Source organism: Nelumbo nucifera, chromosome 1 (assembly GCF_055504915.1).
Source record: "Nelumbo nucifera cultivar China Antique chromosome 1, China Antique-T2T, whole genome shotgun sequence".
NCBI lineage: Eukaryota > Viridiplantae > Streptophyta > Magnoliopsida > Proteales > Nelumbonaceae > Nelumbo > Nelumbo nucifera.
Window position 1 is genome coordinate 169,668,521 of NC_142649.1, and position 72,089 is coordinate 169,740,609.

At 40.8% G+C, this 72,089-nt stretch overlaps 2 protein-coding genes across 5 annotated transcripts; both read right to left on the reverse strand.

Annotated features, from left to right (window-relative positions):
• Nucleotides 1-1,093: 1,093 nt before the first annotated feature.
• LOC104596534 (uncharacterized) lies at nt 1,094-36,076 on the reverse strand. 4 transcript variants are annotated; one of them, XM_088895195.1, is made up of 4 exons: nt 34,894-36,076; nt 6,734-7,041; nt 2,108-2,482; nt 1,094-1,144 (listed from the first exon to the last, which is right to left on the reverse strand). In XM_088895195.1, exons 1-3 carry the CDS (start codon nt 35,964-35,966, stop codon nt 2,127-2,129), a joined length of 1,737 nt encoding a protein of 578 aa, XP_088751321.1. In that variant the 5' UTR covers nt 35,967-36,076; the 3' UTR covers nt 1,094-1,144; nt 2,108-2,126. The 4 variants fall into 4 exon arrangements, with proteins under 4 accessions (XP_088751321.1, XP_010256038.1, XP_010256037.1 ...); XM_010257736.3 differs by having other exon boundaries at nt 1,094-1,678; XM_010257735.3 differs by lacking the exon at nt 1,094-1,144 and adding an exon at nt 1,689-1,953.
• Nucleotides 36,077-46,052: 9,976 nt separating this feature from the next.
• Nucleotides 46,053-48,887, reverse strand: LOC104596533 (small ribosomal subunit protein uS13z/uS13y/uS13x-like). Its single transcript, XM_010257733.2, has 4 exons — nt 48,748-48,887; nt 48,464-48,624; nt 47,778-47,966; nt 46,053-46,332 (listed from the first exon to the last, which is right to left on the reverse strand). The coding sequence occupies exons 1-4, from the start codon at nt 48,748-48,750 to the stop codon at nt 46,227-46,229; spliced, it is 459 nt and encodes a 152-aa protein (XP_010256035.1). The 5' UTR covers nt 48,751-48,887; the 3' UTR covers nt 46,053-46,226.
• Nucleotides 48,888-72,089: the final 23,202 nt, after the last annotated feature.

Here is a 72,089-nt window from a genome sequence, read left to right on the forward strand (position 1 = left end):
CTACTTTATCATTTAATTAATGGATTCGCCTATGATACCAGAAAAACTTATCATTCAACCGAGGAGGGAGGGGGGGGGGGTGTTGATTGGTCAAAGCGCTTTCAATAGCATGCCTTTCTCACTTTCCCGCAGCATAGAATTTACCTTGAACATTTTATCAACTGAAGGACAAAATAGCAAGTCATTCACTCAAGTATCTTCACCCATTATCAAACTGCCCCTAAAGACTCATCACCAATTAAATTTGGCTAGACGAATAGAAATTCACTGATTGGTGAACACAAGGATGCCGAGTGCCACTTAGAATGTCAGTCAATTAGCAAGGTGTATGATTTTATTAGTAAAAAAAAACAGACATCAGCAAAAACCAAGAGGGTTTGGCTGTTGTGGCAGTTGCTTTTGTTTTGAAAAATGAGATCATGCTCATCAGTGCAAACACCTACTTAGCAAGAAGAGAAAGAATGTGTATTCACATTTCACCCAAGAAAACCGCAATTCACAATACTTGATTTTTTTACCTTCACATTGATGATTTTTCAAAACTCGTTCCTGCATCATTGAGCGAGTGAATCGGACACAATGCCCGTGCATAGGTCTAGGACTATATTTCCAAGCTTAAAAGTTGGGCAAGCTAAAATGCAACCCCCTACAATACTGCGCAAAAGGACCTAGAAGGCTAGAACCAATGCAGCAGGCCGTATCCACATAAGGCCTTCCCTAATAATGAGATTCTGCACATGACCTTCGTATTGATGATTTCTTTATATATAATAATAATACCTACCAAGGAAGAAGAGCTTCATGAGGACAAACGACCAGACCAGAAGGCACACTCCCATCAACCCATCAGGCGTATAGCAATTAGCATTGCTTGAACCAGATTACCAAGCAGCGGACCTCGAACATATCAATCTTATTCCAGAGTTGCACATAAAGGATCATTTATGTGAATCATATGAAACAAATCAGGGCAACTCTTTGCAAGCACAATATTCATGAACGGCGTTGCAGACACACCAAGAAAAAAGATGTAATTGATGGTCAAGTGGCTTGTTATCGAAATTGGAAGATCAAAATCCACTTTGACATAGAATTTGGAGACGAGAACAACAATGCCATCCATAAATAATATACCGAGTCAAATCTGCGAAAACAAGCCAAGAAATCAAATCGTACAGACAACTCATGTGAATGGGAAAGCATGTTAAGATGGCAAGAAATGGGGTTCACGAAAGCGGTCTCTAAGACAATTGAATTAGTGCTTGAAAGGTCAAAGCATAATCCCTTAAAGAATCATCTTGATCATCTTAGACAGAACTGTTGGGTAGTGAGACGTGACAGCTGCGCAAAGATTTTATCACGGCAACCAAGCTCTGGACCGGCCATCAAAAGGAAGCAGAAGAACCAAGGGCTAGGAGGATCTGGATTTCGAGGTCCTAGTTGCATCACCTTTGATGATTTCTATCAGGCCCCGCTGGTGTAACCTTCTTCAAAAAAGAAAAACCTAAAATAAAAGGAAAAGCAGAAAAGGAAACACCAGAGATTTGTACTGTGTCCAACAAAATAACCAAAAGTTTGTTGTTGCAGGCCAATACCGCAATAGATAGCCAATAAAGGAATGTCCCCTTTGCCCCGAGACCTCAGAAAATTCATCTTCCACCAGAATAAATTTATCCAGCTGTGGATGAAAAAAAAATCCAAAAGGAATGCATCCATCATATATCATTTAGTTGGACTCTGAAGTATAACATGCAATGAAAAACCCAACCATGAGCAGTTAGGATCATCTAATGGCTGTGATATTCTGATCTTCATGTGGCACCAGGCCACCAGCCACATCAAAATGTCCCGAATATACCCAAACATGCCACCTTGACAAATATAACTCGCAGACTCACATTCATGAAAATGAGGGTAGAATTAACCAGACTAGAACGTAAGATGAACCCCAATCTGCACCAATCAGCCAGTCAAGTTACCTCACAACTAGCTGAACATGTCAGCCTCAAAACAAAACAACAAAAGGTTTTCTATACCCCACAAAAGTCAGTCACTGGAAAAACAAAGATAGGAAGTTTAGCCTCTACATGACAATACCTAAATATACCTTGTGTTATTGCCAAAGATTAATTAGGTGGCTTGAATTCCCTTCTGTTCTCTATAACAGCCCTCTTTCTTGTGTCAAAGTCAACCTTGTCCAGATCTGATGCTGTTCCTAAGTACCCATAAAAGATCCTTTTCTTCTCCCCTGTCTTCTCATCCACCTTCACCAGGTTTGGATTATTTTCATCGTCCTTGCCTGATTTTGAGGACTGAGCACGGGCCCAACCCTCACGCCCATGGCCTTCCTTCTCAAAGAATTCTGCTAGGCGTGTGGCCTCCTTAAGGCCTGATTGGTCGGCAGCAAATTTCACCACTGTAATGCCCAGATGACCATCCTTACCATACAAAGACTTGGATTTTCCACCACCAAAGCCAAGATCTAATAACAAAAAGAACAAAGCAGAACCAAGGACTTATTAGAAAAGATAAAAATATCTTAGGTAGTGTGCACAGCATGAACACCAGCAACAGGTAAGCATCATGAACAAGGGTTGTGCCATCTCCACTCTGAAGTATGGTTACAATTATTCTTGAGAATAGTATGGTTCCAGTTCTCATGAGATTGATTTAAATTGCCATAGAAGTACCAATCAACAAAATCACAAACCACTAAAAATACATTGAATGGAGACAACAAATCCTGGAACTTCCAAATGGCCTAAAATCACCCAGCAAACCAGTTACCAGAAGGCAACTGATGACGGTTGTCAGACAAGGTAAGTGGCCAAAGTTTACAAAGTGTTTCTGCTTTTCTATAGGGAAAGAAAGAAATATGTAAATACAACTAACCAAGACTGAAGGAACCAATCTTAGAACAAAAAATGACATGATATCCAGCTTGACACACTCAGGAACCAACTCCCACCATAATTCCCATGGAATAAAAGCTCTTCAAAAAGTCTCTTCTTTTCAGGAGGATAAGAAACAGAAGCCGGGGGGGGGGGGGCATCCACTGACAGGACATAACAGGAAGATACTTTGCATATTTAGCCATAGTACAGGTAATTCAGAACCTGTTTGATCTTGGGTACAAAAAGAAATCAAACATTACAAGACAAATTACCCTAGTTCACAGCTACATGACAGCTAGCATCCACTTCACTCCTTTTCCCAGAAAGATTTGCCAAGCATAGAAAATTTACAAAATTGGTCATCTTTGCATTTATAAAATTAAAAGGTTTAGAATATTTGATCAATCAGATGGAGAAACATAACTCCCACATGAAAGATTCAAATCCAGAACATAACGAAACAAAACATAGTATGAAATGAATAAATGTTTCTGAGGTCAGATTAGACTCCATCAGAAAAGGGATTGCCATCATCTAGTAGAAAAGAGATAGTAATGCATAAACCTATTGCAATCAATTGGCAAGTATAACAAGTTACGAGAGCTGATTTTCCTCGCACTTGATCTTGGGGAGCCATGTCTTCGGTGTCTCTTTATACTGATTACAGATTAAACTATTCCTATCTGACATGATGCCCATTGTGAAATGCTATGCTATTGTCTGACGAGACCAAAGACGGAAAAATCAAAACCAATGTTTTAAAACGCGGGGGCATGACGTGAGGCGTTCCACTGCCTAGAGGCATGAGGCGAAGCCCCCCAGCCGAAGGGGCAGGGGGCAAACCACTTTCTTTCCCCTTATCTTTTCTCCCCTTCCCTTTCTTTTCCTTTCCTTTTTTTTTCTTTTTTTTTTGTCTTTTTATATAAGATGTGCATGAGGCATACGCCTCTAGCACACCTCATAAAAAAAGCACATGAAGCGTATGCCTCTTGCACCTGAGGCGTACGCCTCAGAGGTGTCAGCGCCTTCGGCATACACCTCAGGGCATTTTGGGAGCACCCCCTCCAGGCATACGCCTCCCACGCCTTTTAAAACACTGATCAAAACGAAGGGTACATGGGACTAATGCTGTTACCTTGTGCCAATTCCCAATTGGTCACATTCATAGAGAGGGTTACAATTAACAAAAATCTCACATAGAATTAGATCTGGACACCTGATCCAAAAATGTTTCTTAGAAGATATGATCACCAAGATTTAATGATCAGCATCCGAAGCAAATTACAGAGGATAACAAAATAGGCTATTTTTATGGTGCAAATATCAAGTACTTTTAAGAAAATGTGCATAGAATATCTGCTGGCAGCAAAAAATGGAAGCACCATGAATAACCACCCCCCTAGAAATAGCCCAACTATGTTACAAGAGAAAGAACTCAACTTGACACAACTCCGCTTCAATTCAAACCATCCAAAACAATCATACGTTGCTGTCAAATTGTAAGCCTTTAAATAAATTCTCACTACTACAGATCATGTTTTCATTACCCTATTGAAAACAACCACCTATTTGTTTCTTCTGGCGAGATAAAGTAAGAAACTAAGAATCCAGGATTCTACCTTATGGAAGGACAAAAGCAGGTGATATAATACTTTCATACACTTGAAGAAAGAGAAAATTATAAAGGATGAATCATGTTGATGAAGGGCCAGAAGGAGGAAAGAGGCCATCAAGCCATTGAAGCAATAGCAAATGAAGAGATGAGAGAGAAGGAGATGTTTGAGGTTCAAAGCAAGTAGATTGCCATCCTCAAGAAACTGAAATAGATCTTTGGCTTTAGTTGGTTATAGTTAAGTTAGTTTGCTGTGGTAGGTCCAGACTTAGTTGGATGGAGCCACGATGTTCCCTTTGTTTATGCTTGCAGGCTCATAGTTTTGTCATTAATTTGGGTCATTTTGGGTTTGGGGTTTGTTTTTAGGGGGTTTTAGGCATGCTGCCTTTATTTACTTCTAATACCACTGGACCACTTTGTATTTGTAGATGATGTTATTGCTGTCTTTATTGCTAAATGGCTACTTGTAAACTGACTTCAACTAGAAATAAGGAAATTTTACATCCTTTGATACCAAATGCATGTGTATCATGAGAGCATGGATGACAGAACAATGGCAGATGTAGAATGAAACAGCCATGGACTATGGAGCTCATAGAATGGGATTAGGTGTTGCATGAGCTCACAAAACGGGATGTTGCAGAGTGAGGGGGGGGGGGTATGCAACCGTGAGTATCAAAATAAGGAGGATTGCAGGAGAAATGACGTACACCTGCAGCTGCAAAATGGCCAGATAAATTAGCAGAGCATGGAAAGGTCCACCCTCTAGTGACCTCCCTCAAAGAAGAATGCCTATACCCCAAAAGAGAAGCTTGGATTCTGGGGCCTCCCCATATTTTTGTATTGGCATATTCTTGGGCTGAGTGTAAAGGCCCACCCTCTAGTAATGTCCCCAAAGATGATTGCTTTGCCTATGCCCCAAAATAGAAGGCATCTATCCATTCATATAAGAAATAACTTGCAAAAACTATATAGTCCTGCATCAAGAATACGTCAAAGACCAGGAAATATTTTTGCCTAGAGATGCACCCGAACAACAATTTTGCCTCCTGGCCATTTGATCAGTCATAACAATAGGAAATTGATAAGGATGTTCCCAATATGCCATAAAATTCAAAAGGGTAGATGATGTAGAAATTTCTTAATGACTCTTGTGAAACCCATGCATCACCATTATGACCAGAAACATTTCATCCAATAGAATGTTGACCAACCAAGAAATAATACATTCATGGAATAAATTTAGGCAGGATGAAGATATCAAGAAAGATTAAGTGAAAAACAGCAACACTAGGATAGGATAGAATCAGAAACAAGCAACTCTGGGTTTGGGTATATCGGGTTAACAACAAACGGAGACTCCAAAACATCAATATATGAGAATAGGAGAAAATTTATTTAAGACTAGCAATTTGGGAAAAGAATATTGACCTTGATGTGGTGGAACTGCAGCAAAGGATTTCCACAGGGTCACATAGGACAAGCATAACTCAATATCGACTAACATAGAAACCTAAATGACATAGAAAGGTACCCACTCAAATGAACATGATTAAGAAATTCATTCATACTAATTCAGAACCCAAAGATAATTATAGTGTAGTCAACCCAAGGGAAATGTCAATTGGTCAGTGCCAGTGATGACAATTAATTAACTCAATATCAACTAACATAGAAACCTAAATGACATAGAAAGGTACCCACTCAAATGAACACGATTAAGAAATTCATTCATACTAATTCAGAACCCAAAGATAATTATAGTGTAGTCAACCCAAGGGAAATGTCAATTGGTCAGTGCCAGTGATGACTAATTAATCAGGAAAAAAGTGGTGCTATATAGCATGTCAATCAAGTAGTGGGTAGGGGTCCTAAAATCCAGCTGTTCGACCAGTTAATACTTGATACTTTGACTACACTAAAAATCCACATTTAAAAATGCAGAGTAACATAAACAACGTTTTCATCTCTTAGAATCAAAGCTACCATTGAAGGATTATCATCTAGATTATGTTCCAAGATAAACTCATCCAGAAAAGGGCAACAATCTCTAGAAGATTTATAATTCGAGGGAAAAAATAGAAAATTTTCAATAAAACAAATGAATGGACTCCTAATATACAGCTAAGAAATTTTGGTGACCACTGCACTACCCCTTTTTTCAGAAGGAAAAATTGTAAAACCAAATAGAATCATACAGAATAAAGCATGTAAGAAAACATTATACCTCTAAGTTTAGTATCCATCAATTTGTTTCCCAAACCCTCCATGCGGCCATCTTTGCCCTTTCCAGAATTTGTGTTGTGAATGATGACCACTGGTGGCCACATAATCAAATCATCCCGACTTACAGCCGCTTCATCAGCAGATAATGATTGATATGCCTTTGAGTTTTCAGGAGGTTTCATGTAGTTCCATCCCATCAGGACACACAATGCCTTGTGTAAGCCAAGGTGATCATAACGCAAATCAGCATTTTGAGAGTTGTATGCATGCATCACAAGAGCATGCACATCTGGAAAATCTTTAGATACCCTGTAATTTTGAACATTGTGTGCATTGGATGATAGGAAGTTCAGATTTTGCACTAGAGTAACTAAAAGCAGCTCAAAGTATGTAGTTGGTGAATACAATAAAAACTTCAGTACTGAAAGCTAAGATGCTTGTGACATCCCATCAAGTAGGATTTAGGCATGTATATAACGCACTAATTTCTTAAGAATTCACTCTTGGCGTATTATTTATTTAACATTCAAAAGTGAGTTCAAAACCAGTCAGAACCCATAGGTGAATATGCAAAAAATGGAAATAGAACTCTCGCAGACCCTAGCTAGACATGAAAATCAAACTGCAAATCAGTGTACATGTATCATGTATCATTATATCAGCCAATATCTGGACCCACTTCAGGTTAATTAATCTCTAAAACACAAAGCTGTTTATGAAAGACACACTAATGAACATGCATCCAAAGGTGCCTTTACAAGTTCGCACATCCACCATATAGCTGTGAAAAATCTAAAAAGAAAATACTTGTGCTGGTATAGGACAGTACACTTCAGGTTAATTAATCTCTAAAACACAAAGCTGTTTATGAAAGACACACTAATGAACATGCATCCAAAGGTGCCTTTACAAGTTCGCACGTCCACCATATAGCTGTGAAAAATCTAAAAAGAAAATACTTGTGCTGGTATAAGACAGCACACTCATGAGACTACCTTGGCTAAGATTAAGATAGGAACTGAATATGGTAGTTACCCAGGCTTCACAAACTTAAGGACAACCACAGGGTATAATTTTAACCACATACCCATTATTTACAAGAACCTTTCTTTGCAAAAATAACACTATCAGCATGCACTCAAAGCAAATATAACTACGTAAGTAAACGACTAAGATGTGATTCTCAAAGATGAAGACCACCGGTACAAAATTTAGCACCTAATGACCATCATCCCCATGGAAAGTTTTTAAACAGGGAAAAGAAAAATCACCAAATTTATTAGATAGTAAACTCATGTCTTATCAAAAGGGAAAAAAAGATGATAAACCCATGAAACCTGGTAGCGAATAACTAATCCCTTTGCAAACCTAAAAAATATTGACATGCACATTCAATAATAATTTCCATGTACAAAGCCCAGAGGAAACAAATATGCAAAACAAAAGGTAAAAACCAAAAGTACAAGGGAGAGCAACTCCAATACTTAACAAATTACTCCAACATATCTTATATGTAAGAAGGCAAACATATGCATGAACAGGCATGCACACAAACAGCAACAAAAAGGGTTGGAAAGAAAAAGCAATTCCCACATATGAAGAAGGTGGATCATGGAAGTCATGTGTCCAAACACTTGTTCCCTGTCTATACAACCGTGCTCAGAACAATTAGGAAACCTATAAAACTAGTAACAATCTCAAAAGTGCCAAAGCACTGAGATATAGTTGCCTGTAAGATAAGTGAACAACTAGATCCAAAGGAAAAGTCTACTATCCAGTTGCACTCCATTGCCGACTACCAAGCATGGAAGAACAAATAGACATATTATCTGTTTAACCAAAATAATTGCTCTTAGCTAACCAAGCCAAAAACCTAGATGCTATCATTCAAGACAATCAGATACCTTTCACCTGAATAATAACTTAAATAATCAGCAAAGCTTGATGCACATCATTGAAATTCCAAAGATAGAATCAAGTATCAAACAGAAGAACAGACACCACAACCCCTGTTTCAAACAAATATAGGAGATTTGTATATAAATTAGCACATCTAACAACCAAAAAAGAATCGCAGATAAGGAGCCTAGCAATGATATATGAAAATAACTTCAAAGGAAAAGAAACAGCTGAGCCTACTTGATAAAATGATTAATCAGTGGCATGGCCAGCATGAACTGAAAAAATTCAAAGTTTTAATGCAATTAGAGAATGGAATACCAGTCAAAGACATAGAGTACATTTGCGCATGAATCCTGCATGAGGGAAATAACAATTAATCAAAGAGGAAGACTGATGTGTCGTGCAGACTAAAGGCAGTCATGAACTGGAAGGCTCGTGAGCTGCTGATCTGCAGGGTGGAGTACCATCACATCTACCGTGAAGCTAACCAAGCTGTGGACTGGGCAGCAAGGGAAGCTTTTTCCTACCCAGACTCCTCTTTCCTTTTGTAATGCTAATATGCCCCGACCCTTGGTTTTTATTTGTTGGGGTGATTTTTCGGGATGAGCTACCTTCTGTCTTGTGTAGCTCCTCTGGATTTACCCAAAAAAAAAAAAAAAAGAGAATCCCCCTCCCAATGGTGGGGAATGGAAGAACCATAGAGGAGACCATGAAAAACAAACAAAAAAAAGTCATCACCACAGAAACTGATGGCAAACCTCCCAATAACATGAAGCAGCATTATCTTTGAATGTCAAGACGTCATCATTAGACCAATGCACTTAAGGTATTGAGTGAGGAGCTTACTTTGCTTTAACCTACTACTCAAGTGTCACATAGAAGTACCAGAATACATTTTTAAATCTAACTTTCAATAAATCCTATACAAACAATACAGCTTATAAGCTCAACCATACAACATAAACAACACACAAGAATCCTCTCTCTCCCTCCCCCCTTCTTTTTTGAGGGCTTAAGACACACATGAATCAAGATGGCCACAAAACCATCTTATTACATCCATCTTCATGATCAATAAACTCTATACAAACCATAAAGCATATTAACCAAACTCTACAGCTTAAATAACATAGAAGAATCAAGATACCAGACATAGAATACAAATAATGGGCAAGGCATATAGTTCAAAAAAGAAACATTTTTGGTTGGACATCCTTGACCACCAAAGCATAAATTGATGCAAGATGCATCACATTTTCCCTGTTGCAAGAAGACAATTGTTAATGACAAAATTTCATACTTGAATAGTAACACAAAGAAAAAACTCTTGTATACAAGACTGACACATCTATGTCTACTCCAATATATTATTAAAAACCATAACACATTGCTCACAAGTAGGACACAGACCATCATAACACGCACAAAAAGGCACAAGCTGAATCGGTACTCATACAAGCAGCTGAACATCACTCAGCAACCAATTACGAATGAAAGACATGAGGTCAGAAAACAGGCATTCACTCCAGAACATCCATTAGATGTCCATCCAGAAATAGATTTCCTTTGGATATTCTTAAATAGAACACGGAATAATATGTCCAGTCTGTATCAAGCAAAAGTGTCTTGGTATCATGCACTGTTTCTCCAGACAAGCATAACACACGAATTTTGTAGACAAATACTCGAAAGAAAAATATTCATAAAAAAAAAATACTCGAAAGAAAAATGACCATCTACAAGTCATCAGCCTAGCAACTGGTTAGATCACACAAGTCCTATATATTATCTCAAATAACACCACGATTTATATTGCATAAATGGCAATAACATATGCACAGTACCAGCTAGAGAGAGAATCAGATAAAGATGCATTCCAATGCAATGAAATAAAAGGTGCACCCCCCCCCCCCAAAAAAAATGTCAAGAACCATGGGATAAGAACCAAGATCTCCAAATTGAACAAGTTAAAAGTGCATGCATATGATGTTTCTTTTTTTTTTTTGATAAATACATGCATAAGATGTTTCAATCAATATCTTTTAATCAAAAAGACAAATAAAATACTAAATGGGGTAAAGTGCATGCATATGATGTTTCAAAACCACCTGGGCTGTTTTTTAAACAGCCGAGCTTTTCTCCCCTTAAACAAATAAAAGTAAAAGAACACAGGTTGGTTGTATTCAGGACCAAGGTTCAAAGTATCGATACGATACGCCCCGTATCGGGTGTATTGTATCACATTGGCAGGGTTCTGATATACCTATTTAAAGGCGTATTGTATCGCATTGGCAGGGTTCTGATATACCTATTTAAAGATGCACAAGCATAAAATTGTTTGTGGTATGTAAATAACATGAAAATAACTGTAAAAAGTTAGCCTTCTAACAATATCACATAAAAAAGGCACATGAACCCATACACAATCACAACCTAAAATGAAAAGCGAATTTAAATAGTTGGAAGTATAGAGCTCACAAACACAGAACCAAGGTTCAAAGTATCAACACGTATCAGCCGATACGTATCGTTCCAGGACCCCTCTGATATGCCCCTATAGTGGGTGTATCGGAGGTCTGACCGGTTCAGGGGGTGGAGGAGCCCTAAACCAGCCCCCCTGAACCGGTTTCTGAAAAAAAAAATAAGTAAAAAAATTAGTATCGATTCGCCCGATACGCCCCTACCGGCATATCAGGCGTATTGATATTTGAACCTTGCACAGAACCTTCTACAGAACATCACAGTGGTTTCTAATATTGCATATAGACAAGATAAAACCATACCAGGATATAAACTTAAAGCAGGCAACCAATGCTCCCAACAATCACATATAGTTTAGGACAACCAACTAAATGATTATTAAATTCTTCTCAAATGATCAATTATAGAAATAGGAAAAAGAAAGTCCCATGCTCTGCTAGCAGATAACCAGCAGAAGATGATAAAAACAAAAAGCAACCAGAACAATCACAAGTAGAGGTTGTAATCACGTGCCTAGAACATCAATAGAACAAACCTAAATGATTTTATTAAATATTCAATGGTAAATTTCTAAACAACTATAGGAAAAAAAAAGTAAATTTGGAAGCACAAACCCTAGAACAGAATTTACTGGAGAAAGTGGTCCTATTATCATAAACAACAGAATCTCATTTGTAAGTACTTCATACAAAAGCAAATGCATAATCCACCAGTGACAGGCACTTGGGCAACTTTTGAAGGCATTGAAACAGTGAACTAAACTAAATATATAGCAAATGCTACAGATAATGCTATCATAAAAGAGTTCTATAAATGATAATTTTATTTGATGATCAACAGTACAGCATTAATGGATTGAAAGTGAGGAAAGGCACCAAACTGTACAAGGTGTTATTGTACAAACCAAAGTGAGGAAAGACACCCTAGCAAGGGAGTCAGTCATACTATTTGCGGATCTGCAGATCCATCTGAACGATCAGTTCAAACTGGTTCCCAAAGCTCATACCTGTCTAATCAGAAAATGCATTCCATGGCATACCAATACAAAGAGTTATGGCAATCAAGGTTCAAAGTATCGACATGGTATGCCCAATACGGGGCGTTTCATATCGTTTCTCTTGGTGCCTATACACCTATTTACAGGTGTTTTCACGAACTCCTTTTTTTATTAAATAATATATATATAATTATACTTAAAACTGAAATTTGGAAAAGAAAAAACTAAAAAAAAAGGTGTCGGTTAAAGTACTGGTACACCTCTGCCAATACACAGGTGTATCAATACTTTGAACCATGACGACCATAAATACTTGGCAATCTCCTCCAATTGTATAGGCGCTATCAATGTGGTGAAGCAATGACTAGTAGTTTTGACCTCTCTAGTTGATAGGCACCAACTAATCACTAAAAAAATATGTTCTAAATTTAAGATATTCATGCAATCTGATAAATAAGTTAATCTAAACTACAATTATGCAAGAAAAGAATGAGATGGAAGTGGTAGGGTATCACAGCCTTTGTTTTTCAAAGAAAGAAACCTTGGCTATTCAGTGTGCCGTTGGTTTGTGGCAACTCCATACCAACACACCATTGATTGAGAAAAAAACATAAAATATATCCTCCAATACCATCTTTTATTTTATGCCTTTTATATTGTCATCCAATCATTTGCCCTAGGAAATCTTTAATAACTTTTTAAATTCTTTAACCACTTTCTTCATGGGTGCCCTAAGAGAAGGTTTGAGTTTATGAGGTATCCTTCCCCAAACAGAAATGTAGTTTTTCTTCCATGATACAAAACTCTTGGAAAATCTCCCACCATTACATTCCAAAAACATCTTCTCTTGGGTTCCCAACCAAAGGAAGGCTCAATATTTAATAGGCAAAAATTTCTCTTCACAACTTATTCTCATGCACAGTCCTCTAGTTTTCTTTCCATTAGATTGATCTCCACAAAAAACCATAATATACTTTGAAAAAACCATGATAGTATATGGACACAACACACACCATTATCCAACAAATCCATCTCTTCCTCAAACCCATTTTTGACAACACCTATCTCAAAAGAAAAGAAGTAAAAAACTCCACATGGTCACAAGCTCTCCCATATCTAATTGATAAATGAAACCATTTCTTGTTTAAGTCTTCAAATCATCTAGACATCTACCATCTCATTGGCCACCAAAATCCCACATTCACAAAAGCCCCTTATTCTTGAGATACCATCAAATGCAGCATCTTTCTCAATATCATTGATAGAACTTATTTTCATCTAAGAAATAAATACACACTTTTAACCAAAAAAACTAACTTCCTAGTCTATGTGGTTACATGAACCAACCAGACAAAAATATAACTAAATTTTCCATATTGCCCTAGAAACCTGGCAAATGATAAATTTGGTTCAATTTATCAAACAACACATAATTTTGACATTGCACCTTCAAATATATGAGATAGGGAAGGTATCAGTGATGGATGGGGAGTGGCAGTAGCAACCTAAAGATGGTGTCAGCCAACTGCCAAATCATTGTGATGATGTCAGCAGTCGCCAACAGGACATAACAAAAACCTAATTTTCCATATTGCCTTACCAACCTAAAGATGGATGCCATCCCAACAGAGAAATACTTATACAGAAAAAAAAAACTTAAGCAACAAAGGTACCAATAAAAAAAAAAAGCTAAGAAATGAAAATTTTCATAGAAAAAACAAATTTTATATTGCCCTAGCAATAAAAAACTACCTAATCCATGTGGTGATGTAAGTCATTAAGACAGAAAAAACATTTTTTTCATATTGCCCTAGCAACTGACTGAAGCAATAAGTCCAAAGGCAAAACAGAATTAAAACGATAAATACCATTGTCTATTAAATCGAGCAGCAAACTGTTGTGCCACTACTGATAATAATGATCAGAAATAGTTTTACCTAACAGTGCTTCAGCCTTCCACAAATAACAAGAGAATATAAGAAAGGCAAGAAGGATCTTCAAAGAGCTACAACCAAGGAAATCCCAAAAAACTCCTCCCTTTTGGAAGCTCAATACAACCCAACCCTCCACTCTCAACATACTCATACATAAAGGGAATTCTACTTTCATGTTTGAGCCCATACCTGGGTGATGTCCCTATGCATTATAGACAGCTACGTCTTTTTTCTGAAGCAATTAGGAGTTTTTTTTTTTTTTTGTCAACTTCCTAACCCAAATTGGAGTGTATAAATAGAGATCCAAACTCTTAAGTCGAGTCTTTTGACAGAATTATTGTAATTGAATTTTAGATAAGTTAATGTGATGAATGAAGTTAAACTTGGAGAGTTCTGGTTGTAGGCATGTCTCTGTGACCTTTGGAGATGTTTTAAATTCTTCTCACAGTCATATGTTCTAATAACAAGATTTTACCTCCTTCCTAATCTCCTGTTCATTTTTTATGCATGTCAAGTTGTGTACTTGCTTCTTTGCCTATATTCTTCATCCTTAATCACACAAACCATCTTCTTTCTGATGCAGGTGCTTATAAGAAAATTTTAAGCAAGGCTCAAAGAAAGAAATTGAAGAAAAGGGACAAATAGAAGACCGGCAGAAATCATTGTCAACCATAAAAAGTGATCGATTGTGCAGTCAAATTTGGAAACAGACTCCCTGTATGTGCAGGTTTAAAGCTGTATTCATCTGTCCCTCCCCAAACACCGCATTGCCGGGAGTCTTGTGCACTGGGCTGCCCATTGACCAGTCAAATCTTGTTTGATTTGGCTGAAATTTGGTGGCACTAAAGTACACTTAGGGTACTAAAATACTATGGATTTTCAGCTCTATCTGACATGTGGAATTGCTCCAACCAAAGACTTCAAGTTGGTTGATTTTTGGGTTCTGCAACTCATGGTCAAAGTCCTAATCAACAAGCTGATTAGTAGGCATATTATTATGAAGCCAACAGCTATAATGGAGGTTATTCTAGCTTATTTTTCTATTATCTCTTGTTTATTTGCTTGATAATACTTGTGGCTGAAGCCTATCGTTGTGTTACAAAATTTCTGCTTCACTTTCACCCTAGAAAAATCTGAAAGTTGCAAAACCTCTATCAGTTCATAATTGAATAGTTAAGTATTGTGTCATTATTAATGCCTCCATATTCCGAATGAAATCACCATCTCCTTTTTTCAGTTTATCAGTGCACCTAATATTTTCCAAGGTTTTGAAAACCGACCCGGAAACGGAACCGTTCTAGCTACTGGTTTCCAGGTCAGCGGTTCAACCGTCCGGGTTGAACAGTTCGGACGGTTTGCATATTAGAGCAAATGTTTATATGAGATTTGCCCTAATATGCAAACCTCATAAGAGATGTCGGCTGAGAAAGGAGAAAGGAGAACTGTTGTCTGAGAAAGAAAAAAAAGAAAGAAGGAAAGAGAGGAGGGAAGGAGGGAAGAAGGAAGAGGATGAGGATGATTGGATGCTCACCGGCGACGGCAACAGCGACGGCGACAGCGAGGCGGCGGCAACAAATACAGATCTGAGACCTGAGTTCTTGGATCTGAGATCTGAGATCTGAGTTCGTGTCTTCTTCTTCTTCTCTTTGTGCTAGATCCCAGATCTGAGTTTGTGTCTCAGACTGGATCTCAGACCTGAATCATCTGAGTTCTCTCTGCAACTTTATATTGTGAACTGTTGGCCGGGTCGAACGAGTTGACGGTTCAACTGCCCAGGTCAGTGGTTTTTTGACGAAGTCAACGGGTTTTGACCCAATAACGGGTTAAGGGTGAAACAAAACCGGTTGTCTGGACGGCTTCTGGACCGAACGGTCCGATCGTCCGGGTCAACAACGGTTCAAAAACTTTGATATTTTCAGAAAAAAAAAAAGAAAATTCTTAACTTGTCAGAATTGTTAGAAGTAGTTAACAGGAGCAGTATTGTCTTTTTCATGTTATTCTTTCTCTCTTATATTTGCTGTAATTTTCCTATGGGTATTGTAGTCATTTCAGCCTTAATAGAATGTTAATACAACCTGGGTCGACAGTAAGGAGAAGTGAACAGATTTCTCCTTTCTAGTCTTCCCTCTTTTCTTCTCTTTCCCTTCCCTTTCTCTTCCTATCTTCTCTTTCTTTCTTCTATCCTTTTCTTCACCTTTTCTTATTTTATTAAAGTTGGAACTTGGTATCAGAGCCTTGAGGTCGACTGTACCACTCGCGGCACTGTTCACGTGTCAACTTTTTGTGCCTTAGGAATAGAGAATATTCTCTATTCTTTGTTGGAAAGGAAAAGGACTTAAGAGGACTGATCACCCACTTGGAAAAGAGGCTTTAATGCCTCAAGTTGTAGTGTTGTGTGAGTTGGTGGTGTTTTTCTAAAAGCCCTCTATTCGGCAGTTCAAAGAGAGCAGTTTTGTGATGTTTTGAGTTGTGAGCTAGGTGCTCCTCAATGTGTGGTGATTTTGTAATGGTTTGTGTTGTGGTGACACCTTGTGGTAAGTATGCAATCTTTCCCAAGTTTTTCTTAAGTAGAGGGCTGATGATTCTTGGTGTTTTTCCTAAAGAAAAGGGTGTGTTACAGTAGTTGCATACCAGCTGTTTGACAGTTTGCCTAGGTGACAAATCAGTGATCTCCCACTCATGGCTTCACCAAATGGTAGCACTAAACCTACAATAGTTGTGCAATCAGATTTCATGACTTCTCAATTAACTATGGTGAAACTCAATGGTACTAATTATATCCCACGGGCCAAGTCGGTTGAGGTATCTCTCATTGCAAGAGGTAAGTTCAAGTACATCCAGGAGGATCCATTGAAAAGTGAATCAAAAGGGCACAATGAATGGGTACAAGAGAATGCCCAAATTATGGAGAATCACATTAGTGTAAACCTTATGTTTCTAGACACGACCAAGGAGATTTGGGACCATGCCAAGCAATTGTACTCTGGACAAGACAATGTCACAAGAATTTACCAGTTGTACCAAGACTATTTTTCTCTTCAACATGGGGATAAAAGTGTTGAAGAATACTATGCTTCTCTAAAAAGCTCAAGGAATGAGCTCAATGTTTGTCAACCCCTATCCACTGATTTGAAGACTCGTCAAGAACAATGAGAACATCTAGATGTAGCAAGAATTTTTATCTAGGTTGAGATCTGAATTTGATTTAGTGCAGGACTAAATCTTAGGGAGCAGTGATCTTCCATCCTTGTCTAAGGTTTTCTCTCGCAAAAGGAGAGCCTCAAATCCACATAGTGATCATCCCCCACCTTCAGAGAGATAAGCCATGGTGGTTTCCAAAGGCAGTTTTCTTGGTGGACATATGCGTGGTAGAGGTGGAGGAAATGTGAGGGGTTTTCGCCATGGGCCCAGACGTGCACGAGGAGGTGGTAGAGAGTTTGGTGATGCAAGGAGTGGTGGTGGTCGTAGTGGTAGTGGTCGTGGTTCAGCCCATGAGTACTCACATAGTGAACGAGAAGGTCACAATGTCAACTTTTGTTATGATCTTCATGGCCCTCCATCTTCCTAGGCTAACCAAGCAATGGTGGAAGGTGACTTTGGGAGTCTTGGTGTGACTGAAGATGCTCCTACTTCCAATGTTGGTAACGATGAAGACACAATTTCTATCTCATGTGAGGAATATGAAAAGCTTCGCCAGTCTGCCACTGCTACACTAGTGAAGTCAGGTACTACTTGTCTTGCCTCTAGTTCTTCACCTTCACCTTGGATAAATGATTCTGGAGCCTCCCGTGAGGATATGTTTGTATCCATGTCACCACCTTCTACCTCACAAACCGTTACCTTAGTTAATGGTTCTTCTTTTGCTATTACCGGTACCGGTAATGTGTCTCTTGGTTCTGACCTTAGTTTACACTCGGTTTTTTATGTTCCTAAGTTTCCCTTTAGTTTCTTGTTTGTAAGTAAACTTACTCAAACCTGTCATTGTTCAGAAACATCTTATCCTTCATATCTTTCAAGATCTCAAGACAAGGAAGTCGATTGGTGGCGATCGTGAAGTTAGAGGATTGTACTACTTGGATGACCATGGTCCTCAAAAGGCTTTTCATTCCTCTCTTACACCACATCAGTGGCATTATCGTCTTGGTCATCCTTCTCTACATGTTTTGAAAAAGCAAATCCCAACCTTGGAGTCTATAACTCAGCTAGATTATGAGTCATGTCAGTTAAGTAAACATCATAAAGTGGCTTCTGTTCCTAAGGATGATAAGAGAGTCCTGAGTCCTTTTGCTTTAGTCCACTCAGATGTTTGGGGGCCTAGTCGTGTGTCATCTTATAATGGATTTAGATATTTTGTAACATTTATTGATGACTATTCAAGAATGACATGGATTTACTTAATGAAGGATTGCTCATAATTATTCTCTATTTTTCTATCCTTTCATGCTAAGATAAAGAATCAGTTTAGTGTATGCATTAAAGTGTTTCATTCAGATAATGCCAAGGAAATTTTCAGTCTTATTTCGACTCTCATGGTATTATACATCAGTCCTCCTGTTCACACACTCCTCAGCAAAATGGTGTGGTTGAGAGAAAATTGCCATGTGATTGAAACTGCTCGGGCCTTGTTGATTCAAATGTCAGTTCTTAAAATCTATTGAAGTGATGCAATTCTCACCTCTTGTTTTATCATAAACCGTATGCCTTCTTCAGTCTTAGATGGCAAGTCACCTTTCTCTATTTTGTTTCCTTCCACCTCGCCTTTCTCTCTTCCTCCTCATGTGTTTGGTTGTATGTGTTTTGTTCACAAATTGGGTCCAGGCCATGATAAACTTGACTCCAAAGCTATTAGATGTGTTTTTCTTGGTTACTCTTGTACTCAATGGTTACTCTCGTACTCAAAAAGGTTACAAATGCTATGATCCTGTTTTTAGAAAAGCTTTTGTTGCTCTGGATGTTACCTTCTTTGAGAGTTTACCCTATTTCTCTAGACGTGAACCTTCTCCTTCTATTCCTCTTCCCTCTAAATCTGGTGATGTCTTTATTCCCTTACCTACTATGGAGGAGCCTATTCGACCATCTATTCACAGAGTGTACTCTAGACGTGATAGACAACCAGAATTGTCGCTAGTAGTTGATCCAGCTCCAGCTTCTGACATGCCACCGAGTCTTTGTCGTTGACAGATCCACCATCCTCAGATCTTGATCTTCCTATTGCCCTTCACAAAGGTAAGCATACTTGCACAAATCACCCCCTTTCTCGGTACGTCTCCTTTGCTCAATTGTCTCCTTCACAACAGCATTTTATCTCCCTTCTATCCTCAGTTTCTCTATCGTGTTTTCTACAGGAAGCCCTCTCATCTCTTAACTGGAAGAAGGCGATGGATGAATAATTTCATGCTCTTCAGTCCAATAATACTTGGGATCTCACTTTCTTACCACCTAGGAAGCAGGGCCCTGGTTGTTGATGGGTATATATAGTTAAACATCGTCAAGATGGCAGTAGTGAGCAGTTCAAAGCTTGACTTGTTGCAAAGTGGTATACTCAGACCTATGGTGTGGACTATTCAGAAACCTTCTCTCCTGTGGCTAAAATATGTTCTATAAAAGTGCTCATTTCTTTAGCTGCCCTCTTTGCTTGGCCCCTATTTCAGCTTGATGTCAAAAATGTGTTTCTCTATGGTGATCTTCAATAGGAGATATATATGGAGCAACCTCCTAGGTATGTTGCTCAGGGGGAGTCAGAAACAAGAAGGCTATATCTATGGGCTAAAGCAATCACCGCGGGCATGGTTTAGTCGTTTTAGTAGTGTGGTAAAAGATTTTGGCTTGAAACAATGCAGTGTTGATCACTCTGTGTTTAGTAGAGACTCATCATCTGGGAAGATCATTCTAGCAGTGTATGTTGATGATATTGTTCTCACTGGCAATAATACACATGGAATTGATGAGTTGAAACAGTTCCTACAACAACACTTTCAAACTAAAGATCCAGGAACCTTGAATTACTTTCCTGGAATCGAGGTAGCTCGATCGAAGTGGGGAATCTCTGTCTCAAAGTATGTTTTAGATATGTTGGATGAAACTGGGTTGTTAGGATCTAAGCCAGTTGAAACTCCCATGGATCCCAATGTGAAGATGACTGATAGTCTGGGGAAGCCATTAGAAGACCCTCAAGGTATCAGAGACTAGTAGGCAAGTTGATCTATCTTACCATCACCAGGCCTGACATCTCCTTTAGTGTTGGAGTCCTCAGTCAATTCATGTAGAGTCCAACAACTGCTCATTAGGATGGTGGTATGAAGGTGTTTAAGTATCTAAAGGGTGCTCCTGGTCGAGGGCTTTTGTATAAGAAAGGGGGAGATATGTCTCTGGTAGGGTACTTAGATGCAGATTAGGCAAGGTCTCCGATGGACAGGAAGTCTACTACAGGTTTTTGTACTTGTGCGGAAATCTCATTTCTTGGAAGAGCAAGAAGCAGAACGTAATTACTAGGAGTAGCGATGAAGCTGAATACAGAGTAATGGCCCATGCTACCTGTGAGCTAGTCTGGTTGAAGCATCTTCTTCGGGAGATGAATATCACAATTTGTCAACCCATTAAATTGTTTTGTGACAACCAGGCTACAACACATATTGCCTCTAATCCAGTGTTTCATGAAAGGACTAAACACATTGAAGTTGATTGCCATTTCATGAGAGAAAGTAACAAGTGGAGAGGTTGTTACTCCCTATGTTAAATCTAAAGACCAAGTAGCTGATTTTTTATTAAAAGTGTGGGTTGCTCAAGGATGGGCTATATTTGTAACAAGTTGGAACTTTATGATATATATGCTCCAACTTGAGAGGGAGTGTGAGAATTGTTAGAAGTAGTTAACAAGGGCAGTATTGTCTTTTTCATATTATTCTTTCTCTCTTATATCTCCTGTAATTTTCCTAAGGGTATTGTAGTCATTTCTTCTCCTTTTCTTCTCTTTCCCTTCCCTTTCTCTTCCTATCTTCTTCTCTTTCTTTGTTCTATCCTTTTCTTCACCTTTTCTTACTTTATTAAAGTTGGAAGATAACTAAAATCAGACCATGTCTCTTTTGCCTTCTCTCATCTTAAAGACAGATTTGCATCCATTCCTAGGTGTATATCTTTGAACAAACTCTTGACTAAAGAAATTGCCCAAACATTGAAAGGAATGAATGGTAACCGACTGAAAAGGCCAAAGTAAATACAATGGAGAAGCAATTGAGGTTCACTATGAGATGTATGTATCAATGATTTTGCTGCATCAAGGGTCTGTACTACAATGGAGTATCCTCCCCTCCATTGTTCCATTTATCCATTCATCCAAGAGATCACTGTAATACAGTTGTATCACCTCTATCCTACCACTGGTAGACATAAACTTAAGTCCTTGCAATAACACATGTAAGTTTTGTTGTTGAGGACTTCACCTGCCCAGTTGGACCCAAGATTCTGAGAAGCTAAAACTAATGTTCATGTTGGGATCTCTTCTCACTCCTGATTCTCCAGGATTGCCCAAGCTGCAGCAACCAAAATTGAATTTCAGTTTTCCCACCTCAGGAATCTCCCATTCAACACTTCTTTGTTATTGATGCTGTTTTTAGAGAGAGAGAGAGGGAAGGAAGGAAAAGCATTGTATCTAATCCTCTCAAAAGAACATATACAACACCCTGCTCAATAAGGCAGCTCTTTGTTGTTTCCTTCCTCTGATAGCTTGCTACAACTTACCATTCTTGCAATAAATCATCCAATAGTAACTCCCCTAATGCTGATAAAAAAAAAATAGTAACTCCCCTAAAATCACCATACACCAAAACCCAAAGAACAATTCTAAACTTGATGAGGTCTATAAAAAACCTACCTCACATTCTGTCTTCAAAAACTATTGCATTCCTTGTTCTACATAGAATTGGAGTCTATATGAAAAAATCCATGACATTTTTTTGAAGGTAAAGTACTGAGTTGTAATAAAAATGAAAGACAACTATACACCAGGAAACATACTATAAGTTGCTCTTAACTGAGACTAAATCAGAACATTTATTGTAAAAATGCAACAATTTCTTTCCTTCCATGGAGTCCACAAGATGGCATCTGGAAAAGTCCTCCATAGCAGTTTGCCCCTTCTGCTCAAACCCTTGATTGTCCACTTCTGCAGAAGCTGAAGGAATGTTTCAGGTGGGCAAGAATGTACACCAAAATAGGACCAAGCCATTGCCTAAAACTGATGAGAAAAGCTGCAATGGATGAAGTGAATGGAGAATTCAGAGACCTCATTGCATAAAGGACACAAGATGCTAGGAAGAAGCATCCCCCTTTTGATCAGCCAATCTGAAGTTTGGTATCTGCCAAGAACTACAGTCCAAACCAGGAAGGCTATTTTTGAAGGGATGTGGGGGCTCCAGATTAAAGCCCAAGGGAAATCATTGTCCTCCCTAGACAAGAGGTCACTGTAGAAAAACTGAGTTGAAAACTTGCCCCCCAAAACCAAGTTCCTTCATCGTCAGTTTGAGGGTTAGGCTTTATATTTTGAATGAGGCCTAACAACTCAGTCAGTGGATTGGTTTCCCAATCATTGAGATTTCTTCTGAAAGTAGGGCCCCAGATTACTTCACCATCACCAAATCAAAGCACTCTTCAACTACAGCTTCTTTCGCAAAAGCAAAATCTCTCCACACCATTTACCATGACAGAATTTGAGAGGATTGCCTTTGGCAACTTTGTATCTGATGCCCTTCAAGAAATCAGGAAGAACATTAAGAACATTACTCCACAAAGCACACACCCCTTGGAGGAAAAACAGGGCCTGAATCCCAATCAAGGCTGCAATGATACTTCTCCAAAGGCTGCTTCTTTTTCTAATCAATCTCCAGTACCGTTCACGGAGTAGGGCCTTATTAACCAACTACTTAATATTCTGATGCCTAGACCACCAACCAACCTTGGTTGACACACAGTTTTCCAATTCACCAAATTGAAATTATATCTGTTCTCCAACTAGCCCATAAAAAGATCCTCAATTTCTTTTCTAAATGATTTGCAACACACAGGGATTTGAAATAAGGACAGGTAATAAATAGGTAGTGGAGACAAAATACTCCGAATCAATGTAAGTTTACCTCCTTTTGACAAATATATTGACTTCCACATGGCCAATTTCCTGTCAAATCTTCCGATAACTGAACTCCAGATCCCCTTAAGAGTTACTTTTTGCACCAAGGGGCAGGCCAAGATAAGTGGGCAATTTCCCAAGTTTGCATGCCAAATTATTACCCAGCTGGAGATCTGAATATCCTTCCTCTTACTAACATTATTACACTTTTAGAGAGATTGATTTTGAAGTAAAGGGATCTGTACTCTCAGCTATTACCTACTTTAAAACCTTGGATAAGTCTACCAACTACCACCCTTCAGATGAGCTTGCTCAAAGCTTCCATCAATATATTAAAAAAGGATTATATACATACATACATATATATATATAGAGAGAGAGAGAGAGAGGAGACAAAGGGTCTCACCTTTTAAATTTTCCACAAGAGACACCGTTGAAGAGAAATAGAGAAAGTAGGTGTGGTGACCCATACCTTAATCCAACTATTTAAAATCCATTCTATTCAGCATATAGTCCGGGAACTCCAGCTAACATGATCAGAAGCCTTTTCTAGGTCCACCTTGAGGATTAGCCCTTCTCTACCTTCCCTTTTTCATGAGTCAACCAGCTCATTAGCATTAAGAACTCCATCAAGAATTTGTTTCCCTTCTAGATAAACCCCTTGGGAAGGAGAGATAATTTGGCCCATCACTTTCAAGTCTTGATGCTATAGCTTTTGCAAGGATTTTATAGACACTTTCCAAGAGACTGATGGTCATAAAAGTCTTTCAGCTCTAAAGGCCCTTCCATTTTTGGAAACAAGAAATAAAGGTTGAAAGTTGAATTTAGACACCTTTCCAAAGCATCCTTTGCATGGAAGTCAACAAAAACATTCTTTAGATCCTGTTTGATAAAATGCCAACCAAACTTTATAGAATTTCCTTCTGAAACTGTCCGGGCCTGGTGTCTTATCCCCACCCCACCTGATTTTGTCCTCTGAAAATGGCTTTTCCAAATCCATAGCATCTTCATCAGAGATTGATGTCCAAACCATCCAGCCTCAGCCTTCTTTTCCAATGTTCTTTGTAGAGATTTGAATAGAAGTCTACAATGGCACCCTTAAGTTGACTCTCATCCTTGACATTAGATAAAGCTGCACAGACACTGCCAAAAAGCTGAAAGAAGTGGTTCCATTCCTGAGAAGCATGGTGACAACTCCAAAGAAGATGGTTAGTATTTTCACTACTCCTCAAGCAAATAACGCAAACATAAGGGGATGGAACAGCAGGTCTTTTGTTTCCTTTTGAACCTCTCACTGATGTTAACAACTTGACTGGTAGCTTCCAATTTTTTAAAACACAGAGGCATGACGCAAGGCATTCCACTACCTAGAGGTGCGAGGCGTAGTTCAGAACGTAAGAGGCATAAGCCTCCCGAATACAAGGAGGTGTAAGCCTCCTTAAGAGGAGGGGGGTCAAGAGGAAGAGGAAGAGAAAGGGGGATCTCATTTTTTCCTTACTTTTAACAAAAATCTTTTATATTAAGAAGAACAAAGATGCACAACACTAGCAATTGAAGGTTGTTTAGTCAAAGAGACTTCCAATCTGCATAGGCAAACTCCACCTGTGACTGAACAGTTCAAAAATCTTATCCCAGAGACTAGCAACAAAAGAGCAGGATATCAGGAGGAGGTAGCAGCTTTCTCCACTTGCTTTACACAGGGTACACCAGTTAGGAGAAAGACTGACAGAAAAGGTCTTCTTTTTTGCAAGATATCCAATGTGTTTATTTTTCCATGAAATATTTCCCAGCACAAGGCCCAACCTTGGGAGGAATAGGTCTAAACCAAACTTCTTTAGCAGGGCACTGAATAGAATTTGGTTCTGAACACAAAGAGGAAAGGAAAGATGGACAAGAAAAGAGACCTTTAGGATGCAGAATCCAAATCAAAAGCACCAGACTTGGAAGAATCCAGGAATACAGAATCAAGAACTTGTAACAGCAAGGTTGTACTTTCAGACTTATGGTCCCTTAAATTTCTTCAAAGACCAAATTCCAGCTTAAACCGGTCGACAGGGAAAACGAGAAACAGGTTCTTTTTTGAACAAAGAGAGAGAGTACAACAAGGGGAAAAGATCTTTAAGGGTTGAATCACTAAGCCACAGGTCCTCCTAAAAAACAACCTCATCTCCAGAGCAAACATCATACCTGATTAGGCTCAGGAACTAAGGGATCACACCACATATGGATTTTCAAGGAGAAGCCAAAGTAGCCCTCGAAGATACCCCAGCATCCCAATCATTGCATGCATAACCATGGATATTGCCAATCACCTCTTGCCACAGTCTCCCCCTCTCCAAAGCCATTTACCTAGGTTTCCTACACCTAGCCCCCATGTTTTTTACTTTTGCACATTAAGTCCCAACTGATCAGGTGATCCTTCCAACCTCCCCTTGGATCCCATAAGATATCTCTTGTCAATTTTTCAAGTTTCATCACCTCCCTCTGTGGCATCCTAAAATCTGGCAGGTAATGGGCTAGCAAGTTTGCTAAGGTGGATTTTATCAGTGTAACTCTACCTCCCAGAGAAATATAATTTCTCTTCCAGGCTACCAATCTCTTAATACAACTCTACAACTGGGTTCCAGAACCTACTTTCATACAGATTGTCTCCTAGAGGCATCCCAAGGTATTTCATAGGCCAACAAGCAATAGGGCAACCTAAAGACAAACAATTGTGCCCTAGAAACCCCTTTTTTTGGCTAAAACATTGGCCAATCATTAGCTGATCATTTCACCCATCTGAAGGAAACCTCCATTTCTATTGCAATGCATCTGATTTCCCTCAAGGCTTGCCTGCCACTCTATACACCAATTCTGTTGCTATTCAGCTAGCTTACCACTAATTGGGATACACCTTCTGCCACCATGTTTTGTGGTACCCATTTGCTTTGCTAATCTTGAGATTCTCAAACCTTGTAGCAGTGCTGGAATTTCAGCACTTTAGTAATCAGCATGGACAATAATGACAATTGACTCAGAAAAAAAAGAGCCAATATAGATCCATTTTCATATCTAAACACTCCCCCAGCCCTGAAGGACCTGGATTATCCAGAAAACTACCATCAAATTTCATATCTATTCGATTGTACCTTCACTCTTCTTGTGTAAGAACTAAATTGGTACATCAAGAAAGCACCCAAATAATTGGTTGTGCTGTTAAAGAGGTGCCAACAAGTAAAAGAAAAAGAGAGAGAGAGAGATTCCAAATCTGGGACAAATATTGACAAGATAATAATAGGTGATTCTCAACTCTTGAGACAAAGAACACGCATGTGGGGATAACCACTAGTTTTTTCATTTTCTTCAAAGTCATTCATTAGTATTCTTGATTTGAAGGGTGGTCTCCTGACAGAAAACGTTTACTTCTGCCAGAGAGGAACCAGTCCAGATAGTCTGCAATGGAAAGAGAGGGCTTGATGGAGGGTTTTAAATAAAAAGCGAGAGAAGGTACCACTTGGACTAGGAGCACACACACATTCATCCTCACCAAATGGAATTACACACGCTTCAAAATATTAAGGAAATGAGTTTGAGAGCTTCTATAGATTCCAGATCTCTAATCCCCTTCTCAAACCCAGATTCCAAGAGAGGCTTCTATTTTAAAATTTCAACAGCTACCAACTTTGCTATTGGTTTGTTTTTATTAGTTGTGCTCCCTCCTATTTAGATGTAACTCTTCTTCCATGCAGCCAGTTTTTTGGAAAACATCCCAATGACCCCTTCCCAAAAATCTGAATCTGTTGGGTTTCCACCCAAGCAAAGGACCAAATATTTAATTGGCCACAATCTGGTTTCACAACCCAATATTTATGCACACTCATCCAATTAATGAGCCTCTAATTCGATTCCTACCAGACAACTTCTAACTTTAAACTGTAGCATCTTTTTCATTGATAAGTAAACACTGGCCTATACACCAATGCTACCGTTCCCCTCTTCTTTCTTCAATTATCCGGAAGATAGGATATTCAACAATAAGGATTGGCCTAGAAGTGCAATCATTGAGAGCACTACAGTTAAAGTGATTAATTGGGTCAAACAATGAGGTTGTTCATTCATTCTCTAGAGAGGACATCATTAGAGGTTGGTATCAGGTATCAAATTCCTCATTGATCATATCTTCTGTCTTCATCTCATGGTGGATGCCTCCAGACTTAAACATGATAAAACTGAATTTCAAAAGCTGTAGCAGGGATAATCCTGGCCCGGCCCTTCCAACACAATGTTTTAAAACGCGGAGACGTGACGTGAGGTGTTCCACTACCTAGAGGCATGAGGCATAGTTCAGAATGCAAGAGGCGTGAGCCTCCCGAACACAAGGAGGCGTAAGCCTCCTTAAGAGGAAGGGAGTTAGGAGGAGGATAAAGAGGAAGGGGGGATCTCATCTTTTCTTTATTTTTAATGAAAATCTTTTATATTAAGAAGAATAAAGATGCATAACATTAGTTGAAAGGGGGGATCTTGTCGAAGCGGAGCCGAAGGGGCAGGGAGCAAACCACTTTCTTTCCCCTTATCTTTTCTTCTCTTCCCTTTCCTTTTCTTTTCTTTCCTTTTCTCTTTTTTTTTCGTTTCTTTTTCTTTCCCTTCCCTTTCTTTTCTTTTCCTTTCCTTTCCTTTTTTTTCATTTTTCTTTTTTTCTGTCTTTTTATGTAAGATGTGCATGAGGCTCACGAGGCATACGCCTCTAGCACACCTCATAAAAAAGTGCATGAGGCGTATGCCTCAGAGGTGTCAGCGCCTCTGGCATATGCCTCAGGGCGTTTTGGGAGCGTCTCGCCTCCCACGCCTTTTAAAACACTGTTCCAATATATGAGGAATTTATAGAGATTGTAATGGGGTCATAGAAAATCCAGGATCATAGGCCATAAAATTTCCACAAGGCCAGAGATTTTGTCAACACTACGAGGATTAAGACTAGCTAAATATCTCAATTATAGAATTTTGGTGGTGGAAGGAGATTTACAAGTGGTAGGCTGGCTAAAGAATGATGGTCTAGTGTTGGGACCCAAATACCTTCCCCTAACCCAACACCACAGGGAGTGGAGCAGGCCACTACCCCATCAGCAGTACTCAAGGAAGCAGAAAGGACAGGCGACAGAGCCTTAGGGACAGGCAACAAAGCCTCAGAATTAGTTACACACAGAGAGGGTGATTCTGTCGACAGAAGATATTTCCTCCATGATATTTCCCAAAGTTTGTTATCAGTTAGTTATTCTGCCAATCAGAGGATATTCCCTCTATGATTACACCTGTAGGCCAGATATATAAGGCCCTACTCTTTTAAAGAAGGAATGAATGAATATCCCCTGTTTTTCTCTTTCACTACATCCCTCTCTTCCTACCTTCCCTTCTCTTCTTCCTCCCCATTTTCTGTTTCAGGAGGTTAAGCCACCCTCGAAGGGGCTTCCGAGGTGAGCGGTATCTCACCAAGTTGGTATCAGAGCAAGATTGTAGACCAGCTATGCCGCAGACAAGATCCTCTACCATGGAAGACAGAGTCGACCAACTTGAGATTGGGTTCCACCAAGTACTGAACGAACTCAGGGATCTCAAGGTGGTCATCTCTAACCTCGCCTCCCAACAACAGTCCGGCGAGACCAGTCAGCCAACAGGGGCCAACGCCTCTGTTTCCGGAAGCCAGGGAATTGGGGGTTACCCCGCCGGAAAGGTTACTAAAATCAATTTTCCCAACTATTCCGGTGGAGATCCCATTCCTTGGATCTTCAGAGCAGAGAGATTCTTCAAGTACCATGAAACCCCTGCACACCAGCGCGTCGCCATCGCCTCCATTCACCTTGAAGGAGACGCTATTCTCTGGCTTCAGTGGTATCGACAAACCCATCCTTAGGTAGCTTGGGCGGAGTTCACGGAAGCTCTGTGCATCCGTCTTGGGCCGACGGCGTTCGTGGATTATGATGAACTTCTCACTCGATTAAAACAGGCGGGGACAGTAGAAGACTACCAGCTCGAGTTCGAAAGAATGGCGACCAGAGTACACGGATGGCCGGAGAAGGCCTTGATTGGGTGTTTTGTGGGAGGTCTCAGAGAAGACATCCGCCTGGAAGTGAGAGCTCTTCGACCAACGACAGTCATGGGGGCGGTGGGCATGGCTCGCTTGCAAGAAGAAAAGATTGATAGCATGCGCAGGACTAGCAAGCCATCCTATCCGAATGTGAGGGCTCTCCAGCGGGCCGAACAGCAACCCCAAAAACAAGTTGGGGATCCACAGAAGCCCATTTTGCCCAAGTCCACTGTGCCTTTCCAGCGCCTCTCGTGGGCTGAGATGCAGGCCCGACGCGAGAAGGGCCTCTGTTACAACTGTGATGATAAGTTTGGGTCGGGCCATAAGTGCCGGGTCCAGCGAGTATTTCTCCTTCAAACAGAGGGAGAACCGGAGGGGACAGAACCAGAGCACCTCGAAGACTGTGAGCTGATATCAGGCGAACCAGAATCGGTTGGAGCCGAGATCTCTCTACACGCTCTCATGGGCCTCAACCCTCTTCAGTCCATGCGAGTAGAAGGAAGATTGGGTGGCCGATCTGTGATGGTTTTGATTGACAGTGGCTCTACTTTGAATTTCATCACTTGCTGTTTGGCAAAGCAACTAGGTATGACTATACACCCCACTCCTCTCTTTTCAATCCATGTGGCTAATGGGAATCAGATGTTATGTGATGGTGTATGTAAGAAGGAAAGGATCCTCGTACAGGGCCATAATTTCGTGGTAGATCTTCACCCATTGGAATTCTTGGGGGCTGATATCATTTTGGGAATCCATTGGTTACGTTGCCTAGGTCCTGCACTGTGTGATTGGGCCAGAATGACAATGGATTTTTGCCAAAATGGACAGACCTGCCATTTGCAAGGGGTGCGGCCCCCTAGTCCCCGAGGTGATACCTTAGCCTCTATAATACGGGCCTCCAAGGATACTGGACAGCCCTTGTTTATGCATTTGGGCATTCGGCCCACAGTTCCGATTTTAAACAATCAGGACTGTGACCAACCGACTGAAGCCCAACACCAGAGCCTAAGATCGATCCTCGATCAGTTTGGTGACATATTCAAGGAACCGAACCAGTTACCTCCACCCCGGGCCCATGACCATCAGATACCCCTCTTACCCGAATCCAAACCAGCCAATGTGAGGCCATATAGATACCCTTATTTCCAAAAGCTAGAAATTGAGAAGGCAGTAAAAGAGCTACTAGACAAGGGGCATATACAAACCAGCACCAGCCCGTTTTCATCCCCCGTACTCCTAGTGAAGAAGAAAGATGGTAGTTGGCGGTTTTGCGTAGATTACCAGGCCCTGAACCAGATTACAGTGAAGGACAAGTTCCCAATACCTCTCATTGACGAACTGCTGGACGAGTTAGGGGAAGCACAAGTGTTCTCCAAACTGGACCTGCGGTCCGGGTATCATCAGATCCGGGTTCACCAGGCTGATATCCACAAGACAGCCTTTAGGACCCACGATGGCCACTATGAGTTTCTGGTTATGCCGTTTGGTCTTACCAACGCCCCCTCCACCTTTCAGGCCCTCATGAATGACATCTTCAGGCCTTTCTTAAGGCAATTTATTCTGGTATTTTTCGATGACATCTTGGTTTACAGCAAGGATTGGGGCACCCATATGAAACAGCTCAAACTTACCCTCACAATTCTGAGAGAGCACCAGTTGCATGCCAAATTGGCAAAGTGCTCCTTTGGCAAAGACAGATTCGGTACTTAGGCCATGTGGTTGCTGCAGGCCAGGTCATGGCAGACCCAGAAAAGATAGGTGCCATCCAAAATTGGCCCAAGCCCACCACTGTAAAGGCTCTCAGGGGTTTTCTTGGGCTTACCGGTTATTATAGGCGCTTCATTAAGGGGTATGGGCTTATGGCCGCCCCTCTAACACACCTGTTAAAGAAGGATTCGTTTGGGTGGGTTGATGATGCCCAACGGGCCTTTGAAGACTTAAAGACAGCAGTCTCTAGCCCTCCAGTCCTCACTCTTCTAGATTTCTCTCAACCCTTTGAGATAGAGTGTGATGCATCGGGTGTCAGAGTGGGGGCCGTTCTGATGCAGAAGGGGCAACCCATTGCTTATTTCAGCAAAGCTCTCTCAACAGCCCACCAAAATCAGTCCACCTATGTCAAGGAAATGATGGTTGTGGTAATGGCAGTACAGAAATGGCGTGCATACCTATTGGGACACCAATTTATCATCAGGACAGACCAAAGAAGTTTGAAGTACATAGTAGAACAAAGGGTGCACACCCCGGAGCAGCAAAAATGGCTTAGTAAACTAATGGGATTTGACTACCACATCGAGTATAAACTTGGGCCTGCCAACAAAGTAGCTGATGCCTTATCACGGGTAGAAGAGCTGACCCAACTAACCTGCTCTCAGCCCAGTTTTCCCTTATTTGAAGCTATACGGCAAGAAGCCAGATCTGATCCACAGCTGCAAGACATCAGGGAAAGGTGGAAAAGTGACCCTTCTCAGGTTCCGGGTTACCAAATTGTGGGGCTTGATCTTTTCTTCAAGGGTAGGTTTGTGGTTGCTCCAAATTCCACCCACAAAACTGAACTGCTAAGGTTGTTTCATGATTCCGCATTGGGAGGACATTCAGGGGTGCTACGGACCCTAAAAAGACTCAGCAGCCACTACCATTGGGTAGGAATGCACAAGGATGTGTTGCACTATGTATCAGAATGCCCAACTTGCCAACAGCAGAAATACTCCTCACAGTCACCCGCGGGCCTTCTACAACCCCTCAAGATTCCAGAGCAAGTGTGGGAAGACCTCTCCATGGATTTCATCACAGGACTCCCTCGTTCTGCAGGAAAAGAGGTCATCATGGTAGTGGTTGACCGCCTCACCAAGTATAGCCATTTCTCTGCTTTGCCTCACCCTTACACTGCAGCGATGGTGGCCGACATTTTCATATGGGACGTGGCAAAACTGCATGGAACACCAAGATCCATTGTCTCGGACCGTGACCCTGCCTTCCTAAGTTCATTTTGGAAGGAGTACTTCAGATTGCAAGGAACCTGACTACACCCATCCACCAGCTATCACCCGCAAACTGATGGACAGACTGAAGTCATTAATCGATGCTTAGAAGCCTACCTTAGATGCTTCATAGGGGAGAAGCCTAGACAATGGGCTCACTGGCTTCCGTGGGCAGAATACTGGTACAACTCAACTTATCAGTCAGCTGCAGGGATGACACCTTTCAAGGCCCTATATGGCAGAGAACCCCCTCCCATATTACCCTATGAATATGGGTCGTCCAAGGTGGCAGAAGTAGAGACTCGCCTACTGGAAAGAGACGAGATTCTTAGACTGCTCAAGGCCAATTTGACAAAGGCCCAGCAACGAATGAAGATCAGCTATGACTCTCACCACCGCCCATTAGAGTTTCAGGTGGGTGATTTTGTCTACCTTAATCTCCAACCTTACCGCCAGGTCTCAGTGGTAAGACGGGCTTGGCACAAGCTAGCTCCCAGGTATTATGGGCCCTACAAGGTGCTGGAAAGAGTGGGCCTTGTTGCTTACAGATTGGACCTCCCTACTACCTCGAAGCTTCATCCAGTGTTTCACATCTCTCTTCTCAAGAAGGCTGTGGGAAATCATACTCCTACCTCATCTAGCTTACCCCAATTCACTGAAGAAGGGAACATTTACACAGAGCCCATCAAAATTGTGGATTTTCGATGGGTCCGACGAGGTGGGCAGGTTGTACCAGAAGCCAAGGTAGAATGGGCCGGGCTGCCCCCAAAAGACGCCACTTGGGAACCTTATCTTAGGCTGAATGAGAGGTTCCCGAACCTAGACCTTGAGGGCAAGGTCAATGCTAAGGAGGGAGGAATTGTTGGGACCCAAATACCTTCCCCTAACCCAACACAGGGAGTGGAGCATGCCACTACCCATCAGCAGTACTCAAGGAAGCAGAAAGGACAGGCGACAGAGCCTCAGGGACAGGCAACAGAGCCTCAGAATTAGTTACACACAGAGAGGGTGATTCTGTCGACAGAAGATATTCCCTCCATGATATTTCCCAGAGTTTGTTATCAGTTAGTTATTCTGCCAATCAGAGGATATTCCCTCTATGATTACACCTGTAGGCCAGATATATAAGGCCCTACTCTTTTAAAGAAGGAATGAATGAGTATCCCCTGTTTTTCTCTTTCACTGCATCCCTCTCTTCCTACCTTCCCTTCTCTTCTTCCTCCCCATTTTCTGTTTCAGGAGGTTAAGCCACCCTCGAAGGGGTTTCCGAGGTGAGCGGTATCTCACCATCTAGTCCCATGGAAATATGGGAACATTATGAGGGAGATAAGAGGGATAGAAAGGGACACGGAGATTTGTATCAGTTGGGCTGTTGGACACAGATCAGCCAATGGGTTGATTGGTGCTGCAGAAAAACAAGGGGTCAACAAAGTAAACCGATTTTGATGCTGATGGGGAATATGTAATGTAAAAGAATTGTATAAGAAAAAAAAGAAAAGTAGGGTGAGTGGTAGAATCTAGCCAAAGGAGACTGCCCAGCATCAGTATACATATTTCATTCTTTAAAATTATAATAAAACAGTAGTTACTAAAAAAGTACATACAGTTAAGTTCTAAGACAAGATAGGAAGACTTGTAGTTTAACAGCCATTCAGCCAATACAGTTCTTGATAATATGGTATGGCAAAAGAGGACGTCCATAGTTGACACAGAATAACTGAAATAAGATTTTGTTTAATGATATTTCAAAAAACAATTCCATTATTCAGTAATTATAAAGACCATCAAACTGGAAATGCTTATGTACATAGACAACCCAATTTCCAAATTGATTAGTTTATTGTCATACCCTACTCAAACTTTTCTTTACCTGCAAATTTGGTCCATAGTCACTTAATAGCAAGAACATAACATAGTCGACTCTCCATAAAACAATACCGAAACAATTTCAGTAAATCAACACTTAAGATGACAACTCCCAACCAATGATAGCAACAATCTTGGATTTATTTCTACGCTTCAAACTCAACTATGTCAACTCATTGTAAAACTCTATCATGAATTCATGATTCTACAAACTTCTAGTGCATACAGAAGACCAACATTATGACTTGCATCCTCAAGGAAGGCTTAGTATATATCAACTATGCAAACCAGAGGGCAAAATATAGAAACATAAATCGGACGACTACTTGAAATACTCATATCATATATAACGGAAAACCCAAAAGATTTTATAATCATCATCATCATCATCTAAGCCTTATCCAAACTAAATGAGGTCACCAGTCAGCTACACGAATCCTGTTTTTTCTTTTCGTTCTGTTAGGTGTCATATCCATTGTTAGATTATAAGCTCTTAAATCATTTTTTACTACTTCAACCTATGTCCTTTTCTCCTTTTTGGTCTACCCCTAGCCCTTCTAGCCCCTTCAACTTGCAACCAAAAAATTTTCTACTCTGATGTAAAAATGGTCGAAATACCCATGCCACTTGCCACCAAAATCTCAATCTCTATGCATCCCCATACCCCTTGTAAAATTCTAAACTTTGGCATTTTAATTAAAGCGGCTAAGAGATCTAGAACATCCCGACCATGAATGATCAGTAGTTAGCAACATGCTAAACAGAAAGTAAAGCAAAAAATGAAACAGATATGCATATTCAACCCAATTTTGTCAAACCTGCCACAGGCAAGGCACTGGAGTGGCCCTTGTTTCCCGTCCTCCAAATAATTCTTCCTCTGAGAAGCATTCTCGTTAAGCGATTTTGCAAACCGAAGAAAGGCTTTCTTTAGAGCATGTGGGTCCACCTCAGGATGCTTCAAACCCACATCATCAGCCGGCGCACCACGCCGGGAAGGTATATCGTCATAATCTCCGCCAACCCTCATTTGCTTTGAAGACCTTAAATCATCCATTCCTCTGGCAGAGTTTGGTGCATCCCGACGGAATGGACTACTTGTTCCAGCCAAGTAATCGGCCCGCTCACCAGAACCAGAAGGAAAACAATTGGGGTTCCCGTACCGGAACAGCTGTTGTCGTTGACGCGCAAGTTCATCCCTCTCATCCTCATCTCCGTACTTCCTTTTCAACGAGCCTTCCAGCGGTGGCGGCCCACGGCCATCAAGTCCAAGGTGATTCCAGTAATCATGCTGCCCGCCACGCCCGTATAGCTCATTGCGATCGCGACGGAACCCATCAGGGCTCAACGACCCACCTAGGGGAAAATGCTTATCAAAACCGAACCCTAATCCCCCAGGCTCAGGTCCATGACCGCCAGGCCCTAAGGGTAAAAACCTATCAGCAATATCCAACCGCGGTATGGGAGTTGGGAAGTCCTGATAATCTGGTGGTAAGGCGAAGTAAGACCGAACGCTCCCATCAGCCAAGACAATCGTTCGCCGCTCAAGCATGTGAAACCCATAAGCGGGTGGCGGCGGCGGACCGATGCCAGCGAGGTCCGGAAACGGCAAGAGAGCTCCGGCAGCGGGCCCTGACGGCGGAAAGGGACCGGGACCCGACGAAGGGATCTGGTCGACAGCGGGCTTCGACGGGCCAGTTTTGGCGTCCTCTTTGGGACCTGAGGTGGGTTTTGATGGTTTGGAGTCACCGGCAGCACCAGAATTGCGATCGGAATTAGGATTGTTGCCGGATTCCCACCTGGACTTCCGATTAGACGACGAAGAAGATGGCTTGTGGGAAGAGCCCTTGGGGTTGGGGTTACTTCCCGTCTTCATCTTCTGGTTGTCTTTCATGCGGAGAGAAGTTGGGATAGTGAAGGGATTGGAGACGATGGGATGGGGAGACGAAAATTACAACGACAGACAAGGGTTGAAACGGGGAGAAACGTTCAGCGTGGCTTTTAAGCGCGAAGCTAGTTATTGACTTATATACCAAGTTCTGAATGTGGAATCCGGGGGATTAAACTTGCCGGATCCGGGTAAACTCTAATATACCAAGTTCTGATTTGGATCCACTTATTGATCGGTTAAAATGTCTTGGACACAAACCCGACGATGCTTAGAGCACACGCAGTTAGGCACTCTATGGACACCTCTAGGTGGACTAGGAATAGCAACTTCTTATCTTATATATTGATGATGCACAATCCGGCCACTCCTAGTCGAAGGTGACTGAGCTCCTACCTGGCAACGGGCAAGAGATACCTGCGTGAAGAGAGATGAAGGAACCCGGGGTTGCTCACCCGGCGAGAACACTTCGATGCTTAAGTTAATACTCGGTACGAACTGGAAGAGAATGAGTTTGCAAGAAGATGAGAAAGATAGAGAGTGGTGAATATGCGATACCTTAGCCCCTCGGGGGTTGAAGTCTTTATATACTGGCATCTTGACAGGTTTGGTGGGATTGATCCCGAATTTCTACCGCGGCGATCTGTTGTCAGGTAACGTTTCGGAGTGACTGGTTGTTATCGTTAGAACTGGGGAGTAGGTGGGCTAATGCGACCGTTGTAGGGTACAGTCCCGCCAGGTAGGAGACAACCTCCGGGGTTTGGCAGGCATGCCGCCGCCAGGCAAGAGACATGAGTGCAGTCCTCAGAGTTGGCAGATACTGCGCCGCTAGGCAAGGGACGTGGGTGCAGTCTTCAGGGTTGGCAGATACGGTCCTGTCAGGCAGGAAGCTTCTCGCGAGACGTCGGGCTACCTATGAGCAACCTTGTAGCGAGCTGCTTGGTGGCGAGCTATTCATGACGAGCCGCTAGTGGCGTGCCGAGGTGATTCTGCCCGAGGCAAGTCGTCTTCGAGGTGTCCCACTTGCTTGGGTTCAGACTGCTAAGAACTTGGTGTTGTTGTTTTAGTTCGCGAACTGGGATGGACTCGAGCCGAAGTACCTTCAGCTCGGGACATTAGTGTACTCGAGCTCGTTCTGTAGTGAGCTGATACTTGTTGAGTTGTCACCTGCGTTGAGCCATGTCCACGTGTCGATCTGCTCATGTCGAGCTGTCATTTATGTCGAGTCATGTACACATGTCACCCAATTATGAGGTCGAGCCAAATCACCCCTTATCAATTGCCCCCCAATCCCTAAGCTAGGGGTCTTGACCTGGTGCGGGGAGTTCATGATGTTACAAGTGGATTTGGCTCGGAGTTCAGGCCGCCCCGTCAGATTACGTGTGGCTTACACGTGGACGTCACATGAACTATAAGTCCCGCGGACGCCAAAAAGCACGCTAAACTGTCTTTAGTCTCGAGGGTCGTGCACCAGTTTTCTTGTGTCGTCAGATTGCTTTGATCTGGACCATTGCTTCTTCAGTACAGTGGCTATAACTAGGGGGTCCTTAGACTCATTTTTACATCAAAGTTGTCTTACCTTCGACTTGAGGTCGCGCTCTAGCTCCGTTAGCTCGGGTCTTCCTAGTTCGCGTCTTTTCTCCAATTCGGTCGTGTTTCTTTGGTGAGTCCCTTTGCTTCCTTTCAATTCGGTTCAGTTATGTCTTCTAGTTTTGATAGCTTTTTAGATGAGGTTGAGGTGGGTACTTCAGCCCGGGTCGGTAGCCGAGACGAGACTACTTCGGGCTCAGGGGTAGCCCACGGTCTTCCCGAGGGGCAGTTTCCCCCGGAGGCTCGAGAGGCCTCTAGTAACCTGGCATCCGCTTCTCATCAAGGTTGGGTGCCAGACAACTTTGGTCCTTCCTCAATGACCCCGGACAGGCTTCGGGCTCTGGTACTTCGGTACAACCTCCCAAGGGAGCTTTCCTATAGTCTCCCCGGGGGCATTTTTCCTTGGGAGCACGATCACAACGAGATCGTGATTTTTGAGGAGCAGCTCGTGGCTGGCCTTCGTCTTCCCTTGCACCCGTTGGTCGTAGAGGTCCTGAAACACTTTAGTGTTACCATACATCAATTATACCCGAACTCTGTCTGTAACGTAGTAGGGACTATTTCGCTTTTCCACGAGTATTGTCTTCCTCTCACCCTCGAAATCTTCTCTTCAATTTTGTCTATAAAAAATGCTTCCTGCGGTGCCCCCGCGCACAGGCAGTCTTACTATCTGTCCCCCCGCCCGGGCTACAAGCTTCTTCACAGGCTACCCAATAAGATCCCGGCCTGGAAACGGGACTACTTCGTGGTCCGCAACCCCGAGGAGTGGCCTTTTCCAACCCACTGGAGGGCTGCCATTCAGGATTCTAGTGTTAGGCTAGACCTGAAGACGAGGGAGGCGCTTCAGTCCTGGGCAGAGCTCGGCCTTATCTGCGCGGACTACCTTGTCGAAGATAAGCTCGTGCAGGCCGGCTTAAGTCCTGGTAGGTTGCTTTGGGTTTTTCCTTTTTAAGGTTTTGATAGCTCGTGCTAACCTTATTTTTGCCTTTTGTAGTTACAATGCTAGAGGTCGATGCACGAAGCCTCCTGATGAGTTCCCGAAAGAGGAAAAAGAGGGCGGCGAAGAGGCCGCGTCTGGATGAGGCCTCGTTGTCTAGGGCACCCGAAGCCCAGGTCACGGAGCCAATCTCTACTGAGCTCCCCACAGAGGAGGCCCAACCTGCAGACTCCGAGGTGGAAATAATAGAGGGCGGTGACAAGGAGGCCCATCCTCAGGAGTCGGAGGATGCACCCACACCAGCTTCAGAGGTCCTGCTACTGAGTCAGAGCTCGCTCCAGCTGTGGGAGAGGAGAGCATCACGAACCACGTGCTCGCGGTGCGAAAAATCCAGAATGTGATCTTCCCGAATGAGGTCACGCGGTGGTCGGAGATACTTCCGAGGCAGCTTCTGGGGCTAGCCGGTACTCACTGCATGGTGGTAAGCATTCTGCCTTTGGCCCCGTTCTTTTTTTTACCTCAATTTTCTTTTAACAAGTGAACTCCGCCCTTCATGCGTTGGCGTGCCAATCTGCGACTCACTCGAAGTAGGCTCAGGATGCTAAGGTAGAGACGCAGAAGCTCCATCGCGAGCTGAACTTGGCCTGAGGTGAAGTGCATCAAGCAAAAAAGGGGAGTGAAAGCTAGAGGTTGTTGATCCAGGACCAAGAGGGGCGAATCTCTTCGCTGACTGAGGAGAACGCTAGGCTTAGGGAGCTGATTTCTGCCATGACTGCGAGGGAAGAGGAGCTATCCGCGAAGATGGCCAAGGAGAGAGCACAGCTTCAACGAAAAATCCAAAGCCTCGAGGCCACGGTCCAAGAGCGGGCTCGGGTCTTTGATGTCGCTGTTGAGGAGGCGCAGTCAGAAGAGAGGCCCAAGGCCGTTGATCGCTTTAAGGAGTCCTCGGAATTCCACGATCCTCAGGTTGAGTATAGCACGAGCTCCTACCACTCTGGGTTCAAGCTCTACAGAATTTTGGTTCGGCAGGAGTTCCCTGATCTTGACCTCGGTGCTATCACGATGAAGGGCTTGGCTCCAGAGGCAGTTGATGCAACAAACGAGGAGCCCGACTCGTTAGAAGAGGAGAGTGATAACGAGGTTGAAGTGGTGGATCCTTCCGCATGATGGCTCCTTGCTCTATCTCTTTTTTTTTTTTTTGAACTGTGGATGTACTCTCCCAAGCTGCTGAGCTCGGGTTTTAGTAAAAACTCTTGTACTTAGAGCTTTTTGTTAATGAAAGAATATTGTTTCAAAGGATTCTTTTTCGATCTAGATGACACATGTATAGGTTACCTGAGTCATCGAGCTACCGAGCTGGCAACAAGCGAGGGTAACCGAAGTACGAATCACCACTCCAATCTATGCGAGTCACCCCGAACTATCAGGCCACCAGGCTTGGTAACGAGTGAGGATAACCACGGCGAAATTTTTCTGAGTGTTTGTCACTTCGAGTTGTTTGTATATGAGCCACTTGTTTAAGCATTGGTCCTCTGACGGACCTGGACTACGATTGCCGTTGAGGTGGTATAGACATTGTAGGGTTTATGCCCGAGCTGTCTATACTTTCAGCTCTAGTAGCAAGGCAACAAGGTCTTATGTGTTTCCGTCAGTTCGGTATTTTTAGCCCTTAGGCTCTAGGAGCGACTTGGAGTCCACTCTTAAGCTTTGCCCACGCCGAAGAGGCGACTGAGGCTTATGCGGTGCCGAGGTCTTTGCTAGTTCGACACTTTAGCCCTTAGGCTCTGGGAACGACTCGGAGTCCACTCCTAAAGTTTGCCCATGCCAAAGAGGCGACTGGGGCTTATGCGGTGCCGAGGTCTTTGTTAGTTCGACACTTTAGCCCTTAGGCTCTAGGAGCGACTTGGAGTCCACTCCTAAAGTTTAAGAGGTGATTGGGACTTATATAGCGATGAGTCCATCAATTCTTAGGCCTTGGGAGTGACTCGTAGTCCACTCCTAGGCTTTCTGAGAATGACTCTCAGTCCGCTCCCCTGGTTCAATGATCACAAGTAGTATTGTCTTAGATTGTTGATGTTCCAAGCTCGAGGTACTTGCTTTCCTTCTGACGTTTCGAGCTTGTACGTACCTTCCCCGAGTACCCATTTTACTCGATAGGGACCTTCCCAATTCGGTCCAAGTTTACCCACACCGGGCTCAGGCACCATTACTTTCCGAAGGACCAGGTCGCCGACACAGAAGTGCCGCTTCCTGACCCGATTATTATAGTACCGAGCTACTTTTTGCTGGTAGGCTGTAGTTCGGATATACGCGAGGTCCCGTACCTCTTCTATCAGGTCGAGGTTGGTGCGGAGTTCGTCAACATTTGCTTCTTTATCGTACACCTCCAAGCGTAATGTAGGTACCTTGAGTTCGGCTGGGATTACTGCCTCTGTGTCGTAGGTGAGGTTAAAGGGGGTTTCACCTATGGTGGTCTTGACGGTAGTTCGATAGGCCCATAATACACTAGGCAACTCGTCTACCCATAGTCCTTTTGCCCGGGCTAGGCGGACTTTCAGTCCACGGAGTATAGCTCTGTCCGTGACTTCTGCTTGCCCATTTGCTTGAGGGTGTGCCATCGAAGTAAAGTTCTGTTGTATCCCCATCCCGGCACACTAGTCTTGAAACTTGATATCTTCGAACTGTTTGCCATTGTCAGAGATAAGTAGTTGGGGTAGTCAAAAGCGGCATACTACGTTCTTCTAGAAAAAGTTTTGTACGGTTCGAGCTGTGATTGTCGCTAGGGGTTTCGCCTCTACCCATTTTGTGAAGTAATCCACTGCTACCACTAGGAATTTCCTCTGTCCCGTCGTTGGTGGGAATGGTCCAAGAATGTCAATTCCCCACTATGCGAAGGGCCATGGGCTGGTGAGTTACTTCAGGTCGGCAATGGGTTGATGATGGATATTGGCGTGCCTCTGGCATTTATCACATTTCTTGATGAGCTTGAGCACATCTGCTTTCATCGTGGGCCAGTAATATCCTTGTTGTAACGCTTTCTGGGCAAGGGCCCTGCCCCCCAACTGTCCACCGCACAACCCTTCATGAGTGTCGCGGAGGATGAGCTCGACCTCTGAGGGTTGTAAGCAGTGCAAGTAGGGGAGCGTGTAGGATATTCAGTAAAGTCGTCCATCTATAATAACGTACTTGGCTGCCTGTCGCTCTACCCGTCTGGCTGCGTTGCGATCTGCGGGGAGGGTCCCGTGAAGTAGGTAGCTCGCGAGCGGGTCAATCCAGCTTGGCTTTGCTTGTGTAACAGAAGCCACCTCTTCTGCCCCCCGAGAATGCTAGGCCGAGGCAGGTTCTCTATAAACACGACCCTCATGGAGTTGTTGCTCGTTCTGGCTAACCGGGATAATGCATCGGCCTCAGCGTTCTCAGATCTTGGAATTTCTTGATGAAGTACAATTGGAAGCCGCGTAGAACTTCCCTGACCTTGGCTAGATAGGCGGCCATGGTGGGGTCGCGAACTTCGTAATCGCCGGTTACCTGGTTGACTACGAGCTGGGAGTTGCTGCAAATGACGAGGTGCTTCGCTTGTACTTCGTTTGCTATCATGAGTCCAACTATCACTGCTTCGTATTCCGCCTCGTTGTTGGATGCTGCGAACTCGAACAGGAGTGCGTATTCTAGTTTCGCTCCGCCTGGCCCGTACAGGATGACTCCGGCTCCGCTTCCTTGTTGATTTGACGAATCGTCTACGTGAAGGATTCAGGGTTCCTCATCCCAGGTTGACTTCGTTCTAATCGGGACTGGTTCCACACTGGTTGAGGCTTCCTTTGCGTGCTTGATCTCTATTAATTCGGAGGTTGTAGTGTTGAAAGTGCACTCTGCCACGAAGTCGGCCAAGGATTGGGCCTTAATTGCTGTTCAGGGCTCGTACCAGATGTCGTACATGCTGAGCTCTATAACCCACTTAGTCAGTCTTCCAAATACCTTGGGCTTGAGTAGGACTTGCCTCAGGGGTTGGTTGGTAAGAACGATGACTGTGTGGGCTTGAAAGTATGGTTGGAGCTTCCGAGTTGCTGTGATCAGCGCATACGCCAACTTCTCGATCTCTGGGTATCTAGTTTCGGCACCCTACAAAACTTTGCTCACATAGTAGATAGGTCCTTGGACCCGATCTACTTCCTTTATTAGTACCAAGCTGACCACCTCATCGCTCGCGGAGAGGTACAACTTCAAAACATCACCCTCCTCGGGTCGGGTCAAAATAGGGATGCTAGTTAGGTATTTGTTCAGTTCGTCGAAGGCAAACTGGCATTCTTCAGTCCATTCAAAGTCTTTGTTTTTCTTAATTGCCTTGAAAAAAAGGTAGGCAACGATCTGCTGATCTGGACATGAAGCGACTTAGGGCAGCCATACGGCCGTTCAACCTCTGAACCTCTTTTATCTTGTGAGGGGACTTCATGTCCAAGATAGCCTTTATATTTTAGGGTTAGCTTCGATGCTGCATTGGCTAACTATGTAACCCAGAAATTTTCCCGAGGTGACACCAAAGACACATTTGTTAGGGTTTAGCTTCATATTATACTTGCACAGGATTTCAAACACACATTGCAAGTCACTTATTAAACAGTTCGAGAATTGGGTTTTGACGACCATGCCGTCTACATAGCATTCAACCTTGCCGCCGATCAACGGCTCAAAAATTCGGTTCACAAGTCTTTGGTAGGTTGCACCGGCATTTTTCAATCCAAAGGGCATGACCTTATAACAATACAGGCCCAGTTCGGTAATGAAGGTCGTTTTCTCTTCATCAGCGGGGTCCATCTTGATTTGGTTGTAGCCCGAGTATTCATGCAGGAAACTCAGCAACTCGTGCTCTGAGGTCGCGTCCACTAGACGGTCGATCTTGGGGAGCGGAAAACAATCCTTTAGGCAAGCCCGATTCAGGTCGGTATAGTCGACGCACATGCACCATTTACCGTTGGCCTTCTTTACCAGAACGGGGTTAGCTACCCTGCTCAGGTAATGGACCTCCCTAATGAAATCGGCTGCGAGAAGTTTCCCGACCTCCTCGTCGACTATCCTCAAGCGTTCCGGGTGATGGGCCGTCCTATAATGGCATTGTACGGGGAAGGCGTTGCAACTACTAGGAAGGCGTGTTCAAACCTCGCAATGCTGTACCAACGTTCCGACCTCTACAGGCAACGAGATCCGGCCAAGGGGCCTAACTTCTTCTCCACTAAAGCCCACTAGAGGAGTACTTGCGGGCTCAAGGTCGCTCTCCCAGAGCTGCAGCTTGTCGAAGGTGCTCCTAAACAAGATGTCGGCCGAACTTCCTGAATCCACCAAGACGCGTCTGTCTTCAAAGTCGCTGATCTTCATCTTTATGACCAGCACGTCATCATGGGGATACTGGATTCCTCGCGCATCGTCCTCGGTAAAAGATATGGGGCCCGTGAGCTGTGGGCGTTTCGGCGGGTTCTGTCTTTCATGATCCAGTTCGCGGACCGAGGTCTTCCCTGTTGCTGAGGTGTAGCTCGCGACGATGGACCCGCCGGTAATCGTGTTGATCACTCCGCGGACTGGTTTTTCCTTGGGCGGTTGTCCCTGCTCATTTTGCCTGTTACTGGACTCGGGAGCATCTCTCCTCTACTCCCCTTGTCGATCTGTCTGATTTTTATTACCTTTTTGTACAAAATTTTTTAAGTATCTGTGACGGATGAGTTCCTCAACTAATGCGACCGTTGTAGGGTACGGTCCCGCCAAGCAGGAGACAACCTCCAGGGTTTGGCAGGCACGACGCTGCCAGGCGAGAGACGTGAGTGCAGTCCTCAGAGTTGGCAGATACTGTGCCGCAAGGCAAGGGACATGGGTGCAGTCTTCAGGGTTGGCAGGTACGGTCCTATCAGGTAGGAAGCTTCTCGCAAGACGCCGGGCTACCTATGAGCAACTCTGTAGCGAGCTGCTTGGTGGCGAGCTATCCGTGACGAGTCACTGGTGGCGTGCTGAGGTGATTCTGCCCGAGGCAAGTCGTCTTTGAGGTTCCACTTGCTTGGGTTCGGATTGTTGAGAACTTAGTGCTGTTGTTTTGGTTCACGAACTGGGATGGACTCAACCCGAAGTACCTTTAGCTCGGGACATTAGTGTATTCGAGCTTGTTCTGTAACTAGCTGATACTTGCTGAGTTGTCACCTGTGTTGAGCCATGTCTATATGCCGATCTGCTCATATCAAGCTATCGTTTATGTCGAATCACGTACATGTGTCACTCAATTATAAGGTCGGGCCAAATCACCCCTTATCATATATTGTACATTTTTTTTGGCATCCTTCTGTATTGTAGTTGGTGCCCATTTTGAATGATCCGAATGAAATTGTTGGTAAAAGGAAACAATGGCTTACTTGGGTAATAGCGTGTTCGAATGAACTCGGAAAAGGTCCAGACCCATAGCTATTACTTCTGCCTATCAAACGGATTGTAGACTTGTAACAGGCTAACAGCTATAGTTGGTTGTGTGGGACTTAAGCTATTTTGAATCTTGTATTCGTAGAAGGTAGGATTTGAATTGTTTTTAATTCAGTTTTTTAATATTTTCCGATTTCAAATTTTTAAAATTAGAAAGTCAGTTAATTAAAAAAACCAAATTAACCAAATTTGTTATATATAAAATATAATATATTGAAAAACGACTAACCAACTGGAATCATAAAAATGGTAACTAATAAATTATTATTTATCAAAATTCATGGGTGGGTTTTGATTGGTGATAACTCTTTTCATATCATATCTTTTCTGCATCATAAATTTTCCCGTAATATATATCATCATATATAATATATGTTATAATATTATAATATATAATATATTATAAATTATATATTATTGAAATTTAATTTTAAACGAAATAATCAAAAATCAATCCAAAAATTTTGGTTTTGGTTTGATTCTTAGTTTTTTATTTTGTATTTGAAAATTTCAATTTATTCGGTTGAATTCAAGCTAAGAGTATGGCCCATTGAAAAATTAACAAACTCTTAACCCAACCCCAGTTGCATCACAGGGATATAATGTCGCATCTGCCAGAGCAACAAAGGGTAGAAATTCAGGCGCTGGAATTATAATTAAAAACAAGAAGGGGGAGTTAAGAGTTTGTTAATTTAGAAGCAAGGTTCAAAATAGGCCGCCGGTAGGGGTCGAGCATTTTGATATTTATTTATTTATTTATTTAACCATACTTTGAACCTTGCCTCCTGGAGTCATTTGCATTGGAAATTTGGAATTAGTAATCCATGCTATTACTAGGTTGTTTTTATACAAAACCTCATGATATTTTCACTTAAAATCACAATACCCTCTGCTCAATTTATTTCACTGTTTTCTTTCTTTTTTTTTTTGAATGACATTCTTTCATCACCGAGGGACCAACCATCTCAAGTATAAATTATTCAAGATCAAAGCAATTCTACAACAATGCTCAACCACCGATTACCGAATAAAGAAAGAAATCGACCTATTTGAGGTGGTTCTCAAAGGAGAAACGATGTGTAAATAAATGTTCAGGAGGACGATAGGTGACATAGTATAAGAAATAAGAAATGTATAAAAAGACAATCTAAAAACATCCATGAATTCATCAGACCCACAAGTGAACTGACATGAAAATCACGGGAGAAGACAACTCAAAAAGCAAACAAACAAAATTTGCAATAAAAGAAACTCCAAAACAGTAAATGCCCAACGAGGGAGGCAATTCATCGCTTTTTGGAGACTCCAACAGTCTTCCCCCTGCGGCCAGTGGTCTTAGTATGCTGCCCACGAACACGAAGACCCCAGTAGTGCCGGAGACCACGGTGGTTCCTGTCCCATTCAGAATCAATAATCATGTTACCTTATATTTACAACTAGAACCGAAACGACGAAACCTACTAAGTGCAGACCAATTCCAATTCCATATAATTTAAACAATTCTAACAAAACCTACCAAGTAAAAACATCAAGGCAAAATGAGATAAAGATGTAAGGCTGCAGTTGGATGAATTTTTTCCATTTTATATATACAGAAAAAGGATCCCAAGACCTGTTGAAAATGTATATCAAATGATAGTGAACCCAATGCTTGCATTAAAGCCAAGACTTGAACATGCACTTTATCTATATACAGTACCAACTTTTATTTCCAAAGTGTAACTGGTCTCTACTTTATAAAATTCCTTAAAGAACATCCCCTCAACTTTCTGATTCTCTATTATTTTATATCAAACCAACACAGGTTACACAGCCTAAGTTTAAGTGTTATTTTGTCTAAAAATAAAGATAGAATGTAAAAAATAAGGGCCCGTTCAAGAGGACTTAAGCTTAAAACTAGCTGCTTAACAATAGCAGCTAAGAAATAATAGCTGCAAAAATCTCAGCAACATTTGGTCAACCGGGTGAATTTGTCATTGAGAAATGATGATTATATATCATACAAGAAATGAAATATAGTAAAGGTAAGAGTGAAAAGGACCATGGTCATATATGAAATGTTTTAAAAGGAAAAAAACAAAGACCTAGGCAAAACTACTTTTCTTTTTAGTAGGCAAATTGGCTAAACAAAGGGGATATCCCCCCTGAAACCCCAAGGTCCCCACAAACCTGTTGAACGCAGGATTTGACCCCCATGCCTCTGCTACAACCAACAAGAGACCCTTCCAGCAAGCAAGTGGGCACGATCAACCTAGGCCAAAACTACATAGCTACAGACAAGTTTTATTTGTCCTAATAAACACGCTTGTCTTGTTGTGAAGTTGTTGGAAAAGGATGTAGAACCTTAGCTAATGGTCAACTAGTAAGAATTGGTTCTGCAACAGAGTCCTCATCTCATCCCAAGTCTTAAGTTGTCTTTGGTCAGTACGCCCATGGTTGCCATGGAAACAGAACCACCAAGACATGGCAGCTCCACTCAACTTGGCAACATCAAATGGACCCATCCTCTATTCATTTACCCCATTCCAGGCAAGCAAACTCTATTAACTTGTAATCCAACCAAAGAATGTATTTCCCTGTGAAACTCAGAAACCTCAAGCTTAATAGCTCGAACCTAAGCGTCAGAATGGTGGTGATATAATTGGAATTGATGATCAATGAGCCAATAAATATATGCTTTGCAAATATGTGTATTGAGTATCAAAATATCAAATATAAAGATCTAAAGAACATAATACAAGTGTTTGAACAAGAAAGTGAAATAATAAACGATGTACTAAAATAAAATATATAAGGGAAGTGGCAATCTAATTCGGTGTAATCGTTTGCAAACAAACCTGATCTTCTTCAAACGCTCAAGATCATCCCTCAGCTTCATGTCCAAAGCGTTGGAAACAACCTGGGAATACCTACCATCCTTATAGTCCTTCTTCCTGTTCAAAAACCAATCAGGGATCTTGAACTGGCGTGGATTTGCCACAATCACCATGAGGTTCTCGAGCTCAGCAGCTGTGAGTTCACCAGCTCTACAAGACCAAATACAATAATTTAAAAAAAAAGAGTTGGAAACACAGTGAACAGAACAAAAAAAACCCAAGTAAATATTAGACAAACATGGCTAAATGAACCCCATTAACACAATACAAGAAAAACAGAAAATGTGAGTTTTCACAATTTAATAATGCCATCATATTTATGCATTTAATCGGTCACAAACAGCAATTTAATTTTAAATCATCTTTCCAAACAAGCAAAACAGTTCCCATAGAACGAACAAAGCCATTGTAAAAAAGCAGTAATCAGTCGAATTCTCTTCAAGCTCTTAATTATACTCCCAGTCTCCAATAGAACTAATAAGCCTACTGAAAGACAAACAGTAACTTCAACACCTAATCAATCGAAACCAACTTCAATAGTCTTAATTCAAAGTTATTAACACTAAAACCTGAAATTCGCATATCTCCTAATACATTAATACTAAACGCCCTAATGACGGAAGATTAACACGCAAAAACAGAATTACCTCTTGTTCATGTCGACGTCAGCTTTCTTGCAGACGATGTTGGCGAAACGGCGACCAATACCCTTGATGGAAGTCAGGGCAAACATGATCTTCTGTTTTCCATCGACGTTCGTGTTCAGAACACGGAGAATGTGTTGGAAGTCTTCGTTCGCAACAAGAGACTGCAAGTAACAATCAAACCGAAAACAAACAATGTTACAGAAAGAATCCATAGATGAACCAAGATAGAAAACCTCATATTCATCGTTCAAACCGGGCATAAAAAAAGAGACGAGTTCACTCACCATTGCTAGGCTTTCCTCTACACTCCTTTCTCTTCTCCGAGAAAGAGAGAGCAAATACGAGGGAAAGAGAGGGCACGAAATAGCAACCTCCCGCTGTTAGGACGGCTTTAAAGCAGAGACAAAGGCAGGGAAATTGAAAAACCCTAGAAGGATAACGTATGGTGATGTGTATTGCAGAAAACTGCACACCACTAATCTCTTTTGTTCTTCGGACCATAATAACCGTCCATTTTGCATGCCTGAATCTACGTAGCCGAGATAGAAATAGCGCTGCAAACGGATCGGATCGGATATAGGCAATCCGAATCTTATATATTCTTATCTTATATCTTATATCTTATATCTTATCTTATATCTTATATATACTAACAACAAAATGCCGGTACGACCATCGCTCAGAGGCTCGGCATCTTTTCGTCGCTCCTGCTTGCGAGAAAAGGTATCCCACATAGGAAAGCCCTCGAACGTGCAAAGTGTTTGAAAGTATTACGGTAATGCCATTGCGGTATCCCACATAGGAACGACCCCGAACGTGTGAAGTGTTCGAACGCGCAATAGGATCGCTCGCTGCGGTGTGCCGGACGTGTGAAGTCTTCGAACGCTGTGCGGTGTGGATGGACCTCCTTTTAAGGAGGCTCAAAGAAAGATTGTGACTTACAAAAGATGACATTCTTGGTGATGAACCTCCTTCCAATAGCTGAATCAAGATATTTATATCATTTTTGTGTAGGAGAATAACCCAAGAACATCCCATGAATTGCTTTTGGATGCGGCTTTTTCCTTTTAGGATCATTAACATGAATAAAACATACACAACTCTACCTTAGGAGGCAAAGAGAACACAACATGCTCTGGACGGAAGACATAAAAGGGGTTCACATTCCCAAAACCTTGGATGGCATTCGATTGATGAGATAAGAAGCTGTCAGAATAGCATGAGACCAAAACTCCATTGAGACCTTGCTTTGAAACATTAGAGCACGAGTGGTCTAAAGTAAATGTCTATTCTTCCTTTCTATAACTCCATTCTGTTGTGGTGTGTAAGTGCATGCCGGCTAATGTAAGGTCCCTTCATCTTCAAAGAACACATTTAGAAAACTCTTGAAATATTCAGTTGCATTATCTGAATTGAACTGTTTAACTTTCTTTCCAAACTTTGTCTCAATCATCTTGCAAAAAACCATAAAGATTATATGTATTCTTGTTCTTTCATCAAATAAATCCAAATGCATCTTGTAAAATGATCAATAAAACTAATGAAATACCGATAGCCATCCATGGAAATAATGGAAAAAGGACACTAAACATCAAAATGAATTAAATCAAAAGGAGCATTGACTTTATTACTAGAACTTGGATAATTTGTCATACAATGTTTAGACATTTGACACACATCACAAAAAAGACTTTCAAATGACACATTTTCAAATAGTGGCTAGCATTCACGGGCTTGAGAACAACGGATGGGATCCTGGAATTCTGGTAAGGACAAGTGCTTTACCTTGGAAAGCCATCCATGATTTGTTACCAACTTTCTCCCCTTTGATAAAGTATAATTTAAACTCAAGCAGCTTCATATAATTCTGGGAAAAAAACCTGGTTGAGGAATTCCCCTTTGAAGGACCAATTTCCTTCCTTGTATGCTCTCTCTCTGACCTAAAAATTGAGCTGATTTAAACTCAAACCCTAGGATTGGGTGGAATTTAGGTTTGGGAAGGGTTGTTAGGTATATAGAATTGGGTAACACCTTAACTCTTCTAGGTATTATTGGAAATGGGTTCTTGGGCCCTGCAAAGGAAGATACCATAATTTGGACTCCTTCCCCCTAGGGCTCATTCTCTTGTGCATCATTCTTTAAAATCTTAACTCAACCACCCAACCCCATTGGCTTATCCTTCCCTATTAAAGAGATTTGGTGGAAGCTAATTCCTCCTAGGGTTGGGAGTTTTTGTTGGGAAACTTTCCTAGAAAGGATCAACACTGGTGATTTACTTAAACACTAGTGTATTCTCTACAAATTTGGTGGGAAAACTGATTATCACCTTTTAGTTTATTGCCATTTTGCTAAAACTATTTGGGATTGGGTCTTCTCCCTTTTGGGGTGTAGGTAGAATCCCCCATTGAATGTGCAAAGTTTATTTTCATCCTCCTTTTTCAGGTAGCCTTTGAAAAGATGAGGGATTATGTGGAGGTGCTTAAGGGTTGTTGTTTGTTGGTCCTTTTGGAAAGAGAGAAACTCAAGAATCTTCTTAGAAAAGGAGAAGAGCATTGAAAACATAATAGAGTTAACCCACATAAGGGTGGCACACTGGTTGAAATCCTTGGATTTTTTCCACAGGTTTTACTTTGGATGACCTATTGAGAAACTGGAAAGAGATCTCTAGCTTTGCCCATGTTAAAAAGGGCTTAAGTCCTTGGATTCCTCCCCCCACTAGATTTATAAAGTAGAACTTTGATGGCAATAGCAAAGGGAACCCATGGCACTCTGGTATTGGGGAAGTGTTCAAGAATCAGGATGGGATTGTTTCAGCCTTTTTCTTAGACCAATTGGTGAAGGTGATTCCCTTAGGGCCGAGATTTTTGTGCTTTGGAAGGAATCCAACGGGCAAAAGAAACGAATATAGGGAGGATTGTAGTTAAAGATGATTTGGAGGTGGAAGTAGGATGGTTAAAAGAAGATAAGACTATTTTGTGGAACTACAACAATGAAAAGAAAAAATTTAAGTGGCTGGCTAAGGACATGGAAATAAAGTACAATTGGGTGAAGAGATCTGCTAACTTGTTTGCATATGGGTTAGCCAAGCAAGGGGTGACTAGGGAATTTATAGTCTGGGCTCACTAGTAATTCTATTTCTTTTATTTTTGGGGGCTCTATCCTCTGTTGGGGAAGCTAAGACAACTTATCTCTTTTGTACCTAATTTTTCTAATGAAAGTTCTTTATTATTGATAAAAAAATGATACCTTTTCAAACAACTATGGAAATTAGACTCTTAACAAGGAAAAAGACAAATGACCCAATCTAGCATGTCAAAGATAAACCAAAGTACTAAACTCCTTGCATTCAATGATATTAATTGACGATGCCTTAAGAGCTGAATTGATGTCTTCATTAATATAGTAGAGACCTCCAGACTCCCAACCACTCCCAATTGTTTGCTTTGTCAACCGGTCTTGAAAAACACAATGAGTAGGAAACGTTGCAATACAATCCATAGTTTTTGTTATTCTAGAAATTGAAAGCAAGTTGGCGATAAAATTAGGAACATGCAAGGTAGAGATATAAGAGAAAGAGCTTTTCCAAGTTGGATATCCCCTTTCCTATGAATAAGAGAGATAAAGACATCAGCCACCCTTATTGTCTTACTCGGAAACTAGATGATAAGATGAAAATAAAGAAGAATTATTGGTCATGTGTTAATAAGCTCCTAAGTCAATGATCCAAGAATTTGGGGAACAAGACTGAATGGCACTAAGTGCAGAACCAATACCTATCTTGGCAAAAGAGGATGAAGCAATTGAGAATTGCTTCAATCAATCCATAGCCCGATTTAGGATATCTACCTCTTTAGCCATGAACTCAAGGAAGCTATTTGAAGGAGTAGTGGTCTGTCCCATACCAAAAGAAACACTAGTGGTTCCAATTGTATGCATTCCATCCACCATATTTGAGCTTGCTACATGTCAATGGGATCCTAGACCTTTACATGGCTTCTTATCCTTCCTTAAAGCTATACTAGCTTTAGATGGGGGTGCCGAATCCAACATGTATCTTTGGTGTGTTTCTCCCCACCAGAGTGAGAACATTTAAAATTTTTCTTGTCTCCCCCTTTTCCACTTCTTTTAACAACTGAAGAAAGAGCTGAGTTCATCTCTTCCCAAAATCTGAGGTCGAATACCATCATATGAAGAGTCTAATCCAGCAAGAAATTTAAACACCCTCCCCTCTTCAAGTTGTTTTTCATGCATTTCCTTATCTTCAGAATTTTATCAATCAATGATGAGATGATGATCAAGTTCTTCCCAAAGCCCTTCAAGGGTAGCAAAGAAAGTAGCAACCAACAAGTTTCTTTGATTCAAAATTGCAATATCTTGTGTGAGCCTATAGACTCTTACATTGTTCTTTCATTGTCCATAAGTATTAGATAGCTTCTTCCAAATTTTATGAGCCGTAGAATAGTGTTGAACTGTCCTAGTAATCTTTGGGGTCATGGAAGACAGTAGCCATGACATAACTAGTGCATTTTTCTTAGTCCAATTCCCATATCCCAGCAAACCTTAACTTGTAATATGGAGTTTGGAAGAAATAAACCACTCTTTCAAGTTATATTTATCTAGTTTCACATTAGTAATCTGAAGACTAGAGAAACTAGGGTTTCTCATGCTAAAAAAAACCTCACTTGGTCTATTTTCCTTTGTGGTTACTTCACTTGAGTTTGAGAATGACATTTGATCTTCCAAAACTCATCTGTAACAGAAACCAACACTATCCCTTCCCACCAAAAGCCACCTATCAACTTCAATTCAACAGTCTTTTATGTTGAAACCCTAATCTTCCACTCGTATGGACTAAAAAATCCTTTGAATTGCACATTTTTGCAATCCACAAACTTGACCTGTTTCCTACAGGCCACTCTAGTAGTCCATGGATTACTCCAACTCTGTCTTTTTATGGTGGGCATACCCAAACCTGTTTTGGGTCTTCCTGGGTCTAGTAGAGAGGGAATAAATATATGTTGTTTTAAGTTTAAACCAGGAGAAAACCAGTATCAAAGCTTTGATACCATGTTAAGTGTTCAGATTAGAGAGGAAGAAGAGAAGAGAAGAAGGTTGAGAGAAATGGGACGGCAACACACTCTCATAGCCCCTAATCTTATTATTTATAGTAGGGTTTTAAAGAAGGATTACAAAGAGAAATCTGCCCCTAATTAGTAGGCAGAAAAGAAAGAAAAAAACATATTAGAACAATAGGGGCCCAAAGCCTACGATTGGTGGATTGGAACTTCTTAATGGACATTATGAGGAGGTGTGGCTTTGAAGAATTGTGGTGTAAATGGATTAAGGGTTGCTTACAAACCAGTCACTACTCAGTCATTGTTAATGAGATGGTGTATGATTTCTTTAAGGGCTTTCATAGGCTTAGGCAGAGTGACCTCCTTTCCTATTTACTTTGATATCTGAAGTGCTAAGCAAACTGATTTCTAGAGCAAATTGCTTGCAATAGCTTTTTAGAGGTTGGTCAGTTGGGAGAGACAATATTGTGATCACTCATTTGCAGTTTGCAAATGACATTCTCATTTTTTGTGATGGAGAATGTGAGGGGGTAGAAAACTTGAAGTTGGTGGTATAACTCTTTGAGAGGATGTCTAATTTGATGATTAATTGATCAAAGAGTTTAGTGGTTGGAACCAACATTGAAGAGGAAGTTTTGAGGTGTATGGTAGATTCCCTAGGGTGTGAGAAAGGTGGATGGCATATGAAATATTAAGGTTTACCCCTAGGTGATAACCCTAGATCCTCTAGTTTTTGGTCCCCATTGATGGAAAAGATTGAGAAGCACTTAGCTGGGTGGAAAAGGAACTATATTTTAATGGGGGGAGGGGGGAGGAGAATAATTCTTATTAAATCTACCCTTGCAAATCTTCTAGTGTACTACATGTCAGTGTTCAGGATGCCACAAGTAGACTTGTTCACGGGCCGGGTTATAGGCCCGCGGGCTTAAATTCGGGCAAAAAAGCCCGACCCGCAATAAATTCGAGCCAGGCTCGGGTTTTGTCAAAATAGCCCGACCCGACCCGACCTATTAGACTTAAAGTGAGTAATGTGATTATGTCCATTTGAATAAATTTTTTGATTTAAGAATGTAAAACTGTGTTTTAAAATATAAAAGAAAGGGGGGAAAACCATCTTGTAGGCCCATTGTTCATTTAAATAGAAAAAAAAACTATATGAATTTTTAATTCTAATTTGAATAGGGAAAATTGTTTTTTTTATTAGGTCAGGCTTCGGGCTCGGGCCCAAGTTATAGGCCTGTTGGTCGGGCTAGGCTCAGGCTCGGGCCATATTTTCCTTAATGACAAGTGAAAGCCCGGCCCGGCCCGGCCCATGAATAGGTCTAGCCACAAGGGATAGTGAGGAAAATTGAAAAAAAAAACATGAGGGATTTTTTTTTTTGGGAACTGGGGAGAAAAAAGAAGAATCATTTGGTCAAATGGGGAGAGGTGGTGAAATTGAAAGGAAAAAGGGGGATTGGAAATTGGTAATGTTAGGTTGAAGAATCAGGCTTTGCTCAACACATTCACATGGCTATGGAAGTTTCCTAATGAAAATGAAAAATTATGGCACAAAGTAGTTGCAAGCATTCATGGCATGTGAAGCAATGGAAGGGACATTGGATGCATTTGTAAATCTACCTTGGTTGCTCCCTGGAAGTCCATCCATTATCCCCTTCCTACCTTTCTAAATCATTTCAGGTATGACTTGGCATCTGGTAAAAAAATCAGATTTTGGGAGGATGTGTGGATTGGGAATGTCCCTCTGGATGAGAGATTCCCTTCTTTTTTTTTTGTATCTTTCCAGGTTCAAGGGTAGGCCTATTTCTGAATTTCTAAGTCAACACTCTCACCCCTCAGAGCTGAATTGGAACTTTGGCTTCAACAGGAACTTTAAAGAGTATGAAATTCCTAGTGTGTTCGAGTTGGTAAACTTGCTGAATTCATTGTTCTTGGGAGAAGGTGGATCGGATTCTAGGCTTTGGAGCCTAATTCTGATGGGTTGTTTTCTTGTCAATCCTTGTTACATTCTTTGGTAACCACCTCATCTTCTCCTTTCCCAGTCAAGAAATTTGGTACTCTCAAATTCCCCCTAAAGTCAGTGCTTTCTATTGGGAAGTGTTTCATGGTTGTATTAATACTTATGATTGACTTCAAAGAAGACCAAATAGGTGTTTGCCCCCTAACTAGTGTGTCCTGTGTAAGTTGAATGGTGAGATTGCACTTCATCTTCTAATCTCTCGCCCTTTGTTAGCTTTATTTGGAATTGGTTTGCTGCCCTCTTTGGGTGCAGGTTGTCTTCTCCTGACAGGTTGGATGGCTTGTTTAGCCCTACTGGCATTAGTTGCACTAAAAGGAGGGGTAGGATCCTGTAGTAGAGCAATACTATTGTGGACTGTTTGGGAGGAGAGAAATGCAAGAACATTTGAAGAAAGAGAAAAAAAGCAGGGAATTCTACCTTAGTAGCCTCCTTTCCTAGACTTTTCAACCTCTCCCTAAATAAAGACTCGAGTGTTTCCTCTTGCATTCCTGACCTTCTTGCTGTCAACAATCTAAATTTACAGCTGAGAAGACCCTTGGGCTATGTTTGGTTTGAAGGAAAATGTAGGGAAAGGAAAGGAAAGGTAGGGAAACCTATACAAGGTTTGTAAAGGTTTCCTTACTTTTCTTTTCCTTTCCTACCTTTTCCTTCAAACCAAACACAGTCTTAAGGGACCAAGAATTTTTTGATCTTGTGTCCCTCATCCAAGCCAATTAAAGAGGTCTATATCTCCCCTCACTCCCCCGATACCCGAGTGCGGACCTTCACCTAAATGGTGAATTCACTTCCAAGTCGCTGTTCAAGGCTCTAACAACAGGGGAAGACAGCTCATTATTCCCTTCCAAGAAAATCTGGCGTAGCAACAACCCTTCTAGAGTTTTTTTTTTTTTTTTTTTGTATGGGAAGCTTGCCTTCAGAGAATAAACGCCTGCAATCTCCCGTAGAAGAAGAATTTGGGAAGACTTTACATTTCTCCTCATACCTGTTGCTTGTGTCTACAAGATGGAGAAACAGCCGATCACCTTCTTATACACTGTCAATTCACTCAAAAGATCTGGCTGCACTTACAGTGTTATATGCAGTAACGTGGAGAGTTTGGGAGGAAAGAAACAAGTGCTTATTTGAAAATAAACTCAGATCTCTCGATGAGTTAATTTCAGATATTTCCTATCTCTGTAACTTCTGGGTGGCTAATTCAGAGGTTTTCCAAGATCTCTCAACTGATGATCTTAACAGAAATATACAAACCATTCTTTTTCTTCCACACTTAACTCAGACTTCCTTGAGACAACCAGTAGTATTTAGTGATGGTGGGATGATCTTACACTTCAACGGGAGTGCTGCAGGTAATCCAGGTTTAGCTGGAATTGGGGGCATCTTAAGGGATGAAAGAGGTGATATTTGTTGGGTTTCCAGTGGCCCAATTGGATTTACAGATTCAACCAAGGCTGAAGTGCTGGCTGCTCTAGCTGGAATCAGAATAGTAAAAAGTTTGGGTATTTAGAATCTCTCCATAGTAGGGGACTCAACAAATACTATCAAATGCCTAAAGGATAAGGAAGGGGGTCCTTGGAGGTTGACCCATTACTTGGCAGAAGCAAGGGACTCCTTGAACTGTCTAAATGCAAACCTGTTTTGGATCCTGAGGGAGCTAAATCCTATTGCAGATGGCTTATCTAAACTAGTTGCCCACTTAGAAAAACTGTATAGTGACAGAATTCCTCCCTTGTAATCTCTTTGGGGATCTCCCTGTAATGTACATCCTCTCATATTTTCTCTTCTAGTTTAATGAAATTTGGTTAAACTTTTCTCAAAAAAAGAAAGAAAAAAAATCAAGGAAGCCTTGATTGAAGCAATAATATTGAGAGTGGCACACTGGGCAAAAAGCATGACGTTGTTCCTCAGATTTCAAGGTTGAAGATTTCTTCAGGGCTTGGGGTATTATTGCTGCCTCTTCATCTACAAGACAGAAATCTGTTGAGACATGATCTCCCCCATTAGATGGTTGGAAGAAGCTCAACTCTGACGGGAGTTGTGTCGGTAATCCGGCTCCCTCAGGCATAAGGGAGGACATTAGAGATGTTGATGGAAACATCATTGCTCTATTCTCCAGTCCTGTGGGGCAGGGTAACGTGGCAAGGTCAGAGTTTATGGTTGTTGTATATGGGATTAAAAAGGCAAAAGAGTTGGGTATTAGCAGACTGATCATCGAGGGAGACTCAAAAACTGTGATAAAATGGCTGCAGAAGGGGGAAGGGGTGACTTCGCAGTTGAGAAATGAACTTCTCAAAATACATGTCAATTTGTGTGATATGGGTAAGGAGAACTGCCAACAGCTTGGCAGATAGATTAGCTAAGCAAGGGGTACAAAGAACATATCTGTTATGGGCTCAGCTGTAATTTTGGTTTGGGTCAGCTTTCTAAAGCTGGGTTTCTTTCACAACTTCTTGTTGTAACCAATTTTTTCTTTTAATCAATGAAATCTTTTGTGTTGCTGATCAAAAAAAGAGAAACATAACATAAACAAATAAAGCCCAAGCCCACAAACTAGGTCTCACAACAGTTTCTAAAACAAAAATAAGTGGCACATAAAAAAAAAAAAAAAACAAAATCATGCAAATTAGAAAATCCCTTAAGGAAGTGGTGCCCAAACTTGTACGTGATGGAAGACTAGTCTCTTCATGGATTCTTTTTTTTTTCTTTTTTTTGGCAGATCAATGTAATAGATGATAAATACTTCAAAAATATCATAGAAGCTGCAGGGTTGACTGAGAAGATTATCTTTTCACATCTTGGCAGTATTTCATGGTACAGAAGCTCACATCAGACCTAATGCTTATGTGGAGGGTCCATGTGAAATTTCTGCATAAATACATATACATATATACATACATACATACAATTAGGTCAGTTTGCTGATCGTTAATTTAACTCACCTTCAAATACAAGACATTTGGCAACTTGACATAACTTCCATCATTCAATTTTGACATTGATGCTAATATGGATGCTCTTGTGCAATCCCTCATAATGATCAAGTCCAAATAACCATCTGAGAACTGCTCAACAAGAAAAAAATAAAAACAGCATTAAGGAATATCTACAACCAAAAGTACCAAGGAAATTAATGTTTTTTTATAAGTATACCAAGGAAATTAATGTTTAACAAATCCAAATGCTTTGACCTTATATTTCAGAAGAAAGTCATCAAAGATAGATCAAAAGTCTAAGGCATATAGGATATTGTCAAAGCCCATCAGCTAAATGTCTCCATGTGTTAGAAAAAGGTAAGCTTATCTGGATGCATGTTTTTTATTGGTAATTTCACATTTGATTTGATTTTTTGATGGATAACAAAATTTTAATACTGAATAAAACAGAAGATAATATAAAGAGGTGCAGGATGTGATTCGCCTCATCTGACCACCAAAAACATTGAGATTACAATTAGAGCTCCCTTTACTCAGCAAACCCCAATACAAATGTTCTCTGCCCACCCCTTGCCTTGCTAATCCATCCATTTTCCAATCTAGGTATCCAATTTATAGTTGCTCCTACCCTTGAATTAGCTGCTGCAATTCTCTTAAATATGTCTGTATTTCCAAGGCCCACCCTTACTACCAATAAGCCATCCAGTAACCACACGAGTCACCTTTAACAATAATATTTGGTCCTCCTAAGGTCTTGGAGAGCTGCCCAAACTTTTGCCATGGAGAGTCTCCTATCTCTATAGGCCCTGATATAACACCAAGATATTTCCTTCTTCATTTCTGAAAACATCACCAATCCCTAACCGGCTGGGATTCCCAATGCTGCAGTCATCAAAGTTCAATTTTATGACATTAGGAAAAGGAAGGGGTCCAAACAGATTTGCTCAAAACTTTAACATCTGAGGAATCTGCCACCTGCTTCTAATTTCTCATAGTGTCATCCATTGTATATGGCAAGAATAACTAACTTTGATTGTCATGTTCTCTATTATCTTCTTTACTAGTCTCCATCCGTATCATTAAATAATCTCGCATTTCTTTCTTACCATATACACCAAAGAATGGTAAGTGGAATGTGTTCTCAATTTCTCACTACTTTCTCTGCAGATAAGGCAAATGTGGGGTGATAGATACCAGAAAGGTTTCTCCTTTGAAGGTTCTCACACGTATTAAATTTATCATGGAACACCTCCCAACAAAAAGGTCTAATTTTAGGTGGAAACAGACCTCTTCCAATGGTAGAAAAGAAAGCAGAACAGAAGGAACTAGAGGCAGATAGGATCCAAATTTTGGAATAAAAAAGTGTTGGGTTCAATAAAAGCACCATTCAAAGGTTAAGAAGAGCTACAATGTCCGGAGTTTCACAATCCCTGATCCCTCAACGAAGACCTAGACCCCAATTTAGATCAAGGTTAGAGATTATAGCACAGTTAGATACCAAGCAATCTTTATAGTGGGGAATTGATTCTTGAGTGGCAAATCCCCCACCATAAGTTCTTCCAAAATTTTGTTTTGGTCCCAAAGGCTACATCTTACCCAAGGATCAAAATTTTGCAACATATCACTGTATCAGCCAGTCACCGATATGTTGCTTTTAAGTTTTTTATTTAAGAAATGCCTATTCTAAATGTTAAACAATGTTATTTCCACCATTTTTCTCAAATTTTGAAAAAAAATGATGTGTTAGGTTCAAAGTTCCAATACACGCCATTTGTCATATTAGGGTGTATTGATATTTTTTTAATAAGCTGGCAAAAAGTGTTGAATTAATGATATGAGAAGGAGAGGGGAGGGTGAGGCACCCTCCACTGTACAACTGAAAAAAGAACTACTCAAAAAGTACCACTATAACATTTACAGTGATTTACAAAATTAGCTCAAAATAATTGATTTTCAATCACTTGTAAAATCAGCCACTGCAAGTCCAAAAAACTAGCGCAGCACTCTAGCCCACCGAATTAGGGGTGAGCATAGTTCAGTTAAAACCGAATAACCGAATCAAAAGTTCGTTTCGACCATATTGGTTCAGTTGAATTGGCTATCAGTTCAGTTTCGGTTTTGTAGTTCGATTCTTAACCATTTTAGTTCTTGGTTTTGATTACCAGGGTTGAAACATCAGCTCACTGAAAAAAAAAACAATTTAGAGGTGTATTTATTTTTTTAAATATTATTTTTATGGGTGGGACATGATATAACTGTGGCCCCTTTTACATGTCATTTTCTTTTACTTGTAATTGTAAAGACTAATTAATACAAGTCCAAGAGAAGGGGAAACAAACCCTATTTCGATCAATTGCAAAATACCCTCTTGGCTCCTTCTGTCCTTTTAGTTTCCATTCCAGACTTCCAGAGTTTAAATTCCATGCTTCATTGCTCCAACAAGACAACAACAATGGGCAATGGCACAAGCAGCACAATGCATAGGGCTGCTGGCTGCTACAACTTGCAAGTGACAGGTGGGGTTGTGAGGCAGTTACGAGTCTGCCTCTGCAACTGAAAGGCTGCAATAGTACGACCTGTAAACTAGGTGATTATGTGCCTCTTCCTCTTCGAACTCTATGCTCTATGTAAGAGAATGTTCGAATGGGTTTAGGCTTCCTTGCCTTGTAGTGCTTGGCCACAATTTCGGTTGTTCCCTTCTCAGACAGATACACACCTTGCTTGATATTTCGGTGTTACCCAAAATAAACGAATAAAATTTTCAGTTTGGCTATCTTGGTTTTCCTAAAGTTCAGTTTTGGTTAGGTTTGCAAAACTCTTAAATTGGTTTTAGAAATTTTGGTTTTTTCAGTTTAGTTTTGAACCGAACAAAACAAATGAATGATCACCTCTAGTCCTAATCTGTCTGCCCTCAAGATCAATCTACTAAGAACATCAACTATGACCATGAAGAGGAATAGGGATGATGGGTCCCCTTTCTTAGCTAGGAAGAAGTCCTTAGTACTTCTGCTCACCAAGATGGAATAATGACAAGATTGTAGGCACCATCTAATCCACTTTCTCCATTTGTCACCAAAACCGCACTTAAAGAGCAACTCCTCCAAGAAAGGCCAATCTATTATCCTATTTTATTAATTTGAATAAAATAATATAGGTAAAGTGATGTACAATTAGACTTGTTCATGGGCCGAGTGGTCCGGCCCGGCTCGGCCCCCGAATGGGCTTGAACACGCATATGGGCCCGTGGGCTTAACCTCGAGCCAAAAAGCCTGGCCCGCAATAAATTCGAGCTGGGCTCGGGATTTGCCAAAATAGCCCGGCCCGAGCCCGGCTCGACCCGACCTATAACTAAACCTAAAAACCCTAGTCGAAGACCCCCTTTTTTTTTCACCTCTTTGCCTCTTTCCTTTCTTTTTCCAGCCGAACCATTCTTTTCCACATCCTCCACAGTTCTCATCCTCACACTCTCAGGCAGCCACACAACCGGCGAGGTGACGAACGTTCACCGGCGCAACAACTCCGGCGGTGAGTCCTCACTCCTCTCCTTCTCTCTCTCTCTCTCTCTCTCTCTCTCTCTCTCTCTCTCTTTCTCTCTCTTTCTTTCTCTCTCTGACTCTCTCATTCCTCTTCTCAAATCTCACTTCTCTTTCAAATCTCAAACACCGGCGACGGTGAGGTGGCGAATATAGGCACCGGCTGTGGCGGTGAGTTCTCTTTCTTTCTCAGACACGAACTGATCACTGTTAAACTTAAAATTGCAGGTCGCAGCTCACAGACCACAGTCACCGCGAATTCAGTTCCGGCAAATACAATCACCGGCGAACACAATCGGGCTTCGGGCTCGGGCTCGGGCCCAAGTTGTAGGCTTGTTGGTTGGGCCGGGCTCGGGCTCGGACATAATAAATTTTCATTAATGAAGAATAAAAGCACGGCCTGAGCCCGGCCCATGAACCGGTCTACACCTCATCTGCTGATTGCCGGCTGAAGTGGCTGTTTAGAAACTATCATGATGAGGTTCCTGTGAGGCTTTTTTATATATAGCTTCCTTTTGCATTGTCTTATATGTTATTCCTTCAGTTACATTTATAGTCACGCGGTGCATTAAGCTCTTCTATCGTGCTCATCCTCCTGCAAATTTTTGGTAAAATCTTACTCTCTTCCTTTCACTTGTGCCTCCTCTACTTGCTCCTTTTAAAGGCTTGCAGCTGGCATGCTTAATTGCCTTTGCATATACAGTGCATCCGTTTACAACGTACGGCGTCCAGCGTCCTCCTCGATGCGCACTCATTTAGTGCAACCACATCCAGCATTTACTTCGTATTCGGGCCTTCTTGTGCTACGTAAACGGCCTGCCACCTGTTGCTGACCATATTTTTGTATTCACTATTGCTGGACTACTGCTTGGGTTTGTGTTCGTCCCTTCTGCTATAGTGATATGGTTCCATTTGCTATGCATTACTAGTGTGCAATATGTTCTGCTCATTTTGCGTGCTGTGTTAGGCTTACCGTTCTTCATTACTGAGATAGAAATGCTTGCTTGATAAGGTTTATTGTCTTGGTGGTGTTTATGGTTGAAAAGGTTTGTAGTTTGTGCTGCTTTGTGCTATGCTACCATCGCCTTCACTTCGTCTCGTTAATACCAGTGCTGCTTACACATGTTGAGTTTGAATATGCACCTGATTCTTCGTTCTGCACTTTTGTTGAATATATTGCATGTTTCTTGTCTTCTCGTTTTTCTTTTAACCCGCCCATTTGGAGTTGGAGCGGTGATGATGGGGCCCTCTTCCTTTTGTGTTTTGCCCGTCCGTTTGGATGTCGAGCGATGGTGATGACACCCTCTTTCTTTTCTTCGGCTTTGGCTATGTTAGAGTTGTGGAATTTGTCTTCCCGTTTTTGCTTTTCCCCCACTCATTTGGATGAGGATCGATGATAATGGGCCCTCTTTCTTCTCTTCGACTTTTTCTATGTTAGAGTTGTGCAATTTCTCTACAGTTGCACTTTCTTTCCTAATTTTAAATACATTTACATTTAATGCGTTCGCTTTGTCATTTTCGTTCCTTTATGCTATTTTGTTTTCTGAGGCTTTTCCGAATGTGATTGGTGTGTCCGGAAGCATGTCGTTAAATACTCCGAAACATCAGTTTAAACATTTATAGTTTTTATCGTTTATCAAACTACTAACTCAGTAAAGTAATGAAAATGGGTCATATTCATAGGGAAGTGAGGGAAAATTAATATGTACTCAAATCCAGACAAGAGAACACAAGAGAGAGTTGCAAAAATATAAAAATTAATTAATTAAACTGGAAAAATATAGAATTCGAACAGTATTGAAAGTTGAAAGTGCAAAAACATAAATAAATAAATGAAAGAAATGAAATAAAAATCTGTAATCTGATCAGAGGTAGCAGTCTCCGAATTTCTCTTTTAACCCTTGAACTTCTCGAGCTAGGCTTTCCGTCTTATTTGGCTGAATTCCAGATCTACAAAAAAGAAAATGAAGATCAAACGATATGAAAATAAATTGCAGAAAGTAAATAACGAAACTGGAATTGAACTTCTCCTCTTCCTCTACTCTTGAACTTCTTAAGATCAGCCTTTCGCCTTACCTGGAAGCAGAATTCAACCCTTTCTCAGGAGCTCTTGGGTCTTTTTTATGGAGAATGGTGGATATAACTGGAATTAGAGAGAAAGATGGGTGGCAATTGGGTTTTAGCAAAAATATGAGTGCCATAGGGTTTAGAATGAAGGGTTATGATGGTTCTAAGGTGATCCTAAGGCTGAGAAGAAAAGGAGAGGGTGGCCAATATTATGTAGGGTTCAGATTTAATGGTTAGGGGCTAAATGGTGAAGATTAGCAGTTAGGTGGCACCCTAGGGTTTAAAAACTACAAAAAGAGTGCCCTAGAATGGATGGTGGAGATTAGAAAGAGTGGAGGGTGGAGATTAATCAATTAGGAGCGGCTAGGGTTTGGTAAGAGTGAAAAGAATGGGTTAAAAGGAGCCCTAAGGTTTGCTAAGGCGTGGGGAGCATGCTAATACAATAGGAGGGGCACCAAATTAGGTTTAGCAGCTAGGAGATGCCCTCTTGCTTTCAGTTTTTCACAAAAACACCCCTTATCTCAGCTGGACTTCACATCAGCTTTCCAAAATCTACATTTTAGCCATGAAAACTTCCTAAATTTCCCCAGAATTTGCACAGAGACCCTTAGATTCCACAACATTGCATTTAACTGGGAAAAAGACACATCTTGACTATTCTAAGGCTGAAAATACCCTTGAATTGATGCCCTTAAGGCATCAAAATACAGGGTTATCATACCCTGCAACTTAACCATTGTTAGTCCCTTAGCAATGCAACCTTAAAATTACACTGAGTGTATAAATCCTTCCCATCTCAAGATCATCCCTAACAGAATTAATCAAGCATCTTGATTCCAACATTCTCAAGCTCAGTATAGATTGGTATTGGGCTTTAGGGGTAAAACTGTCTTATTTTGAATATTACAAAAACATGGCTTAAAAATCTTATTTACCCTTCCATTTGCTGACTGTCTTGATAAAATGAGATTGATTTTAAAATCAGATAGGTATTCTTTTTTATTATTTCTAAAAGCGGATTTCTACCCCTGAACTTATTTTTATTGTTACTTTTTCCCGTTTTACGTGAATCCCAACACTTGCCTTAGGTGAAGAGACCCGATTACTAAGTGTTAGGTAAGTGTCTTTGGCATTCCTTTTTTTGTTTGACGCGAATCTCGACACTTGACTTAGGTGAAGAGACCTGGTTACTAAGGGGTGTCCATTGACCTATTATTCTTTATTATTATTATTATTATTATTTTTAATTTTGTAAACATTGTTCAGGGTAGTTCACTGTTTCTAACAATTTTAAAGAAGTTTTGTCTAATTTTTCAATCTTTCTCTTCTTATCTTGGTATGAGCAAACTTGTGAGTATTTTCCAATTTCTAAACGGTTTCGACAATATTCAAACAAGACTAATTTTGATTCCTATCACTTGCTATCAATTTCTACAAAATCCAATATTCTTTTATTAGTTTCCTCAACTTTTTCTGTTTGGGAATCTCTTTTAATGGAAAAAAATTAAAATTTTTAGTGAACTTTTAATTCTACATATTTAAAGGCTTAGTTTGTCAATTTTATTTTTCAATTCTCTCTCTCTCTCTCTTTCTCTCTCTCTCTCCTCACCCCCTAACTTAAATGCCATTGTCCCTAATGGCATGAATAGAATGATGCAAAGAAGATTTGGGCCAAAGGGATCAATGAGGAGGGTTTTCCTGAGGGGTTCAAGGTTTGTTACCTGGTCTCGAATCAAGAGAAGAAACACAATTCTAACACTATAGACAAAAATCAACTGAAAACTATATTGGGTTGCCTCCCAACTAGCGCTAGGTTTAACATTTTTAGCCGGACACATTCACGCATTGTTCCCATTTATACTCCCTAACTCACTTTCATCTTCTGACAGACAGGGTTCAGATTGGGCTAACCACGGGGTAGGCAGGGCATCTAAAAGATCATCCACTATATCCACCTTGCACTTATCCTCCCTTAGGTTTGGATACTTAGAGACACTAAAAATGTTTAATTTGACTTTCTGCTCCCCTAATGAAATGCTCATTTTTCCTGATTTACAGTTGATATTTGTATTTTCCGTTACTAGAAATGGATATCTTAAGATTATTGGGAGGTGGTTTAGTTCCTCGGTTAAGATCATGTCTGGGATGATGAAATCCACTGGGAAGTGACAACCCTCTACCCTGACAATGACATCATCAATAACATGTCGAGGAGTCTTGACTTACCAATCAACGAGTTGCAGAATTATCGGGGTAGGTTCTAACTTGTCGATCCTGAACCTGTCATGAATGGACAGAAGCATATTTATACTGACCCCTAGATTCAATAAGGCCTGATCAAAGGTGATTCCAGAGATGACACAACTTATGAAAGGAGCACCAAGGATTTTCATTTTTCAGGGAAAGTGGTTTAGGAGAGCTACACTAACATTTGCCAAGAGCATTATTCTTTGTGGGGCCGATTGTGGCTCCATCATTTGAATACACAGCTCTTTCAAAAACTTGGCATAGGTCAGGACATGTTGGATCGCATTGAGGAGAGGGATGTTAATATGGACTTCCCGGCTCCTCGTTGTGAGTTTCTTTGTTCTTTAGCACTGGCCCGACTGTAAGTGCAGTTGGAAAGGAAACTACGGGTTGGTTTACTATAGGCTCTTCTTCTAAAATTTCTTTTTGCTCATTTTCACTAATTTTCTCACATGGGTCCTCTAAAATCCTCCCACTCCTTAACGTTGTAATAGCCTTGGTATTTTCAGGTTGAGGGTTTTTAGGAAGTGGTTGAACTTGTTGTGGAGGAAAACCTGGTGGCTGATTTATAGGACTCACAACCGGTTGACTTTGTAACTGCCCTACTCCTCTCCTCTTCTTGGCTTCGACTAGCTGTCCTATTTGGCTTTGTAATCTATCGATGGACTACTACTAATTTAGGATTAGCTGCTGAAGCTTCATGAATTGGTCATCAACTGTACGGGTCTGAGGAGATTGTGGGTAAGCCTGATATGGTTGGGCCGGTTGGTTCCTAGGGTACACCTGCTGGAATGAACTCTATACTTGTGTCATCTGAAAATTTTGGGCCATTGAGTTAGATGGGTGGTATTGCTGTTGGGACTATGTATATGTTTGACATGGTTGAGCTGGTTGAGTCCCAGGGTAATTATTGTATTCCCAACGAGTCTAGGCTTCAGACCATTGAGAGTGCATATCTGGTAGGGGGTTTTCTTGGACTTGGGATCTATAATTGAAGTTGGGTTGATTTTTCCACAAAGGGTTATATGGACTAGAGAATGGGTTAGTATTAGGTTGGAAAAATCTATTGGCCGCATGTACTTGGGTTGGAATAACTGGCTGACATGATGGGCCGGGCTTGCATAGATGGAACATGATGGATATGATGACAATGTTGGGTATGGGCCACTTTGTTGATGACGTGCAAGGATTTCATCAAGTTTGTGGGCCATCCCATTAATCTTGTCCAGTTGTCGAGGCACGTGGTTCCAATCAATTTGTAGTTCATGTAGGAAGTAGTTTCTCATTCCACAGAGGCTAACATAGGGTTTCATTTTATTTTAACACCCTTTTTCCTCTTTTTTTTTTTTTTATTTTTTTTTAAAGGCAAACAAATCAACCACACTTCCTAGGGGCTGACATAGGGTTTCCTAAACTAGTGGTTCAACCAATGTGAATCCTTTTAGGTTCACTTGGATTTACACCACTTCCTTTGGTTAGCCAGGTAAGAGGTGGGGATGTGGGAGGCTCCCCTTGCTCTCGCAAGGACCTAATTAAGTAACCACAAAATTCACTTAGGCTTAGCCATTTAACCTCTTTCCTTATACACCAACCGCCGGTTATGGAAAATAGTTTCAAGCTCTCCTAAAGTTCAACACATCTTTGGACCAAATGTGAGCCTTTTCTAAAGGATCTTTCTATCCAAATTTTAAATTAGGGTTAGGGTGAACCGCATGTGAATGGTGGTGATTTTTGGGCCAAGGAAGGGTGATGAAATCCCCACCTTATCTTATTTAGGTTGGATGCCCTTAAATGAATTAACGGAAAGACAAAATAAACAAAACAAATGCAACTATTACAATGCATGGACAATTATTTCTAAAATGCAATTCAGTAATTAAACCTAAAAGAATAAAGCAAACAACTAAGCAAAAGGAACAATTAAAATAATAAAAAGAATACCTAACACACTCACAACTAACAATGATAATTTCAGCAATTAAATAATCCTAAATGATGCATGCTCTAAAATATCAAACCCTAAATATTGGAATGAAAATGCAAAGAAAATATTACCCAAATTTTTTTTCGATTTTTTTATAATTTTTTTATTCAAAATTTAAATTTTTGGGAGTTTAAATTAAAATTCAGATTTTGAAATTTAAATTCCTAAAATTTAAATTTTAACTTTTTTTTTCTTTTCAATTTTTTTTAATTCAAAAATTAAAATTTAACTTTTGAAATTCGAAATTAAATAAAGCAACAAATAATAATTGCAAACAGAAAATGAAACAACAATTAATTGTGCTAAACAGAATTAACAACTACCAAAAATAAATTCTAACAAACTAATTGCTAATCTAAAAATTAAACTGAAAATAAAATGATCAAAAAGAAAATTATGCAAGAAATAGATAAAATAGAACGAACGAAAAACAAATTTTTTATTTTTTTAAAAAAATATGAAAGAAAAACACAAATCCAAAAATTAAACTTCAAATAAAATGATCAAAAAGAAAATTATGCAAGAAATAGATAAAATAAAAGAAAAAAATACAAATCTAAAAAAAAATTAAACCAAAAATAAAATAAACAATAGAAAAAATATGCAAAATTTTTTTATTTATATTTTTTTGTTTTTTTATTAAAAGAAAAACATAAATCTAAAAATTAATACGAAAATAAAATTAGCAAAAGAAAAATACGTTGCAAAAATAAATAAAATAAAATAAACGAAATATTTTTTATTTCTTTTTTTGTTTTTTATTATTTTTATCAGAAATAAAAGAAAAAAATGAATCTAAAATTTAAACAAAAATAAAATAAAATAAACAATTTATTTTGTTTTTTAATCTGAAATAAAAGAAAACACAATGGTAATAAAGCAAAAAAATTGAAAAGAAATTAAAATAAAGAAAGAAGAATAGATCTAGAAACAAAATGGAAGCAAAATAATACTAAAAAATTGGATCTAGAAAAAAAGATTAATTAAAAAAATTCAAAAATCACTATTCTACCAAATAAAGGATTTGGAAAATTAAAAATAAAAAACTAAAAATATGGTGGGCCAACTACACCTGAAACACAATCCAAGAGAAATAAGAATTAAGTTAAGATAACAGATCAAGTAATAAAATGAAAATAAAATAATAATGAAACAGATATGGATAAAGCAAATAAAAATTTTTCTCCGTGCTTCCCTAGCAACGGCGCCAAAAACTTGGTATGTCCGGAAGCGCATCGTTAAACACTCCGGAACACCAGTTTAAACATTTATAATTTTTACTATTTCTCAAACAACTACTAACGCAATAAAGTGATGAGAACGTGTCATATCTACAAGGAAGCGAGGGAAAAATTAATATGTACTCAAATCTGGACAAGAGAACACAAGAGGGAGTTGCAGAAATATAAAATTTAATTAATTAAACTGGAAAAATATAGAATTCAAACAATACTGAAATTGAAAGTGCAGAAACATAAATAAATGAAAGAAATGAAATAAAAATCTGTAATCCGATCAGAGGTAGCAGTCTTCGGATCTCTCCTTTGACCCTCAAATTTCTCGAGCTAGGCCTTTCGCCTTACCTGGCCGAATTCCAGATATGCAAAAAAAAAAAAAAACAAAGATCAAACGACATGAAAATAAATTGCAAAAAGGAAATAACGAAACTGGAATTGAAAGAACCAAAATTAAAACTAAAATAAAGTAAAAGTGGTTGGGATCCAATTCCAGATGTGGCAGTAGTGGTGTTGGTGAACTACAAATAGGAACGCCTCCTCTTGCTTGTGCGTCATCCTCTTCCTATACCCTTGAACTTCTCAAGATCAACCTTCCGTCTTACCTGGGGGCAAAATCCAACCCTTTCTCAGGAGCTATTGGGTCCTTTTTATAGAGAGGGGTGGATATAATTGGAATTAGAGAGAAATAGGGGGGTGGTAGCTGGGTTTTAGCAAAAATATGGGTGCCCTAGGGTTTAGAATGAGGGGTTAGGATGGTTATAGGGTGATCCTAAGGCTGAGAAGAAAAGTAGAGGGTGGCCAATATTATGTAGGGCTGAGATTTAATGGTTAGGGGCTAAATGGTGAGGATTAGTAGATAGGTGGCACCCTAGGGTTTAAAAACTACAAAAAGAGTGCCCTAAAATGGATGGTGGAGATTAGAAGGAGTGGAAGGTGGAGATTAATCAATTAAGGGCGGCTAGAGTTTGCTAAGAGTGAAAAGAATGGGTTAAAAGGTGCCCTAGGGTTTGCTAAGGCGTGGGGAATATGTTAATATAGTAGAAGGGGCGCCAAATTGGGTTTAGCAGCTAGGAGGCGCCCTCCTGCTTTCAGTTTTTCACAAAACACCCCTCTCTCAGCCAGACTTCACACCAACTTTCCAAAATCTGCATTTCGGTCATGAAAACTTAACAGTTTTCTCAAAAATTTGCACAGGGATCCTTAGAAGCCACAACATTGCATTTAACTAGGAAAATGGCACATCTTGAATATTCTAAGGCCGGAAATACCCCTGAATTGATGCCCTTAAGGCATCACAATGCAGGGTTATCAGTGATTGTTGCTTCCTTCGTATTTTGATTCTTGCTTATCTTGTTTAATTTTTTCTCCTTTCCTTCATCTTGCTCTACTTTCTTGTTTTCATTCGAATGTATGCTGGTTTTTCTTTATACCTTCTTTTTTTTATGTTCCAAATTCTTTTTTGGGTTCGTTTGTTTGGGCTTTGTTTCTAATGACCTTGAATGTGATATTCGATGCATTTTCTCCTCTTCTTTCTCTTGTTTTCCCATAACCTATTTGTAGAGAGGTGTGATGAAACCATGCAAGGGCAGCCTCGTTCTTTGGTCCCTTGGGCCCCTAACATGCTCGGGCTTAGCTCCTTTATTTATTTTCATTTACCATTTTCTCGGTTGCGTTTTAGCGGCTACTTCTGCTTTCCCATGCACACCATGCAGACTAATGCATGCGAGTCTCAAGCGTTTTGTTTTCTTCTTTGCTTCTCTTTGTTTTGTAGCGTTTTGCTGTTTCCGTTTCTTTATGTATTTTGTTGCTCTTTATTTATTTTTGTTGCTCCTTTAGTTTTTTGGCTTTGTTTCTAATGATCTTGAATGTGATACTCGATGCATTTTCTCCTCTTCTTTCACTTTTTTCATTTTTTTGGCTTCCCCATAACGTATATGTAGAGAGGTGTGATGAAACCATGCAAGGGGCAGCCTCGTCCCATGCACACCATGCAAATTAATGCATGCGAGTCTCAGGCATTTTGCTTTCTTCTCTGCTCCTCTTTGTTTTGTTGCCTTTTGCTGCTTCCGTTTTTTTATGTATTTTGTTGCTCCTTCATTTATTTTCATTTAGCATTTTCTCGGTTGCATTTTAGCGGCTATTTGTATTTTCCCTTGCACACCATGCAAATTAATTCATGCGAATCTCAGACGTTTTGCTTTCTTCGCTGCTTCTCTTTATTTTCTTGCGTTTTGCTGTTTTCATTTCTTCATGTATTTTGTTTTGCGTTGATTTTTCTTGGTTTCATTCATCTTCGCTCTGTTTTACATGCCGGCATATTTTGTTTGCTTTATTTCTTTTCGAGTACCGCTGTTCTCCTTACATTTGACTAGCTTCTTTTACAGAAAGGTGTCATCAAACCATGCAAGGGCAGCTTCTTCGCGATTTTGCTTACTTGGGCCCTGGCCTGCTACGTCTGGTCTCCTTTTTTTTCTCTCCATTTTGCATTTTCTGCTTGCAGTTTTGTCAGCTGTTTTATTTATTTTGTCGGCT

Excerpts from the sequence above, each read along its gene's own strand:
- LOC104596534 (XM_088895195.1), bottom strand. The coding sequence starts at position 35,966 with ATGAAAGACAACCAGAAGATGAAGACGGGAAGTAACCCCAACCCCAAG. Across the intron at positions 7,042-34,893 it reads CAGTGCCTTGCCTGTGGCAG|GGTATCTAAAGATTTTCCAG; the intron begins GTTTGACAAAAT and ends TCAAAATTACAG. Across the intron at positions 2,483-6,733 it reads GATGGATACTAAACTTAGAG|ATCTTGGCTTTGGTGGTGGA; the intron begins GTATAATGTTTT and ends TTTTGTTATTAG.
- LOC104596533 (XM_010257733.2), bottom strand. Across the intron at positions 47,967-48,463 it reads GACGTCGACATGAACAAGAG|AGCTGGTGAACTCACAGCTG; the intron begins GTAATTCTGTTT and ends TTGGTCTTGTAG. Across the intron at positions 46,333-47,777 it reads GAGCGTTTGAAGAAGATCAG|GAACCACCGTGGTCTCCGGC; the intron begins GTTTGTTTGCAA and ends TGAATGGGACAG.